The following is a 69,807-nucleotide window of genomic DNA, read 5'->3' as shown; positions in this document are numbered from 1 at the left end:
CTATCGTGTATTTTGTAATGTTCGTGGTTATTATGGCTTATATCTAGTCAATTTATTCCGTGGATGAATCGTAACGTAGTCTTTTGCCTTTTATTATAATAAAAAAAAAAATATTAAAAAAAATACAAAATAATAATTGAATGAAACACAGCAAAATTCATGAACTTATTATACAAACAAAAAATATACGAATTGATTTATTTTTCGAAGTATTGTTATTATTAAGTAAATGTGTTATATTTTTTAGAAAAAAGTTAGGGATGGATATTAAATGTTTTAAAATAATGTTATCAGTGTTTGTTATCTAGAATAAATAGCCACCAAGGACCAACATATCATTATTATTACGTATATATAGTTGATCTGGCGTAAGTAGTATCACGCACAATTTATATTATATTACTTTTTATATTAATAAGCTTACACATCACTTAGGCGACGCGTAAGTATATCACGTAAATGACTTTAATTATTTTATTATATTAGTCCAGACAGTTAAATGTAATGATATTTAACAAAGTTAATTTTATCAAAGGGAGACTTTGTACTAAAGTCGTTTGCATGGATACCACTGTCCCATACGTGTTTCGACCGTGAAGTAGTTGTGTTTGCATGGCCGTGTTTCGATTTTAAGGGGGGGATATGGCGGTGAATTTATAGAGACAGAGGCATAACACCTTAGTCATCAGGAATGGCAACACATGGGGGGTGGGGGGAAAGGGATCGTTAGTAATGGAGACTAAGAATCCCATTACTAGCAATATACCTAACCAGCTCGACTTCCTCGCGGTTCTCCCTGGAAACTATCACGGTTAATTCCTGATCAAAAAATTGATTTCATTCTTATCTATCACCCTTCACTGGTGCTTCACCAGCGTATCCCGTTAGCGCAGGCGGGGTGGGGTTACCACACCATTTTCAACCATAAAAAAAACACGGGGGGGGGGGGTGTTATGAGCGAAACAATATACTCTGTTATGTCCATAGTATTGCTCATGTCTATTATAGGTGACGGTTACCACTTCCCATCAGGAGGGCCGTCAGCTTCCTTGTTATTCTAAGTTGCATAAAAAAAGAGTTTTCTAGAAACATTATGAAGAAACTTTTTGTTTATACGTACATAGCAGTTTATTAATAAAAAAAAAAAAAAATAGATTACATTAAAAAAAGGACTTTTCAGTTATGCAATAGAAATCACGTGTTACAGTTAAAAATTTTAAGTATACTTGTTTCTGTATCGTAACCTATATAACATTATTAATTATTTATATATACCTAGTCTGAAGCAAAAAACGAGGCCTGTATTATAGACATTAGGAGCAGAGGTATCTTTTGTATATCTTATAATCATTTATTTCTACAGTACTTATATTATTTATTTATATAAAAAAAATTAGTAAATATATAAAACCAGTCATAAGATTATATATATTATATTTCGTAGGTAAATGTATAAATATCATCTACAGCAAAAAATAAGCGTATTACATCATAATCATATTAATATTTTTTCGAGTTTTTTGTCCTAGAATGTAGATTCATTATTACTTTATCAATATTTTTAGGCACAACGTACTACAATTTGAATAGATACAATTCTATTCCATTAAAATTACTTCAAGTGGAATTAATTTAAATTATACATATGCGGATTACCAGTTAGGGATAATAAATGAGAATGAAGTATATTGTGATGAATCCATCAGGCATTAATTACGATGAATATTATCGAACTATTAGGTTATATATTGCTAATTATTATGATTAACAATCCCCCTTTAACTTGACTAAGATGTCCTTATATTCGCATATGGGGTCAGTCTACTATCTGTTACACTTCGACCCGTTGGAATTTTTCGTGTTTCTATGCAAATGAATATATTGTAAACAATGCGTCTGCCTACTACATTATTTCCATATATGGAAAATTAAGATGTAGTCATCAATGTTATATGAAATTTAAATAGTCTTAAAATAGCTATTTTATTGCTAATAGAACCATAAATCGATCAAAGACAGATTACCTACATTGAACGTCCTTGGTTTTTATAGGTGTCATATCGGTTCACTGTGGAAGAGTTAACCCACGCAGTTGCTATTCATTCTGCTAATTTGATTATGAAATGCTTAAATTTTACGGATAACATGTTTCGGACGATATACTTTACATAGTGACCTCACTAAATATCATACTAAATTCTAATAATTTGACATAATATTGATTGTTACTGTTCATTTGTTTGATTGGTTGATTTTTAATCACGAGAAAATATTATTAATACTATATATATGGTATAGAATATTCGTATTTTTTTATTTTATTAAAAATATATTTCCTTTATATGTATATGTTTGATGTGTACTTGCGGGACATTTAAGACTAAGAAATAAAATTCTGTATTCGGTATAATTATTAGACAAAACTCGGATTTTACGATGTCGTCCTGAATTTGAAGATAGATGTTTGATGCTGATTGCCGGAAGCCGATAAATTATAGTGGCAAATCGATGACCACAGCTTGTATTGTAGCGAATAATGCTTCAAAGTCGACATAGAAGCTATTCACACCTATTATTCACACCAAATTATTATGGAAAAACATGCTGTAAATGTGGAACGTTAAAAACTAAAATGATTTACCTGTATGTAGTATACATACAGGTAGGTCATTTTAGTTTTTATATAGGCTTATTTGATTAAATTGGATAATAAAATGATAGCATTGGCTATTGCTATATGGGAGTATATATACATATTATATACATATAACCAATTTGAATGTTACGAACTAAACAACTAAACAAAGGCTCAAGCTCAGTGATGTGATTGGTGTGCTCTTCACCTCTCGTGATGCTATGCAGTCCGCCGTCAAGCCCTGGCGACCTTAGCATTTGCGATGCCACCTAAATGCACGATGTGTTTGTAGTTACTTAGAGTAGAATCGGCAAAGTGGAACCATAAAGTTTAAAATTTTTGCGCCATGTAAATAGTAACTATAAATTGGAGGTTTTTCTACATGAATTGGGATTAACAGTAGCTAGTCTACGTATTAGTCTAGAATATGAACTGTTAGTATCTATTCATTCATCACTAAAATGTTTTCAGCCATTTAAAAGCGATTATAAATGCATGAACATATTTACAATCTATGACATCCTTACTAGTATTAAAAATAAGAAAGTTTATTTTGTTTTATGTTGGCGCCTTTACGGCTTAACTAATGGTCATGAAATTGAGTACACGCGCATGAAGAATGAAATAGGCTACTTTTTATCCTTATAATAAAACTATTTTACTGAACTAGATGTTATTTTGTGGAAGTCAATATCACTGGTTATATGATAACCATTATTTTCTTTTATTTTCTTTTTTCCTCCCGTATTAACCATCAATCTCTGATAGCCATTTCATCTACGCACGTTATGCAAAATATGTGTGGACAAAATGGAAGGTTGTAGAACTTCTGGTAATAATAATAGTAGTCAATCTTCAAGTATTGGCAGTCGCTTACATACGTATGTGGTAGCAGAGTTAAACAAAATAATTTTAATCAAATAACCAATTATAGGACTGTATTAGTAATTTTGTTATAACAATATGTCTAATTCTTAAACATTAAGTAGGATATTTACTCTACGTATTGAGAAATCAGACAAAGAATATCATTAATCAGTTCTGTGTTTATAGACATGGCGATGTTCTATTAGCGCAATGTCGTTCATGCAAAAGTGCAAAATGTGCGTGATTTATGCATACTTGCTCTTATAGACCATATGAATATATAATAGTTTATATTATACATTTTCTACTACTCGTTAATATCCCATTACTGGAAACAATTCTCTCTTTTTAAAAGAAATATTTAGACTATTATTATTTTGCTGATCAGATCAGAGATCAGCTGCCTAATATAGAGTTTTATTTAGAGTTTTCTTTCTCTTCTCTTACACTGGTGTATGGTTTTATATAATTTTAGGAGGTAAATATAAAATCAGTAAATGTAAATGAACGATAAAATTATTTCTTTAATTGTTTCTAAGGATATTTTAGAGATAAGAAGACTTAATCCTGAATTTTTTATTTTACAAGATTTTCAATAATATTTTGTTTTATTTAAAGGCTGAATATCCATTTATTGTCAAACATTATTACCTTTGCGTTATTATTTGCTTTATGGCATAATATTGTCGAAGTTCCTCTTCTTCAAAACTGATGTTTGACCATTTATTTGTTTTAATTACTTACTAAATGGCTACATCATTTACAGTTGAAATTTGATTGGTATATAATAGGCATAATTTTCTTCTTTCATCCATATTTTATGTAAAAACATTAATTGCCTATAATATATTTTTATAATTAATAATAATTGATTTATTGACACCAAAATTAAGTACGTAATTATACAATTATCATTATAATCATATCAGCCTTTAACTATCCACTGCTGAATAGAAGCCTCCTTATTAAAGGGATTTTGACAGTAGTTGCCACGCTTGGCAGGCGGATTAGAAACCGCAGTTAGACTTTGGAGATATTTTAAGAAGAACAGTGCTGCCCATCCCTTGCCCTCTTTTAATCGCCTCTTACGACAATGACGGAAAATGAAGGGGTGGTCTGTTCTATGCCGAGACCACACGACCCCAATTAATTAATTAATTTATCAATACGTTGTATTAATTTATTTTACATGAGTAAATATTAAGATTAAAAGTTTACTAATTAATACACTTAAATATGTTGCTACGAGGCTCGTATTAAAAACAGTTATATTTATATTCACTCTTTTCAGTGTATAGTTACTTACAAACTAAAATATTACGAGCAAACTTTTAAAACTTATTAGTATTTATCGGTTTATATTCGATTAATGTACTACAGTATGGTTTACCTCCTTGTGCTTGGCAATTCTCACAATACAGTATTCTTCAAATAAAGAAACGTATTTATAATAGATGTTTTATGAGTCGTCTCCATATAAAGTGAATGTCAAATGCTGCAGAAAAGGATTATCGCGTTATGTTTAAATATATAATACGTTTATAAGGTTAAAGATTATTATGTCCCATTTAAATGGATAGGTACCTAACTGCGGTTATCTGTCCAATGATTTTATAGATATACACATTTGTTATTGAAGTAGATATGCAGCTATATATGTTAGAACTTTATAATAAGAATTCTTGAGAATCTGTTTTGTTTTATGTTTTAAATAACCTAATTGTTATATCTATTTATTGGAATATATCTTAAATAAATAGATATAAAAATTAGCTAGTACCCTTCCTAAATAACTTATGAATTTATTCGGACTTTTTTTATAACGAATACATAAGAAATCGAAAGTTGCATTCTCTTTTTGTCTCACGAACGAAATAGTGATAATGTAAACATTTTCTTCTAATGAAGACGTAAAAAGAGACCATATGGAGAAAAACTTGAAGAGGAATTCAAATTAAAAATTTTGTCAATAGGATTTTTTTATGAAAAACAAGTGTTTAGTTAGCCTATTAAACTAGCACCGTAGCCAATTGACGCTTGTAAGACTGGTCCTTCAAACCTCAATTGACAATATATATTTGTATCTGGAGGTATACCCAACCATTGATAAACTTTGTTACATGAAGATCTCGAGTCTTGGTATCTATCCAATAATTTTACTATTTTACCTTTCAAACCGCATATAAGCAAACGGCTTGATGGCGGAGTTGTTAGGTCATGGAAAAAAAGTACAAATACATAATAGAATATTATTATTATGTCAAAAGTTACTCTCACCACAACAGGTAGTCGTGACCATAATTTTCTATTATTATTTTATTTATAACTAGCGATTCGGGCTGGCTTCGCGTAGGTAGACAGAGTTTAATATATAGCCTATATTATTCGCTAATAACGCTTTAATAACTGCCCGCTGTTAATCAATGCTCCTTTCCAGTCAAGGTTTGCTGGAAGAGAAATCTTACAGAATTAAGCTATACTGTATATATATATATATATATATATATATATATATATATATATATATATATATATATATATATATATATATATATATATATATATATATATACAGTATAAATAAATTAATAAATAAATCTTTCCTCTTTATAATATTAGTTTAGATGACACAAAGGTACTCTTTGAGCCTGAAGTGGAAAGAGCTGATGACTTTGTGTAAAGTCTCTCAGGGAAAGGTTATGGTGATTGGCGGGTCTCCTTCATTAATCATTACGAAACTGTCAAGCATATTTTATTTGCATTTACAGTGGACATAAAATAATCGGATTCTACCATTTAATTCTTGCAACAGGGCACTTGAGTATTGCTTCGGTGTACCTGTTTATCTAGTCATCTTTTAAAACATACGGTTATCGATTGAGGAAATGATCTGGCATTTAGAACTTACTAAATAACGTTGATATACACCATAAAGGAATATTTGTGCACTTTTTTGCCCATAGAAGGTCTCTATATAGGTGTAATTTTTCTACTAATTTATGAGTATAAATGAGAACATTCATAAAGATATGTGGATATTTGTTAATTAGTCACGCTTAAAGCAGGCAAAGCTACGGGGTATAGCTAGCATTTAACACTTCTATTGAAAAAGAATAAAAAGCAAAGTACATAGTTATTAATATGTTAATAAATAGATATAGATCATAATATGACTTTAGAATTATTTACTGTAATCCTATAAATATTGAATATTTAGATATTTTTATTAAAATACCTGCATATTTTATTACATTTAGGTATTATAGAATAATAGTGAGCCTTAACTTTTGTTTTATTATGACAAATATAATGGGTTGAGGTTTTTAGAAAAGTTCAAGGATAAGACTCGTTCCGATGACATGATATTCCGACTAATATTAGACACAGTTACAGTGAAGGATTATATCCTTCACAATGAACTATGTGAATTATGTTATTAGTGGAAAAAAATATTTTGATATGTACTTATTAAGTGTTGTTTTAGGCAATATTGCATTCTCCGTGGCGCCACACCTCAACTCCGGGCTAAAGGCTATATACAGGTCGAGCTTCTTTCTTAATTACATGACTTCCAACCTTATATTTTACTAGAATTTGTTTATTTTAAACAAATAATGTAATTAAATTGTGAATTTGTTTTAAACATAATAAGCTAAACTCGTAGCTTTATACGCGTGAATTAATTTATGTAAACAGTGAGTTACATTATTTATAGAATAGTAATCTACGCACATGTTGTTATAAATAAAACGAATTAAAAATTAAAACTATATATCCAATGTAAATTAATATTAAAAAGAGGAAAAATTTTGTTTATGGTAGATAATCTCAAAAGTTTCGATTTTTGATCTTTTCAATTTATAGAAAACTACATTATTAGCGAGAAACATAGTCAGTGTTTTACTAAAAATAACTATTCGATGCAGGAGCGGGTTATTAGAATATTTTTTTCTGTGCTATTATTCTATTTTTAACAAATGATATTCCACTGCTAAGCTAAGTTCTCCCTTATTCTATCTGTCATCATATCTAGTATAAAATATATGTAAACTAAAAGTCAAACAATAAAATAAATGGTTATTATGTGTACTATGATCTCTAACATCACTTAGGTAGTATGCTGTCTTAGCCTTATTAGTTCACTTGATTTTAAATAGCTAAACTAATTAATGAAATTTTAAGGGTATATATATATTCAATTAACAATTTAAGCCAGATCTTTTGTCTGAGGACAAAATTTTCCTTAATATAAATCCTGTACTTTCACAATATTTGCATATTGTATGTTAGAATTTTAGGGTTTCATTATGATTGGACTAAAATAATAACGTTGCAAACGAAACAAATTTATAGGACTTTTTTTATACAATAAATGTACTGTAATCACCAAATATACTACAAACTCATGGCCACTTGATTTACAATGACTGGATCTGTTTCACACAAAAGTTCCTGTAATCGTTTCATCTGCTAATGAGGTTTAACCTCTCATGAGGAATTTCGCATTATACTTACTGTAATTGCCTTTTGTGCACGCAAACAATACTGTAATAGTTTTATAGTGAACCGATGACCTGTTAAAGTAGCGTTAAGTGTACGTTTAAGTAATAAAAAAATATTATTTAAACAGGAGTAAAAGGTTTTTACCTCCTACTGTATAGTCTTTTCTATCTTTTACGTCATATTTTTGCTAATTTTTAACCGATTTTGTTATTTTTCCTATTTGATTAGGTCCATAATTTTTATTAATAAATGTGCTGACAGTCTATCTGATAAAAAGTCGTAATCATCACTTATAGAAATTAATATCATAGAATTCGCTATGATGCCCACGATTCTCCTCATGTACTATTCCTGAGAACAAATCCTTCTGTTATCTGTAACTTCATTTCATTTTCTATGTCCTACCCTTTAAACCGAAACGCAATCATGCAAACACAACTACACTTTACGGCAGAAACGAGTAAATAGTAGAGTATACGAGTAGTATTCGTGTTGGTACAATATTAAATTGATCACGACCGAAGTAGTTGTTTTTTGCGAATCTTAAATTATTTTTTACAAATGATTTATTACTAATAAATGTATTTAAATTTGTCAAACAACTCTTTACTATATCGTTGATTTAAATATAGAAGATATGCATATATTTTGCTTTGGAATTTAATTACGACTATGTTATTTATGTAACTGTTATTTGGATTTTTACACGTTTAAATTTTAGATTAGTCCTTTGATTAATGAATTTTAAATGTCATGTTTAACTAATTTTAGATTATTTTTTTATGTATGTTAAAATTTTATTGTATTTGAATTATCTGCGACTAAAAGCATTTTACAGAATATATAACAGTACTTATCATTACAACATTATAAAGCATTTTTCGTTTTTGGTGGAATGTTGGAAAAATTCTCTCTTAGTGCGCACTAACTTTGACGACCTCTGTGGAGCAGCGGTAGGCACATAGATTTGTGTAATGAGGTCCCATTTTCAATCCCCGATCTGGTGCATATAAGAAATGCACTTTTCTAAATTGGATTGGTTCTGGATAGTGCTTAACGTTCTTTGTTTGGTTCCTCTTACCACAGAATATCTCATCTTAAAGATCGGACGATTATGTGGCATTTATATACTTATACTTACTAATTATATAGGTATAAGGAACTCTGCACAAATTTCGGTTTTAGAATCTCTGCCTTAGGTTGCGTATTGCCTATATTTGTGTGAAGTATTTTGCCTGTAAAACAATGTTTATAGCAACTTCATACGTTGCTAGTCTTATGTGAACTGTCATATTTATTTCTAATATTTTACTTAACATGAAACAATCTCCATACTGCTGCTTTATACTACAAATGTTATTACTGCTGCTACAGGCTATATAATATTATACTACTATCAATAGAGAGTCATAGTAAATGCTGTGACCGATAAGGGATGGGCTAAGTGTTACATTAAAATATGAATAGATAAAATTGATTTTTGAAGAAATTAGGACCAGATTTCTCAAAATGGGGCCCATATACTACTCGGAATAAACCAGTCAATCATAAGCACTACACGAGAAAATTTACGTCATGGTGGGACATTAGCAAATTCGCACGTATAACAAGTAGGAATAGCACACATGTGACTAAACAATCGATTGAACGCTGAATCTGAATTAAGAAAGAAACTGAGCAAAATTTCTGCTAGAATCGATACCAGTTGCACTAAAATACAAGCATATCCTTAACACTAAATTGACTAAATAATGAATATCACATTTAGCTTTCTTTTATTCTTCTTTCTTTAACAAAACACCTTTTTTATTTTAAGCCTAATAGGGGTACATGGAGCTATAAGTTTAAGAAACCGAGAATATTATTAGTATTAATTCTAGGTATGATATAATTTTGTATATACTATGTTTAATAACATAGTAAGAATAAAGTGCATAATTTTTATTTTAATATATTATAGGCCTCAATTTTATATAAATAATTTTAAATATTATAAATATATTAATTACTTATACAAGAACATGGTATATTAAGTAGATAAAAGTTGGAAATAATAAATATTCTAGAACAATAATGCATGATCAAGATCACATACTGACATTGTTAGTTGAAAACTAATCTTACGAGCATGGCTATGAACTGAATACGCTTGAGTGATAACAACGTATAATATATACAAGGTTGTCATTAATATTAAGGTGAATTAAAATAATCAATATGAATCTGAATAATAATGTAATAATTTGTAAAAATGTTTATTTGTTCCTTACAGGGAAATGAATGAAATGTGGTATAAAATACACAAAATACACACACACACACACACACACACACACACACACACACACACACACACACACACACACACACACACACACAGAGAGAGAGAGAGAGAGAGAGAGAGAGAGAGAGAGAGAGAGAGAGTGAGTGAGAGAGAGAGAGAGAGAGAGGGGAGAGAGAGAGAAAAACACTTTTAAGGTAGTCTAGTATCTTACTAGCTGTAGGTACATGAAGAAATATTTACTATCAATTGTTCATGGAATTTGGTCATATAGCAAATCGTATTGTTTGTATATAGCTTTATATAGCTTTATTTATTGTATACAGCTTTATATTGATAGAAATTATGTAAGTACCTAATTTGAGCATAATGTTAATGATATGCAGAAGCTATACATCATAACAGTGAAGAGTATCACTATAAGTAATATTTCCAAATATGATGAATATTAGGGAACTAAAATTCTTGATGTTTAATATTTTTAAATGTAATTTTTTTTATATATTATTATTATATTTCGATTTTTATAAGCAAAACAACCTACGGCTTACTTGCTGGAAAATAGAGAGTAGGCATCTTATGGGCATCATAGAATATACTGTGATATCCAGGGCATTCCCCATGCGTTACTATAGTCGTAGACTATTGTGTAGTGTTATGCCTCCATACCCTGTAATTTTACTGCTATATCAAATACATCAAATCGAGACAGGCATGAAATCAAAGCTGCTTTACGACAGATATACGAATTGAGTTGAATTAGTATGACAAAACGTGGTAAATTTTTAAAGTGTTTTACTTTAAAAATTTACCACGTTCTTCGTTACAAAAACAACGATTGTTACTAACGAATATATTACGTTAGACTTAAAATCTGTCTTTTTATTGAGTTAGTAGAAACTTATATTTATTGAAATACATTCACAGATATTTCATAATTTACACTTTGTCTAACCCTAAATATGTTGACTGTGTTGTTGGAAAAGCTTGACATAAGGCGTACATACCATTTAACTCTTAGGTTACTCCGTCATTTTACGAGATTCTTCATAGTTATTCTATTGTACCATGGGCAAGATAATGTTGCAGCGAAGGGCCGAACTAAGTAGGAAAATACTACGTACTAAAAAGAAAAGTTCTAAAATAGCATTGATGACATTAACAGAAGGTCAATTCTTATTAATATAATTCTTTAGTGTAAAATTGTGTTTAATAAAAAATATAGCTAGTTGTATTTGAAGTCAAATTCACGTTTACATATATATTTAATTCTATATGTATATAAAATTCACAATTTAGGTCAGTTAATTTATTACATATTATATCTCGTTAGATTTGTACCTTGAAGAAATGTATACTTTTAAAATTTTATGTCCTGACTAACTTATCAATACACAGTTAAAATTACTAAGTCTAGAAAGCTAAAATTTGAAACAAAGGTTTATTTTATAACGTAAGCATCCGCTAAAAAGGATATTTAAAATGTCAATTTAAATGAGACACACAATACTTCGGGTGCAAGCTGAGACCAAAAATTTGTATTATACATATTTAGAATAATGAGTACTATATGAAATCGTTTTTATACAAGTGAGTAAGTCAAAATTCTCCGAAGCACGCCCACAGGTATAATGGTATTTTGTTATCGTGGGAAAATTCATGACCTCCTTCATGGCAGGGTAGTTGCTTCCTGTATTATTAATTTAATAGAGGCTATATTTTTATATAAAATAATTTTTATACACTAAATAATATTTCATAAGTAATATGTAGTATTTTACATTATTTAGAAAATATTTTTTTAGTCCCTACATCCGGTCCTGTGCAATACAGCGATTGCAGTCTCCCTCTGCTGTGCAATGGCTAGACAAATCCGCGTCTCTATAAAAGGGACAGGTGATTAAACGACTAAGTACTGCACGGCGAATACGCCGCTGACTTCCACCATATGGGATATAACACATTTGCTCATCCTCTATACTGTTAAACAATGGCGATGGTGAGTTATTTTTTATATTTCGTATTAATTTGTAATTAACGGACACTTACTAAAACTGATAAGTATTTAATAGATTAACAACGGTGTGTCATAATTTTAAAACAAATTTAATATATGATGTGGTATAAAAATATTTTGGCTAAATTATATACATTTTATATGACAACAGACTTCAGTCACGATAAAACTAATATTTAAAGGATTTTTAAAATCAAATTCAGATTAGCGTAGTATACACAAAAGAAAACATTATTTATTTCTGTTATAAATATTAAAATTATATATGAAAATAATTAACCTATTTACATAATTTACATATTTATGTTTATAAATATATATATGTAATTTTATTTATCTTTTGTATTTATATTCAGTTACTAAATAAACAGCTACATAATAATGTAGTTTATTATTTATTTTTACACCATATATGTTATGCTTCATATACAAACTCTATAGATAGTTTCTGATTTCGGGTTTTCTAGGTTGACTGGAAGAAATGTTTTCAAGGGTTAATCCCGCCTGGGTGCACTTTTGTTGCAACCTTACATCTGTATTAAAAGTGAACGAACAAAAGCATATAAATGGTATATAAGCAATTAATATTATTTATCAAAAAAAAAAAAAAAAGAAAATAGAGTAATAAATAACTTTTATTTAGGTTATAGGACGGACAGATTTCTCAACGTCATTTGATAATGATCTTGGTCTGGCCTTTGTATCTTTTGTCCCTTTGTCATGGCTTTCGTGTGAGAACTATTGATATGTTTTTTGTGCAATTAACTTAATTTCATTATAATTACCATTTGTATTTTGTTGAGAAATGTTTAAAACATTTACTGTTGTCTGCTGTTGTTAAAAAATTACAATTTGAAAGCAGCCGTTATTTAATAAAATTTAAAAATAGATAATTATATCTATAAAATGATGCAATATTTTTAAACACATTTTTGAAAAAAGAATTATCGAAAATATTCGCATATTAGCTCGTTAATATTCGAATGGCTGAATGTATTTAAAAGGAATTTTGATAGACAACTATGTACTAATAATTTGTTGTTGTATCTAAAAATATGTAAGAACCATCTCATAACTCTCTAGCAACTGCCCTGGGTAGTATCTATGGACTGCAGTAATCCCTAACCATCAGATAAATTGTACACTTATTTTAAAGGGTGGTACTTTTCACATAAAATATGAATGTTTTATAATAACAGAATAATTATTTGAAAAGAGCATCAACAGGAAAACATTAACCCTCTTACAAACTTATTAAAACATGTCAGATTTAGGTCATGTGATTATTAATTGGTTTGTTTTCTCTATGGTTTAAGTATTATTTTGCAAGGCAGCACAATATAATCTGTAAAAATCAGAATTTAAGTCTTCATAATATGCCACGTTAGGTTTTTTGTTAACGCGTAGTCTTAAATTACTTTATTATAAGTTTTAAACAATTTTTTGTATTGATTTTGAGAACAATTTTAAATTTATGTAATATACAGCATCATAATCTGAAACAATCCAATAAGATTCTATTTAATAAAGTGAATAACATTTTTTAGTTATTTGTCGTATCCAAAATCTTATAGTAACAATAATGTTAACAATATTCTTCAAAAACTATTTATATTTTTTCTTTGGCAGAATTAAAGATTTAAAGAGAATCATATTTACCTCACTTGTCATTAATCACAGTTTGTAGATGCGTTGTTGTTAAGTGTGCCATTCAAATGCCCATAAATCGTGTTAACCTTTCGTCCTCCAATTAAAATGCACTTATTCCATCTGTTACTGCCGTAACTATTTATAAGTATCTATATGCATATAATATGCAAAATAAGTGTAAATTTAAAAAATCATAAAAGAGTTATATTCAAATTTTTGTGCAACACAGCGGTGTAATAGGATAATCAATTTGGAAGATAAATTTCAAAATGTTAAAAAAGTATGGCAAGGTAAAGCTGCCAATATCTTATGAACATTACCATAAAGGATTTTTTATATACACTTTTTAAATAGTTACTAGAATATTAATTAATATTGCTAAATATAAGCCAAATCTTATAGTCACATAGATAAAATCAGATTACGCCGATCCGCAATAATTATTGGGATAAGGGTAGGAAGTCGAAGACGATTGCTAAATAATAAATATCGTGACTATATATGTGTATTTTAATTATTATTATCATTTAGTTATTGTAGTTTTTTTTTTATTTTAATGCTGTTATTTCATTATTTTAATTCAAAATGATATAATCTTGTGAAAGATTTGAAATTTAGTGTCAGCTATAATGAAAAAAATTGATGAATTATTTCCCGTGCAGTCCCGACATATAAGTCACCCCTTATTTTTCCGTGGGTGTCATAAGAGGCAACTAAGGGAGAGCGAGGGATGGGCAGCAGCGTCCCTCTTAAAACATCTTCAAAGCCCATCTGCGGTTACCAATCCGCCTACCAAGCGAGGCAACTACTGGCAATAGTTGCCTCACTTTGCAGCAGTGGACAGTTAAAAGCTGATATGATGATGATGATATCCAGTTAGTTATGATAATACTCTCTAAGTAATATACTTTAATTTGAACTTTACAGTTACTAAAACTTGATCGAAATAAGTAATACTTAAATTAATTCATCGTATGCAATCAACTTGTTAAAGAGATTGATTTTATATAAATATGAGTCCAATAAGTAATCAGTAAATGTTAAAGTTGACACGTACGAGACTAAATTAATATCAATGTTACTTGTAGAATGTCTAACAGCTTGTTTTTAAGGACGCGACCATAGTTGGCGAATAGGGTATAGGTTCCTCGCGAGTATCATCTCTTGCAACATCTTTTGCATTTATTGCATCCACAATGCCTAACCTTTACTAGAAACAAGACATTTTGCTTTAGTGACATGTACGCCGTTTAGGCACCTCTAGGATTGAATAACGTAGTATTGGAAAATTTCCAATAATTATAGTAAATTTTAGATATGACAATTTAAATTTCTTTTTATTCGAATGAATCTATGTAGGTAATGAGGTAATATTCAAAACCCCTTGAAATTATTGTTTATTGGAAATTCTTTCAGATATATATTTATTTATAATCATTATGATATGTTTTTTTAGAGTCTATTTCAAGTTATTTGTCACATGCTTATGTAAAAATATTTGAAATATGAGATATAATGTGTTACACATAAAAATCATAAGTACATATTTCGCTATACATAGGCATGTAAATGTTGGGTCCTTAATATTATTATTTTTTTAAATTACGATGATATTTTAATTCCTCAGTGTTAATTTAATCATTTATTGGCTCCATTTTTTTTTTACAATATTTTAACAATAGCAATACATATAATATTCAGTACCCCAGTCAATCGATAATATAAAGTTTATCATTTCATTTCATCATACACATTACTTTAAATTACTTACTTTATACTAGGTATTAATATTGAGTGTAGTAAATAAAGTTACGGATATGTACAGACAAATGTTAATCAAAGGGATAAAGAGGTATCTTTAGGGTTGGCAACCCACGCGTAATGCCTCTGGTATTAAAAACGTTCATAGGCTACAGTAACTTCTCACTCCCAGGTGAGTCGTTTGCTTGTTTCTCACATTAGTAGTATAAAAAAATATGTTAAGTAGTAAACAACTATACGAAAAAGTATCAATCTAGGTATCAACAATCATGGTCTTACATATTACACAACTGAAGAACATTGACTTTATCGATTACACAAAGCGTATTATAATTTTGTATCTCAATTTCTATACGAAATAACGAAATAATAAATATTTTTATATTCGGTCTAACTTTTTACCCACTACTTCGTATCCATATTGAAATTTGAAATTAGAAGGTGTATCAGGATAGAATATATATCAAATTTTAAGTTACACTCATAAGAAAACAACTATCCATAACTAATTTGATGTAGTAGTTTTTGCATGATGCATAAAATAAACATACAGATAGTTTTTGAAAATAATTGTTTTGATATCTTTTACTTTTATTAAGACCCCTTATATAAATTTTTCTTAAATATCTCCTATGTACAGGCATCATTTAGCTACAATTTTATTATACTTGCAACATAAGGTGTTTAAAATTTATGTTTAACAAGTCAAAATATAAAGTACCTAATAAAATATTATGTTCGTAATCAAATCAGCACTGAATCCGGCCCACTATTATAGCGACCCGTGCGAGAGTTAATTATATGTGCGCCTTTTGTTCTTGCATATCTCGTTAACTCTTGTCGCGAATTCAGTGACATGTTCCCACAACTCAATACACTGGACTTGCAAAATATGGTGCGACAGTACACCAACGTATGTAATATACAAATTATTTGTTTCTAAATAAAATATGGCTAGAATGAATATAAATTTGTATAGGTAAGGTTTTATTTTATTTGATTTGTTTCAGACTAGATACGAATACAATGCAAAGTGATTTATTAAAATCGTCGTAGAATTAGCGAAGGTATCGTATGTATGCATTTAGTGTCATTTGAGATGACGTAGGGATTAGGATGAAACCCTATACAACAATAATGGGGGGGGGGGGGGAGGGATTGCTAGTAATGCGGATTTACGCTCCCATTGCTAACAATATACCCTAACAGGTCGACCTCCTCGTGGTCCCCCCTGGAAACCATCGTGCTGAATTCCAAGTGTATTCATCACGATGCGCTAACTGACCTTCCTTTTCATTCTCACGTATCATCCCTCACTGGTGTCCCGCCAGCGTATACCGTTAGCGCAGGCGGGGTTACCATTCCATTACCATCCATAAAAAAAACCCTATACAACGAAATTAGGTTCAATAATTTAAAAGGTATAATGAAATAAAGAAGCTCATATACATGAATTCTAAAAATTGCATAGGTTGTTAAAATTACAAACTCCCTTTAAAATTTTTTATTAATTATTTTACTAGAATTATAATATATAAACTGGAATATTTTTTTGGTTATTTTACTACAGATCCCTAAAATTGTTCTGAGAATGCACATAAAAGTTCTCGGCAACTTTATATTGAAAAAAAGTGCATTTGTTTCGTTTAATGATCACAGAATGAGGCTTATTCGAATGTTATAGTCTGCTTTAAATTTGATATAAATTATATTTATTATCAATGCCTGCCCTCTTATTTCTGGACTTAGAGTTCTTTAACCTTTTGCAGTTCGATTTTTGTAAATTCTTACAATTGATTTTAAATGCTTCTTAATAATAATAATGCCTATTCCGAGGGTTAGTTTACTATCTTTGCTTCTTAAGAGGAAGGGATGTGATTTTTATAAAATAATAATATTGTGGTGAAGGATTGGAGGAGTGGATGTTACCATATGCATGATAAGAACCTCGTGAAAGCCGAAACCGAGAAGAAGAGGAAGTATCTCGACTTGGCTCACAAGGTGACTGAACTGTTGGGAATTATTTCCATGGAAATCATGAATCTTAATAATTCTGTAGAAGAATGGTCTTATCCCAACCAGTCTGAAATAATACAACAAACAGTCAGGATTTCGAGACAGGTCTCTTTCGGGAAAGACGCAGAAAGCGGTGCTCTTGGAGACTGTCTGCATAGTACTCTTACTGGGGCATTGAAACTCGGTTGATTGAATTTCTGCCGGGAGTTAGTTTGCTACCTCCCTTCCTTAAGAATGGAGATGGGCATTTTTAAAATAATAATAATAATAACTATATTTTTTATTCAGGTAAACTTAATTACAAGCATTTTTGTTAATGTTTTATGATTATACCGACCATTCGGAATGCAATTTCAGCTTAAAATACATTAATGTCTCTAATGAAATATTAATATTTCTATAATAGATATCTAATCATGGTATTTTTCATAAGCTGTCATTCGAGACCTAAGGGGAGATTGTATTTAGCTATAAAATTAAATGCCTGATGATAGTAAATAGTTCTGGACAAACTATACAATACAAAATAAACAAATTTGTACTATTGATAACCTATTAGACAATGGTTTGGACTTTTTGTAAATAGAAAGAAAAGGCCTACATTAATACAAATAGACATACTTGTGTTATCTGTAATACTTAGTAAAAACTAAATTGAAATTGAATGTACTTTTTAAAACATATTGTTGATTGGAATTGGAACTAGGTGTAAGTAATTAAACGTATGGATACATGCAAGTTTCATAATAAACAGCTTAGACCTTCGGTGTCATTTACCTACTATTATCCAATGTAATGTTAATTGTAGCATGTTAATCTTTGTCATATTACTCCAGCTATTTTTATTGAGTAATTTTTAGGTTATGCAATTTGATAACATTTTTCACATTCATTTTATAATATTTATATTGGTATACCAATATACATATTGGTTCTTACCTAACGATTAAACTAAATTAATTTATACACGTATATTAAGTATTATGTATACCTATCATATGTTCTTCTTATGAGAAGAGATCCATGCCATGTTATGGTATATTGCAAATGTGAAAACTATTTATGGCTCAACATAAATGTAGTTTGATTACGTATTGATTTAATCAGGTTGTATGTTTTCCTAAAAATAAATAAATAAATAACACATATCATAAACTGATTTCAGAATAAATATTATTATTGTATAATATATTATTATTATATTCTTCTTTTATTCATAATTATAGTAGTGTGGTAGTAGATAATGACCAAAATATAATGATGCACCTATAAGGAAATTTAAATTTACTTGCGGCGGGATGTTTACAATTGCATGCAATTGTGCATTATGAAATTGACTTTCTTAAAGAGAGATGATATAATACATGTATTCGTGCATTACTTGCGTGATCGCTGTGTGAAGGCCGCGTGCCACAAACGGCAACAGACGTAGCTAATTGTATTTGTCTTGTAGATACAATTAGCAAGTGGACATTAGGCATTTGTTTATGTAGCCGCATGCCTGACCTAAATTATCTTTCATGCCATCGGCAATACTTCCAATACCAGTTCAATCATCTAAGCACAGATATTATGCGAGAAAAGTTAATATATTAATTCTAAAATATACGAATATAATGAAAGTCCTATATAAATACTATGTTAGCAATGTGTTTAAAATGAAGATGACCTCTGTGCACAATGATAAACATGTCGTCTTGCCTAAATGAGATCCCAAATTTGTTTCTGAGTCGAGCCAATTTAGGAAACAAACTTTTCTAAATTATCTAGAATGTGCTTCCACATATTCATTGGTCTGGTATCTCATGACATAGAGTATCCTAGTGGTGTTTATTATTAATATTAGATGTATCATCACTATCAGTAGTAATTTGTACATTGATTGTTGTTTGAACTTAAGCAGCTTCAAAAAGTTGAAGTTTTATAATTTGCCTGTATTTTTTTGTATATACAATATAAGTATATACCAATTAGGAACTAATTTTGATATTTCCATTTCATATTGATTTTGTAAATATTAAAAAAATCTGCTTTATTTTGGGAAGCTAAATCTCAATTTATTTCGGGTCTTTTTCTTTTCCCACATTGATGTAAATATCATATGTTAAAATTCTTTCTTTAATGTCAAAATAATATTCTGAGATAGAAATGAATTTTTTTTTGCGAAAAGTTAAACGGGAAAAGTTTGAGAACTTCCTTTAATAAAATTTTTTATAGCATTGTCTCTGCATTAAAATACGTTTAAGACGTTTGTAATATAACTAAAACAGGGATCAATATCTATCACTGTTATTTATTTAGTATATAAAGAAAGTAAATAATTTTTAGGAGTAAGTACAAATTTCAGACATGAAATTATTGAATGCGCCTGATGCGAAGGTAAAACGGCGATCGCCGTACAAATACTTGTTGCTCTACAAATGTAACAGGTTTATAAAGAACGAATGTTTTAACACGTGGTACCTATCAGGTATTATACATTTTTAATACGAAAAAAAAAAAATAGAATTTCATAGATGTCAATTCATTAAGCAATTTTAAATATTTTTTTATAAGACGAGATTGATAGTCAAGCATACGGTCTGTCTGATGGTGATAAACGACCACCGTAACTAGAAGCTTGTGCGTTTCCGACTTTTGTTACACAAAGTTCTTTATTCAAAGTATCCAGTAACTTCATTACCATTTTTTTTAAATCGAAATATTGCAAGCAAATTAGCTACGTGGCAAAATCAATAGTTCATTCATTCATTCATTCATTCATTCATTTATTTATTTATTGTTATTACATGTTGTAACAATATTGGTCTTAATTTACTAAAAGTATAGAATCAACATGAACCCTGGAAGGGCACAGCAATCACATTAATAAATATTATATAAACTACATAACTAAATTTTTACATTATATATATGTATCGTCGATTAGCATAAAAAATAAAAAAAAAAATCAAAAAAGTTGAAACAGAGATGCCTATGAAAGAAGATCATGTATTAATTATCTTCTAAAAAATGTATGAATAGGCTCTTTTTGTATAATACAAGAGTAACATGGTTTAGACCATGATATGATATTCTACGCTCGTACTTAGGTACTTGTTGGGCACTTGTCAAGTATTTAATAGGTATCGCAACAAATTTTTAACATTCGATTTATGAAAGAATTTTACAATTTCAGAGGGTGATATTATTCCTTGGAGTAGTGACGTTAGCTGTATCAGCGCCTCAAAAGCCGGATCAAGTGATTGCTATAATCAAACAAGACTTTGATCAACAAGTGGATGGATCGTATAAATACAGGTACTTCAATTAGCAGTTTCTATCCAGGTCGTCATTTGAATGTACTTGTATAGCCAAGGAAGAAGTTTATTCAGTGCATTCTAACATCCTATTATATTAAAATTAATAAAAAAATAAGAAATAAAACACAAATGTGTCCTACCAAAAGATGGACAAAACATATCATCCACGTGAATGTAGGTAGCTACTACAATTTTAGATGTTTACTCATTTATTATTAATTATAATATATATTGATAATATAAGATTTTTCTTCGTAAAAAAAAAAGGGACTCATAACTAGATTTTCAAATTTGCACCAATACGAGAATATACTTATTAATGTGTAAAAATAATTATCAAAATCGGTCCAAAATTGGTGGAAATATCCTATAATATCAACAAAAAATGTAGGCGAATGAAGAACCTTCTATTTTGAAGTCGTTTAAAAAGTATTTTAATTAGGTAATTGTCATATATTTAGTGATGATATCATTTGGGAATAAGAGTGATGTCAATATGTGATTTATCAATTAGTAATGAAACACTATAAGGTACTATTAAAAAGTGAGCTGGCCATGTATATGTCAGGAAATAACATTCAGTTTTCTCATAAATTACCCAGTTAATCTTCTCCTTATTTTTATTTATATCAATATCTTATACATAATTTTATTTACTTATATTTTTATATTAGCCTTTCTTTAGTTTACTCGTATTTAAGTAAACAAATTCTATTTTTGTTAGTTCTTCAATATGTATTGAAAAAAATGTTTCTGACTGATGTTGTGTTAAAATTCTGTTAACTTTTATAATTTATATAGTAAACACTTTTACATACTTATATTTATGTAAGTAAATATTGGTTTAATATTACAGCGTCACAAATATGAAATCATATATTTTCTTTGTATTCATTTAAGTTATCAATCAGTATTTAGCAATCATGGATAAACAAGTTTAAGTGAAAAAGGGCTGGTAGTAGTACTTCCAGAAATCGACAATCTGTAGGGAAGAATAAAATTCAGTACCTATCCTGTACAAACAAATGTAGAGTAGGACGATCATCCACTAGATTGTCTCGAATGTATTTTTAGTAGATGCTGGTATTGCCATTTATGGCATGGCTCTTCCATGCCATGAATTAATGGAAGAAATGATAATTATATATGAGATATATATCTATATAATTATAATGACGACGATACTAGCCCACGTTCATAAAAATATTAAATACCTTAGATTAGACAATAAATCTTAGATTAGAAATAACGCCTCCAGCGCATACCGATAACGCATTATTGGTATGCATTAGCACCTATTTCCTATCATCGTTCATTGATATTTCTTTATAAGTGGCGCAGGGGTGATATAATGCTGCTGTAGTTGGCAAAATCATACCCAATAAGAAGTTTACAATTGTATGTTTTTAATTTCATTACATTTCTACGAAAGGTTTTGCTCTATAAGAGAGTAGTAAGACACATCCTTAACACGTTTTCCCTTTCCAAAGGATGTCATTATGTTTGTGTGTTTTGTAAGTAAGAGATTGATATGTTGATAAACAATGATGTATTACTTTGATGTATACAAATACATCAAGTTACATCTAATATTGAATTATGTACAAGTACATAGTCATATACCTATACATTTAAGAATTAGTTACCTGTCAATAATATTGATTTTATCCGAGGTAGATAGTGATTTGACAGTCACGATTAAACAAATAATTTAAATGATAAAAAAATATTTACGGTACAAGAGATTTGCGTTATAACATTTGCAGATTGTAGACAAATGACGTAAAGTGTATTCGGTCGACACATTACTTGAAATATCTTATGCTTTAATACAGCGAGCTTCTTATTAATAGACATACAAAGAGACAGGTACAGACAAAATTTGTAAAAAATATTATTTTAGTCCGAATTGCTCTTATTAAGGCCTCTCATATATTTTTTTCTTAAATATCTTCTGTGTACAGATACTGTCTAGTTACAATTTTATTATATTAATAAGGTTTCTAGATAATAGTGTGAAAGTTAAATAACTGCATACAATTCTAATACGAGTATATCATTATCATCATCATATCAGCCTTTAACTGTCTACTTCTGAAAATAAGGATGCCCTTGGGGGGTTTTGCTAATAGTTGCCATGCTTGGTAGGCGGATTAGCAACCGCAGTTAGGCTTTAGAAATGTTTTAAGAGGGACGCTGCTGCCCATCCCTCGCTCTTCCTTAGTCGTGTCTTATAACACCCAAGGGATAGGAAGGGGTGGCTTATTCTATGCTGGGACCATACGACCAGTAAGAATATTTAATATAATTTAATATAAGTAATTACTTATTAAGTCTACAATTATCGTATAAAACTATAAATTATATAATTTGCAATTATTAGGAAGCTCATAAATAAATTCTCAAATATTGTTTGTGAAAATAAAATTACAAAGAGATATTAAAAGTTAAAATAATTAATTTCAGTTTCGAGACCGAAAATGGTATAAAAGCTGAAGAGACTGGGACTCTTAAGAAGGCATCAGGTCCCGATGCAACTGATGTGATCGTTGCACAGGGAGGTTTCAGCTATACTGCACCCGATGGTACTGTCATCAACCTCAATTACATAGCTGATGATGAGAGTGGATTCAGACCAGAGGTAAGTGAAAATAATATATATAGAAATATATGCTATATGATATGTTGTAACAAAAAAAAATATTTTTCCCCATGTATATACAATACATGGGGAAAAATATTTATTTGTAACTGCTTTTTGCCCGTTACTTTGTACGCGTAGATTTCAGAATTAATTCAATTAACCAGTTCTAGATGGAGTATAAACATAAAACATTCACTAGTTTTTAAGTTAGGGCACACCAGGAACACAACAACAGTCAAAACCGCATTCAATTTGGTGAACTAGTTTTTGCGTGATACCAGAATAAACATACACACAGGCAGACCGACAGACAGACCGACAGACAGACATATCATTGTTGTGGCTCTTATTAAGGCCCCTCGCATCAATTTTTCAAAAGTATTTCCCATATACAGGCTTTGTCTAGTTACAATATATATAAGAAAAGTAAGAAAATTAAGAATAAGATGTAATATATAAAGTACCAGCACGAATACCAGTTCTCTCCATAAAAAGATATAAGACGTATCATATACTGCTAACCTAACATTTTATTTTGAAAATGTAAGTCAACATTACATTCCACATACATACCACAATGAAGTTTCAACTGAAAATATTATGTAATATACATTCAATACTGACATTCACTACTTTATCTACGTGACTTTTTATATCTACATCTAAAAAGTAACCTATATTATTGTCCACCCTATTGCACGTATGCCAAATTTCATAACGATTTGTTAACTTGTTAAGTCATCAGAAGATAACAAACAAACTTAGGCGAAGTACACACACATCGCAGACTGCCATCTGCCGTGGGCGGAGAACCGTTGTGATTTCAATTTATATTGAGCTATGTTATATGAAAATCATAGCAATACAGCGACCGCTGGACGGTGCGTCGCGATTCGAAGACTCGCCGCAGTGCGTAACACGCTTGCCCCGCAATTGTAGGCGGTGAAATCGTCTTACTTCTACTAGTAATTACAGTAAATTATTAATCGTTATAGTAAATATCATTACCTACTCGCGTTATAACATAAAAGTAACGATTTAATCATTTGAGTTAAACTCCTTATTCTTATGTAAAAGTCAGAGCAGAAGCAGATTTTTAAATTTGTATAACAATTTTTTAAAATTTCTAATGAAAAATGAAATAATGTTCATCTAGTAACATTTATTTGCGCAAATTAGACTTTGTGAAGGCTGTACTATGACTATGACGTATACACAACCGTATGGCTGGCAATACCGCGCGAAGCGGCGGCTGTTCGTCCCGTGCTCCTGCTTTCGGGACCCGCTACGGCTGACAGATAAAAGCGAGGCAAGCGCACGAGCACGGTACCGTGTGTCCTTCGCCTTACTTTCACGTATATAATATTAATAAGAATTTGTTATGTTATAAGTTAAAATATTTCACTCATTCGTGGTTTCGAACTTTATTATAATAGGCAAAATTATTACGTAATTAAGTTTTATATTTATGATCTCATTCATATACCATAGATTACGCATTTTATCTATATAAATAAATGCATTTTTATCGATATAAATAAAAAAATTTAGAAGTAAATACTAAAAATGAAATTATAGATATAGAACCACGCATTATAACAGCTTAATTATAATTATCAATCGTATTCATATTCGGTGACGTCTTACACCTAATTGTGACATGACCTATTAGAAAGGCTTACATAATTTCTTTGTGACAAACGAAAAATTGAAAATATTATTAAGAAATATAACTAATTCAATTTGATGCGTTAGCGCTTAGTTTTAAATATCATTATACATATTTTGCGTGCAGATTACAGTAATCGTTGACAGTTATATAACCTTTATAGGAATATTTTTTATTTCTCTATCTTGTAGGATCTTTTAACATTCGTTTCTCTGTGAATACGAAGAATGTGACTTTTAATAAAAATATATAATTAATTTATTACAACAATCTGCTTAAATAATTCTAATATTCTGTATAATGACTGCATAATATATAATTTAATATTATAAAATTTAATTAAATATTATTAAATAATTAATTTAATATTATTTTATAATATTTAATTTTACCAGAGAGCGACTTTGTATAAAAGTCGTTTGCTTGGGTACCTCTGTCCCATTCGTGTTTCAATCGTAAAGCAATTGTGTTTGCATGGCTGTGTTTCGGTTTGAAGGGTGTGAGATACGGCGTGAATTTACTGGGTACAGTGGAATAATACCTGAGTCCTCAGGAATGGCAACGCATGGGGGGTATCATGGGCGAAACAGTATACACTGTTACGTCTATGGTACTGCTTATATTTATAGACGATGACTACCACTTTTCATCAGGTAGGCCACTAGCTTATTTGCCATAATCACTATGTAGCATATTAAGGTAAAAACTGAATATTATCCAATTTGCAAATGTAAAGTAAACAAATAAAATAAAAGTTGTTTTGAGTTCCGATTACAGAAAAGGAGGTATTAGTGACATTTTTCTTTTTTAAATTGTGGCCTACGCAATACCTGTTTACCAGTTTACTTTTGTGTAATGTATTGATGTACAATACATATTGTTATTTTATATTGATATTTATTTTTGTATTACAGGGGGCGCATCTGCCGACACCACCACCAATTCCTCCTGCAATACAAAAGGCACTTGATTATCTGGCTACTTTGCCACCTTCGTCCCAATCCAGAAACTGACCTGCTTATTCTAACATCTACCTGATTAAAACAACTGCCTGACGTAGCTGTCAACTGGACTTAGGCTGCTTTGGAAATAGCATTGATATACCAATTATGATGGTTAGTAACATTTGTAGAATACCATAAAAAAGAAACCATCAGAATTATCACGCACAAAGGTTTGTTTACAAAGCGGCACTTGTAATTTAATGTATAAAAGCAATGAAAAATACAAAAAATAAATGTATACATCCACTGAACTGTGATAGATAGTTAAGTATTTGAATGAACGGAAATGTTTATACCAATTACTATTTATTAAATAATAAAAGCAATTTCAATGCCAAAGATGCATTGCAAAATAATGTTTGGTTTTTCTTTATACCTTACAGTTTGACATTAATGTGTCATGCCATAGTGCGCAGTGGCGTGAGTCTTAAATTAGCACTAAATGGCCAATTTATAGTGTCTTTCCTAATAAATGTTAAAATGGTGATGTCACTTCCGATAATTCTAGAGAATATGTCATTATAATCCGTCCACTGGGTGATTATCTTTATGCATCATTTGAAATATATTTTCGGTTTATTTTAAAATTAAATAATTCGGGCTTTAAAATTGTTTCAATTAAGGTAAGTTATGTACCTATGTTATTTACAAAATTGCTAAACACAAATTAAGATTGTACTGCAAAAAAGCAGCTGTTTCAGTAATAATAAACTTCATAATAAAACATTTTTTTGCAAAAAGAACTGTTAATGAAGATCAAAATTAGTTCAGGTATCTTATAATATACCTTTACTTATATATAAAAATACTGGGAATTGAATTGGGTGTTGAAAAAAACTATGAATGAATATAGAATAGACAAATAATTTTTTTTTTTCTAATACTAATATTCTAATATTTTTTAATACTTTATTTATTTTATATATCGTAAAACAATTAAGAGTGGATAGATCGTATAATGTCTAAGAGCGTTATATTTTCGGCATAAGTGGACGCGGCAGAAAGAAAAAACCTCTACCTCTCGGGTAATGTCTATGTCCTATACTTTTTACATCAATGACATGGTGTGTAAGAAATATAAAACCATACTAATCATATTATATGAATTAATTCTTATATTTAGATGGAATTATCAAAATATTTAAGTGAACTCACGTAAGCAAAGCTGAGGTGTAAATAGGAGACTGGTCATTTTTGGATGAGAGATAAGTTGAAATGCTGATGTTGATAAAGCATAATTTTAGCAGATTACAAGTACGTAAGTAATACAAATGTTTATCTTCATAAATAATAAAAATGGTTATACACTATGTATGTTTTTTATTTATTTATTGTATGGTATTTATTTTATAGGTATTGTGTAATATAAATAATGTAAAAAGACCTTGTTTAAATGGTTCTGTTTATCAAATTTCTTGATTGCATTCGTCTTTGAACTTGAAAAGAATGAGATAATCAAATCGATTTAAATGTTATCAAGGATAATTAATATACATCCGTAATACATTCAAAGTTTATTTGGAGACTAATATAAGATGAGACATGTAATTTATTGCTATTAGTCTAAGTCATCGTTGAGCATTAGTGATTTTAAATTCAATGAAATCAACTATACCATACAAAGTAATCGTTGAATTAAAAAAAAAAAAAAACGGATAATAATTACATAATTATTTTAAAAGAATGAATGTCAACATTATGGGTGACAAATCCAGAAACAATATGAGGAAAAAACTAAAAATTGCAACTTTTGTATAATTTTCTGCGAATATGGTGACGTGAGTGGAAAGCAAAAGTGGTCCCAGTCAGCTCAAAGTTTTAGCATGCCAACGTTCCTCTTACAACCTGTTTATTAAAGTGAGCGTCGTCACAAGGTCACCGATGAGAACACCGCTGAACGATGTGCGCGATGCACCTAAATAGGAAGATGTTATTTAATCGGAATGTTTGTCATTCAAATGTCGAAACAATAGAGAAGGTTCATGGAGATTTGAATATACTTACCTACTTAATGGAATTGTATAATGCGTTATTATATATATTATAATGTTAATTAAATAATACGTTTACAAGATAAGTAGATTTAGGAATGTTTCATAAGTGCAGCATTTGAAAAAATCATCTCTCGAAATACGTACTTGTGGCAATAAAATAATTAAATAGTTTCAGAATTTCTATTTACTTTACTATTTTCATACATACATACATACATACATATCTGTCACGCCTGTCTCTCATTAGGGTAGGCAGAAACAATGGAACGCCAAATGCTTCGATTCAAACAAACCTCTTTCGCTTCTAAAGTATTATAATTATATATAATAATACAGGATCTAGATGGAGATCGTTTTATTGCAAAAATGTAATAAAGATTAAATGATTTCTCGATATAAGCCAATGAATTTGTCCGCATACTGAGACACACTTTTTGGACTGTATGAAATTAGCCTAAAGATATATAACAAATTAAAAAATTTTGAAAATTAAAACACAAAGGTATCAAGAGGTAATTTTAAATTAACAACATTTTAAATATACCTATAATAGCATAATATATAATATTTATATCTCATGAAAATAAGTCTGTATATATTTTTTAATCTAATTACTACATAATATAAAAATACTTTTAATTCTTACGCTGAATTTATTTTTATTAAATATTTTGTGTCAATTTATTCAGTAGGATCAGTAACAGTCTCAGGCGTGGTTTTGGTAGCGAGGTATCGAAGTGCGCGCTCTATTGCTGGCGGGATAGGCGGCGGCGTTGGCAGATGTGCTCCCACTGGTCTGTAGCCGTTTTCGTCCGCTGTATACGTTAAACTGTAGTCTTGTCCATCCTTACCCTTATAATAACAAAAAATAAATTAATAGTATGACATAATCTATAATAGCTATAAATATTCGTGGCTGGCAACATGAAATTATGGACGTAGAGGAGGCAAAGGAAGTATTGAATTGGATCATTCCACACTTCTTATTTCTGTCTATTTCAATGGGAGATGGGCGTGATCTATACGTACATAAAAACCTTTAATAATAAAGATAGTTATTATACAATATTTTATTACAATACTGGAGATATTATTCTGTTATTACTTATTGAAATAATATTACTTACTATTTGTATAAACAGGCTAAGCCCTTGGCTTAGCCTGTATGAATCAGGAAATACATAAAGAATCCTATGTATAAAGTTACGATATAACCAAACAATGTACCAAATATAATTCAAATCCAATCAAATAAGTTTTTACGTGAAAGAGTAACACACATCCATTCATTCATCATTACAAACTTTTGCATTTATAATATTAATAGGATTTCTAAGGAATTATGTTAGTGCTATAAATTCTTCTGAAGCTAATGTATAAAGGATGACAGAAATAAATATTTATAATGGGATTTATTATCGACGAGCATAGTCTTATTTATTCAGTCATCGAATTCAATGTCGCTATTCCCGCCCTTATGTATTGTTATATCACATAATTTTACCTACTTTCTTAACGATGCAAAGTGACCTCTTCTCTGAAGAATTGACTCATTCTTTACCTATATTATATAATGTTAATCAAGGACATATAATCTCACCGTATAAGAAAAGCCACCCACAACGGCTTCACCAGTCTTTTCGTCATCATATGTTTTTAGTTCTCCATTTTCAAAGGCTTTTGTGCCATCTCCACCTTCATAGCTGCAATAAATCGATTACTTACTAACAAACAATTTAATTTAATAGTCTTTTTTATAAGTTATAATAAAACATAGACTTACCTATAATGGAATACACCATTATGTGAAAAGACTTGATTTTCTGATTGAATTATTGGCACTACAGGATCTCGTTCACGTGTTCTTTTCTTTATAGAGTTGTTTTCAAAAACCATTGAAGTTGTCAGTTTTTCATTTGTGGATTGTGATATTTCTAAATGAGGTTCTGAGGTAGAATTTTGTTGTTTATATATATTTGTATCCGATGTAGTTTCACTTGGAGCAATAGTTGCTTTATTAATGCGTCGTCGATTATATGATTGTTCATTATTTGTTATTTTTCTACGGAGTGTAGTTTTTCTGATATTGTTCGGAGTAATTGGCTCCTCATAAACTACAGCAACAGGTATTTCGAGGTCAGTATTGATATCGACCTTTAATGGCTGGTCAATTCCAATATGTTTTTCTTTATCATTATTAATCGGTTTCACAGTGAAATCTTTAGTAACTTTGATGATTGTATGGTCCTTATTGTCTACCGAACTCTTCTCAGATGGATTTGTGTTTATTGATTTACTTACCGTAGAATCAATTACCTTTGCTTGCCGATTTTCTTCAGAAATAATCGCTACAGGAATGAAAAGTGACGCTGAATCGTCATTGATCTCTCTCAAGTATCTATTTGTATTGATATTATATGCATAGACGTTTTCACTTATTAATAACAGTAAACTAGATATGGCTCTCAATATTATCATTGTTCTTATTTTTAAAATTAAAGCACAGCAGCTTACCACCGACACGTTTGAATTGGTAATGAATGTGAGTCAGCCGGATAGCTTAGGCTAAGCTTGTATTTGTATTCGTCATCAAAACACTAGTTTGACAACAATTTATTATTTATGTGTAGGTTCTAATAATAGAAGGATTAAATACATATTAATTGTGTCATCAGTATTTAAGTAGTTGGTAATCTAGGAAGGAACATCATTTATTTAACTTTAAATTAATCATAAACCATAACTTAGCACATGTGTAATACTATATAACGAAACTAATAAAAATAATCTTCGCTGAATGACATAGAGTTATGAAAATGCCGGATGCTGTCTGAATCTATGTTAAATTGTAGTATGAATATTAATACGTATGCTTAGCATTTTATAGGAAAATAAGAAAGGTATTAAATAGTCTTTTTTTAATTAACTGCTGTTCAATTTTGCATAAGATGTAGGATACAGAAATATAGACAAAAAAGTAGCTGTTGGAAAATACTGTTAACAAATCTGAGAAAGGATGGTATGTTCGCTGTAGGCTTTCATCTTGAATGGAAATATTTTAATTTCTAGTACGTTCACTGTAATATTAAATGGTGACAAATATTTTAACTACTCCATAACACACTACAGTCAAATTATATCAAATTACAGAGAAATCATTTTTACTCTTCTACGAGTATCATCAAGCCATCCTTTATTTAAAAATTATTGCCCAAAGCCGAAGTAACTAGGTGAGTGATTATAATATACAAATAAATTATTTAATATGATATCCTAGCTAGCTAGCAAACTATCTATTAGTAGTACATATTCTGCTGAGAAAAAGGTCCAGCGGTTTTGAAATTCAGTGCTCAGTAATTTATTTTACATAGATAATAAAAATATTCTTTATAATTTAAAAAAAAAAAATATTGGGAGATGCGACGAAGCTTAGAACATTCTTGAACTTTGTATTCAATGATTGATATGATCTACCTATTCGTAAGCTATGTTATGAGAACTTCACTGGAATGCTTTGTGTATTTTACAGCAAAACATTTCAGCAGTTTTCAGCTAAATAGCAGACCTTGTTACTGCCTAGACTTAATCGCTACGGATCGTCACCGATAATGTCTCATTGTTGACACTTCGACGATTGTGCAATTTTCCGAAGAACACATCAGTCAAGCGCTAAGGTTGAAGTATTTAGCGTCCGCAAAGGCTTGTACCACCGGAAGGCGGGGGGAGGGTAGTGTAAATAGATGAGTATTACTTATATGTGGTCATGAAGTCTGGAGTATCACTTATTAGTGAATTTCTGGAGTGGATAGAATGAAAATGTTATATAAATTGGTTTGTTTGTGTTGGGCAGTGTCTTATGTGTTGGCAGCACCATCCCCTAAACAGGCCGATCAAGAATCGGAACCTACAGTGATACCAATAGTTTCACAATCTGATGAATTAGAACCAAATGGAACATATAGATTCAGGTAAATAATTTAACATTTTTAGGCATTTACTGCAACTATAACTAAACTAACTATATAACTGCATTATATATGCAAATAAAGATCATTTATTCGTAATTTACAAAATTTAGATCCAGTTAATAAAATACTGATTTAATCAAAATATATCAATATATATTTTATTCATTATTTATTCAGAGATAGGAACATAAATGTAAATAAATGTTATCCATTTATTTACATTTAACATTTCATAGGTACATTTTTTGTAGTACTGGCAATAATTTTTGTACAAAATTAAAATAGTATATGCTTTAGATATTCCATAAAATTTGTTGTTTGTTAGTACGTAAGTGGTAATATTTCGTTTTTATTATGTATTAGTGGTAATCGTTTATATCGCAAGACTGGTAACGTTTCTATTACAGGTCAAACTTTAAACATAATGAAACAAATTTACATATGATTTCTTAATGATAATTTTAATAAGTACTTATAGTGCAATATAATGTTGATCATGCAATAATGTTCTTATTAAACTGTCACTGAAATTTTAAAACTAAATAGTGAAATAGTATTAGGAAACTTCAATAGTAAAATTATGTTTACTTATGAGTTTATAAGGAAGATGTTCTATGTTTAATATTTTATATAATAAAATATTATAATTTTTCTATTTAGTTTTAATATTTGATATGTAATATAATATCGTTATAAATACTTTAAAACGACTGAATTTATTAGAACAGTTGGTACCTAAGTGTGAGTATAATAAAATAATAAGATTAAAACAAATAAATATAATAGCAGCAGGTATCATAAACATAAGTTTAGAAGTAGTTGAACATATATTTATATTAGTGTTATAAAGTGGTATATAAATAAATAGACATACATTCAATTTATATTTTAATTATAAATGAATTTAATTAAATAACATAAATGTAATGAAATAGGTATCGTAAACTGTTACGAGTTTGATAATTTAGTTATATTTTCAATAATGATAATAATATCATATTAATAATTTTATCATTAAGATTTGCTCATAATTAAATTTACAGTTATGAAACGGGCAACGGTATAAAACGGGAAGAAGTCGCTTATGACAAAGTTCTTCCTAAAGCTAAGGGACGTTCGGCCAATAGTAACGAAGGTGGTGAAAATAGTGACAGTGATGAGAGCAATGAGATCCATGTTCAAAAAGGCTCTTATTCCTATACCGCACCCGATGGCACTGTCATCACTGTAAGGTAAATGCAGCATCTAACTGAAACCACTATCTTAAGTCAGCAGTATTTCTATGATTGTAAATACGAGTATATTAAAAAACAGAATTAATTCCAGTTATGACGACAGGTTTACACTCTACCTAGATTATAAGATAACTTAGACTCCAACATGCTCAATGAAATGTTGGCATGTTGAATATAATGTTCACCATAATGTTCAATAAATGTTTCTGAATATCTAAGAATAGATCATAAGAAATTGCAGTCGAGAATATTTATTTATTTTTTTATATGTTTATATTTCTGTTATAAATATTTATAATTAGCTGCTCAAACTTTTTATTCACGTAAAGAAGGTATATAAAATTGATTATTATTTTCCTAGTAATTTGTGAATAAGATTTTAATTATGAAATTTTACGTAGTTATAATTTATATTAAATAATATTACAACAACTCAATTAAATAGTTTACTATATCGATTCCCGCAATAGAATGGCATTCTAAGGCAATCTTAAATATATATTAGTATTTCTTAATTAACTACAAATTTCGAAAGATACTTTAAGTTTATAAGACACAAACATCTAAAGTGTGGTATGTGTTATCCATGGTGTTATTTATGTTTGTAGATGACATTTACCACTTTCCATCAGTTGAGACGTCAGCTTATTTGAAATTCCAAGTTATGTAAAAACAAAAGTTATTTTAAATCGAGTTCAGTCTAGTAATTTCTATTATAAATGATATTAAAGTAAAATCATTACTCTGTATATCGTAAAAATTTTATTAACCAGCCTCAGTAAAACCAACATTATGTTATACATTATATAATTATAATTTAAACATATATAATGATTTACATATATCATCATCTGATAATGGATTGTACTCATAACAATATACAATCATTATTGTTTTATCGTTAAATACACATAACATTTTGTTTTTCTTTAAACAGATATATTGCAGATGAGAATGGTTTTCGACCAATTGGTAAACATTTACCAAGAGTACCGAAAGTAACGTCAGATAGTGCTAGTAGTGGTGAAAAAACTGGAAGAGCTCTTAATAAACATTCTAGTGGGAAGTCAAAATCTGCACCTGCAATAGTTGCACGATCAGGTGTACAAGATCAAGAAAAGTCCTCATCATCAACTCCATCATCAAATACTAATACAAATAACTCTGAGTCTACTACACCAGCTCCACTCCAGCAAACTACATCTCCTGAAGTTAATAATACAAAAAGTGCAAACAAATCAGCGAGTAATTCAGATGAAAACACTACAACTAAAGGCCTTGATACAACAACAGAAGAAGCTTCTACAGTAACTTCCTCAGACAAAACTAACTCAGAAGCAACAACAACAGTAGCAACTGATAATTCTGCTCATCCTGAAACATCTACTATTACAGCGTCTTCAAATACGACAACTGAAATATCATCAACAGCAGCTAAAGACGAATCTACTACTACAGAATTAGGATCAACAGTATCTTTTGATGTTAGTTCTACACCGGTCTCGGATTCAATAACAACTACGCCTTCCGAAACAGTATCAACGACCATTTCTGAGAATACATCTACAACTAGCTCAGATCATTCTAATCCATCTAGTTTGGAATCGTCGACAACGGAAATACCAAGCACTACCACCGTTTCTGCATAAGGTTATAGTAATAGACATAATAATGTCTTAATAAATTTTAATATGTGACTGTATATAAGTATTGAATTGGTGCCATTATTATTGTTATGATACTTAATAGGATAAAATATTTGCCATTAATGTGTTTTTTTTTTACATTATCAATTTAACTTCCCTCCTACAGACAGTCCCAAATTCATAATCTTTGTTATAGTAATTACCAGAACTCCCTAGTCGGTTGAATCGTGCATACATACACACAGCTGTATTATAATATGAATATTGTGATTTATGAAAAAACAAATTTCACATTCGCATACAAAAGTTATATTTAAAACTGTCGTGGATTAAATTTAAAAAAAAATTGTTATCATAGGACATGACGTGGAAGGAGTTGACTATTTACCAAAATAAATATGAAACTCATATCTGACTTTACTTAGTAAAAAAATATTCGTTTAACAATAAATACACGTCGTTTCGTGGTTAGAAATGAATGCTATGTTTGGTTGAAAATAAATTCTATTTTCAGTATCGATTTTTAACTTGGCTTACTACTTTTTTTTAATAGATGATAATGGAACGGTAACCCCGCCTGCGTTAACGGTATACACTAGCGGAGCACCAGTGAAGGATGATAAGTAAAGATGAAGCAGGTCAGTTAGCCCATCATGACGAATCTAACAATAAATCAATCAAGATGGTTTCCAGAAGGAACCATGAGGAGGTCAACCTGACAGAGTATATTGCTAGCAATGAGGATACTAACCCCATTACTAACAATCCCTTCTCCCTCCCGGCTTACTACTTGTATAGGATTGAATTATGCATCCATTTTAAGATAAGTTCGAATATGCACATAAGCTTAACAATATAGGGGGGGGGGGGGGATAATCTAAAGGTATCTAGCGTTTAAACAGGCAATTTAACGCTATTTAAAAATCGTGTAACTTCAGATTCGCGTAAATTGGGGTAGCGTAAAAATAAGATAATAAATATTCAGTAATACTTTATAATATTTTAAAATAATTAAATATAAAAAAAAATTGAACAATAAATTTAAATCCGGAAATCCGTTTAAGCAAATTTAAGTATGAAATAACAGAGTATCTAAGCAATTTCATTTATATCAAAACTTTCCTATTTATTACATCGAAATGTATTGTATATGTTTATACATATCTAATTACTTTTGAATATAGCTTGAACCTGACCGATTTTTATTTGAAGACGATTAATGATACTTATGATTGATTCTGCAATAATTACCCATTCCTGTCTTAGTTAACAATATCAATTAATGATTTTTTTGTGGGCGATATAAGTATGTTTTTAAAGCTATGTAAAAATGTTACTATTGGAAAGAAAATATTGCTTTGCCTTCTTACTTACCTTGCGTGCTAGAGTCTATTTAGATGCACATTTAAATATCTAGTGCAAATGTCAAGATCAATTCATATTCTAATACACGGCACGCTTGGAGAAGTGTTCCTCTCCTTTTACTTAAGATGAGTTTATTGAGAAATCAATGACTTGCATTTACAACCATAGTTATAAGCAATATCATAATTATATTAATCGTTACAGTGTACGCTCGTTATAAATATACACCTATTAAAATATCGTTAAGTATAAATTAGATAATTTGAAATGTATTTAACGTCACACCGGGTTCCTTCGCAGTACGCTGAGAGAAATTAAATATCAACAAAATATTATTCAAATCTTATTTTAATTAATCTTTATTTAATATATTTTTGAAATTTAATAAATAGTAAGAATTCCGCATCTTTTGCGGTTATATGGATTCATGTTGTAATATTTATTTTTAAATTAAAAATAATATCTATAAATAGTAGATTAATAAATTTTGTTTACTATGCAAAAAATATAATTTTGTCCTAATTCTTACATCACAATGTGGTAACTAAACGTCAAAGTTCATACACTTGACCCGGTGAATCAAAGTAACTGGAAATATGAGAACAGACTTACGAGAATTTTGCACAGGTACTGGTAACTTTTTAATAACTTTCATTGGTAATTTTTGGAGGAATAATGAAAGTAATTTAATATATATTTAGTATAATGTATGAAGTGATAAATATTTACAGTGCAGTTTTACAGTATTAGACTAGAATTATTTTATGTGGCCGGCACGCGCCGGTGTCAGTAACCTCGTTAGTTGCTTGTTATGTAACCACTTCTACTCGGACGCTGCACGTAGAAGTATCTGCTTGTAATCATGTACGGGATTTATGTATTTTTATGGATGAAGATGAAATGGTATACCCAGATACAGGTATAGATAGATATAGATGGAAGATAAACGTTCTTATTTTCTGTTCTGTACTAAAAGAGAACAGACAACAATTTATTTGGGCATTCAGGACCAAGTCATAAAGCGGTAACAAATAAGTTGTTTTTTTATACTATTATGGTGGGAAACAAGCATACGGTCCGTTTGATGGTAAACGGTTACTTCTGCCTAGGCAATTTCATCCCTTCCAACACACATCTATGCATTAATTCGAATACAAATTTATTGCGATTTCACAATTTTTAGATACAAAATCGCTAATAGTATCAGATTTCAAAGAAAGACTTTGTATAAAAATCGCCTATATAGGTAATTTTGTCCTAGTCATGTCTCTACTACGAAGCAGCTGTGATTGCATTTTTGTTTGAATAGTAGAAAATAACATTCATATTGCATAGTATGAAAACACAACACTTTAGTTCTGAGGAATGGTAACATATGAGGAGTTCAATCGACGTAACAGTATTATTCTGTTTGTGTTATGGTGAGTATACCAAGGAATTACATAACTTCGGTGCCATTATCATAATTACACAGTAACATCATTTGCTAAATAATTGGATAAAATTTTTGGGTGCTTGCCTTGCACATACCAAATGTAATTTAGTCTTTAAAAATGAGGGAGAGGGAGAAGGCATATTATATTATACAGTATATATAATATATATTATACTGTGTTCTATAGAGGTCAATTACCATTTATTATCTGTCATTACTTCATACAATAAAGATTTCAGTTTATTCTTGTTTAGGTTCGAGGTTGCGGGCTCGAGGGTTCGAGATAGGTACCTATATGTTACTTCGAATTTTTTATGCAATTTAAAATGTGACAAGCTTTATGACGGAAAATGGTAACCGTCACCTATAGACTATGAATAGTACCATGAATATAACAGAGTATACTGTTTCGCCCATGATACCCTCCATGTGTTGCTATTCCTGAGGACTAAAGTGTTGTACCTCTGTACCTAGTAAAATCATTGTCATATCCTCCTTTAAACCGAAACAGCCATGCGAAACACGAATTGGACAGAGGTACCCAAGCAAACGACTTTTATACAGTCTCCTCTGGTGGATTTACATACAAATGATCTGTATATAATTTATAAATAGATTTTAATTATCCTTAGATTAAAATGTATTAATAAAAATCAGAACAAATATTCAGTGTATTAAAATCTATCATAATTTGCATATCAAATTACTTATTAATTCACGTCTAAAATCCATACAAAAAAGCAACATTCATTTTCTAAACTAAAAAATGATATAATTATGTGTAATATGTCCAATTACGTATCTATAATTAGTTGTTATTGAACATAGTGTAAAAACGGCTTATCCAAGCCAACTAGGTAAAAAGCAACGGAAATCGTGCGGATGGTAACAGGTGTGGCTTCAATTCACATTGCACGCACCCTTTTGAACTTATTGCACAAGTTGCCTTGATAACTGATACTAACTTGTTGCTACATTGACGAGCGAAAACGCCTATTCTTTATGTAACTGATTATTGTAAACACTGCCTGAACGTGGACATTGCTACTGATTGATTTGATCATTTTTACGTCGTAAACTCGCTACTTTACCAGCGTGGAACTCGTTATGTCTTTTTTTCTTCCTTAGTTCATATTTGCATCATATTGGTTTCTTTATGCATCTTAAAATGGCAAACAAACGGCCCACTTGATGAAAAGTGGTAACCGTTGTCTGTAAATATGAAGCGTACTCATATAACAAAATATTAACAACTATATTGCTCACGACGCTCTTTATGCGTTGCCATTGCAACCAACCCTGTAATTTCATCTTCTTGTTTCTTCTTCAAATCGAAATACTATTGCTTCACAACAGAAACGCGAATGTGACAGAGGTATCCAATTAAACGTCTTTTATAAAAGTCTTCCTCCGATATGGTTTCTTCTATAAACATGACAACATGGATGAAACTATGTTAAGATTGGGGTATACTACAGTACGGAAAAGAATTATCAAAATCTGTTATGAGTTACATTCACATACCTTAAATTATTTTGTGAAAATTATTCTTGTTTGAGTACAAATAACTGATAATTTATTAAAAATTCAATTTTTCTAAACCCAATTGTTTGTGCTATGCGTATGTAGGTCAGAACAAGTCATTTTAAATTTTGAGTGGATATTCTTTTCATCTTTCTATCCGAGAAGAGATTCGTGTCCCATGTCGAAATGTTAATGGCTTACTATAATCATAATGATGATGAATGGTGTTTTCTTAACTTGTTCAGGCAAATACAACATTATTAACTATTTTTATCCAGTAATGGAGAAATACGTGTACTGTGATTTTGATCAGAATTATAAGTTAACTACTTCTTATATATACCGTATTTATTATCTATTTGATGACTATAAAGTTTCATTATTTTGACAGTAATGTACTATTAACAAGTGACTTATGTACTTTTCATGTGGGCGAAGAAGTAGTTTCCAGATTAATATGAATATAAATAATACTGATATTAATATGATAATTAATATAATACCACATATGTAGTATATAGCGTTATATAATATTAGGACAAAAGTAGGTACTTATGATTACTAAAACAAGCTAAAACTGTAAAGAATAAAATTAAATAGATTTATTAAATTTGAAACAAAATCTATTTCGTCGATTCATGAATTCAACGGCAGCATCAAATATCCGTCTCAAATTCAAATTGAGGCTCAAATAAATAAGCTACATATCCATAGATATCATTAATACAATTGTAGTCGAATTACCATTAAGAAAACAGGAAAATGGATAAAATAAAAACAAATCGATTTACAACTGACGCAGTTCTAAGGTAACTAATATATATATATATATATATATATATATATATATATATATATATATATATATATATATATAATACAAATGAATTTAGAATCTCCTTTTTTTGTAAGTCTGTTGAAAAGTAATAATAATGAAGAGCCAATCAAAGGTTACTCTTTTTACTTTGGTGGACCGGTGAGCTTTGTTTTTTGTCATTAGTATCTATAATAATAATATACTAAAAATATAAAATACAATTTAAAGCAAAGTGTATGCTTTTGTATGAGATATTTTTTTTAATTACTGTATTAAACAAATTCAAAAGTATGTCCGTTTATGTTTTAAAAACAGATGTCAAAATAATTATTTTTTTACTAATATTATAAATTTGTAACTGGATACATATTTAGTTTTAATATACACATATCCTCTACTGTGTAGTTTTATATAGCTAGGACCTGTGACAATACTGAAGCAATGAATTGTGCGTTCCTGTAAATGTTAATGAAATGCTTTCGTTGTTTTTTTTAATCACATAATTAATTTAATCACACTAAACAAAATGAAAAGGAAATAAATTGAAAAAAAGAAATTAATGGAGCCACCTAGTGAAAGATTTGTTTCTATTAAGTATTCAAAGATATAGGTAGGGTTTTTATCTATGGAACTACTCAAGCAACATCTAATAGTGTTTTATTATCAAGATATATACTATACGTTCGTTCGTTATTACCAAATATGTACAATAAGTTTGATGTAACACTAAGCCATAATATATCAATACAACGCAATGGTAACCATGACAGGGATGTGATACCAATAATGGAGCACACGAACAATGGCATCTCGTTTCATGTTATTATGGTGTCATGATTTTTTGATATCGAAAATGAAATCAATGAGAGACGTCGCAGATGCAGCGTATTGCGGCGGCTGTACTGGCATGAAAGTGTGATCAGAGCATGCGGCGGTAAGTGGCAGGGGTGTGGTATATAAGTGAGCGGACTACTACCACTCTGACATAGTTCACTAGTCTCCACGTGCCCCGGCGCCGCACGTCATATCAAACAAACAACAATGAAGCTTCTGGTAAGTTCAGAAAGTTCAGTGACAACCCTTGAAAGAATTATGGCGCGTCCCAGTTTTCTTTTATAAAACTTTCATTTCACAGAATTGGGGTTTTATATTTTTTTTTTATTAGGCTATGTGAGAGAGCGAAATTTAAAGATATAGTGATAGTGGATTTTGAACTTTGACATAAAATTTTTATTAGTACTCATTGACTGCTAATAATTTTTTTTATATCTGTGTACGAAAATATAAATCAAAATTTTAATTAAATATTTATAAAGAAAATAATAAACTTAGTAATTTGACAAGAAGACTTGAAGGATTAGATTAGATATATGTTGAATTTTATTCATATGTTTATTATATCCTTGTTTTCGTAAAAATCTAAATAATAATATTTAAAATAAAAGTTCGTATATGCTATCATTATTAGAGATATAATTTTAAAAATTAGAGCGAAATACATTAGACCTTATAATATAGTTTCTCATTGAATTAAAATACACCTACTGTGTTCTTTTAATTAATCTTAGATATGTTTACACATTGATTTGATTCAAGTATTCATTTGATACAAGTTATATCAACAAAAAGATAATATATTTTTTGTGCAATTGAAGCCTTCGTGATATTAGTCAGACCTATATTTTCTAAGACTAACTAGTATACAAACCATCTTGTTCGTCATGTCTACGAATTGTGTAATACCTACTGCTTACTAGGTCAATTTATATTTGGGCACAGAGGTTAAGTTACGTCTATTCAAAGTCGGTTAATGGTTTATCGATCACAGATAAATAATAAAAAAATAGATGTTTAAAAATCGAACCACGGCGTCTTATATTAATAAATGACTACTAAGCATAAAAATTCATGTATTCGCACGTAAAGGTTGGATGACAGATAAAGTTAATAGCATTAAGCACTCCTGTTATAGGTGCAAAATTTAATTGGTCAATTAAATTTAAATAATAAAAAAGTTTACAAGTACTTTTAATATTTAAATTGCACTGTGCACTACTTAATGTTAATTGGTAAAACGTAATTTTTTAATATTGTCGTGTTCCATATTAATTTTATTATGGAACACGACAATATTAAAAAAAAGTCATATTTTATTATGTCTATGAATACAGATTAAAGATGTGAAAATATTTCAAATTTTTTTACCTCACTTTATTAGCAATGTTTCTTTCTCAAAATATTTTATAAATACAGTTACCAATCTATATAATGTATTAGCAGAAAAGCATTAACAAGGTATTCTTAATTATATAAACTTAACAGGCATTTTTTGATCTAGATTGTAATGAATTAGAATACAATATACCACTATTTTTTTTTAAATCTCTCTACATATCGTAAGATATGACTAAGGGAAGGAAAACTTGAAATAAAACCCGACATCAACTTGCTTGGCTATCGTGCTAATAATAGATGATACCCCATTTGAAGAGAAATTCGTATCCAACCTCATTAAACAGACGTTATGAATAACCGTTTTAAGTAACATCTATATCATTTACATACTGTATACCAGTCTATTGCATTTGAACAAGTCATATTGCATAGTTATACTGATTCATTTGTGAACTAAAAGTTGTTATATAAGAGTAAAACAATAAACATTAGATTTAGGATGTACTAACAAAGCATGTTAAAAGTTAAAGTACATATGAATGAAAACAATACCCTGTGGACATGTGAATGCCAATACATATAATGTTGGAGCCCACTTTCGCCCAACCTGCGTGTCGAATGAGCCGGTTTCACAAGATGCTGCCTATTGTACTCGCTTCATCTTATCTTGCGACATTACGAATATGATTAAGCTCTTCTGTCTGACATTACGAATCTATTGTGTATAATATTTGGATGGACTTACTTAAAATTGAAACTGATTAACTTTCAGGTGGCTTGTGCAGTGTTGTCTCTGGCGACCGCTCTCCCACAAAGGAGAGTGTCGTTGAAGCCTGAGCAACCACTGCCATTGGACGACCAGCAACAAGCAGAGCAAAATTACAACGCATATCAACAACAACCACAGGCTCAGCCTGATTATAGGCAACAACAGGATTACAGGCAACAACAGCAACAACAAGAGTATAGACAGAAACCCATCGAAGACTTCAGACCTAAAGTAGAGTTGGAGTCCACCACCTTCATACCCATCATCCGTTTTGATAAGGAACAAGGCACAGATGGAAGCTACAAAACAGCGTAAGTATTTATACCCTACTCACAGTAAGATTATGATATTTAACGATAGCAATTTAGGAATAGGTATTAATAATTTTGTATTACATCTATTTACTGTCAAACTGATTTAACTATATTACTTTTACAAATTAATTCATTCATTTAATCTAATTAGGAAGCATTATCGGCCTTCCGTTTGTTTTATTTGAAATGAACATGTAATAGATTCTAAAAATGTGGCCTGAATGACATTTATATTAGTGAGTTTTAAACTGATTTAATTAACATTGATATACAAATAAAAGTACATTGATTTAAATTTAAGATAAAATTAATAATGGAGCAGAGATGAAAAGTTATTTTAGGAGTGAAAATTATTGTAATACAAATCAATAAATTTAATTTTAAATTAAATCTATAAATATCTTCAGGTACGAGACCGGTAACAATATCCAAGCAGAAGAACAAGGATTTCTGAAGTCAGTTGGTGAAAATCAGGATGCCCTTGTTCAGCAAGGAACTTACACATATACAGCTCCAGACGGCCAAGTTATTACCGTTGAATACACAGCTGATGAGTTCGGCTTCAGAGTCAAAGGAGACCATATTCCCACTCCACCCCCTGTCTCTGCCGAAATTCAAAAAGGTTTAGACCTTATCTACGCTGGGATTAAAGCCAACCAGGTAAGTTTTATTTGTTTACAATCAATTGGCCGCCTTAATTGATGCTAATATGGTCGATATTGCAACAGATCTGTTCTTTAAATGTTTGGTCATTAATTTCACAAAATAATTATAATATATAACATCGAGATAAGTGTTGAAATTTATACTTAATAAACAGTTTACATATCAATGACAATAATTTAAGCAAAGCACCAATAAGGAGATGTATTGTTATGTACTGTTACATAAATAATGCTAAAATCTAAGTTGTATTAAAATGTAGTAGTTTTGTTTTTATTATTATTTTATATAAATACGACACGTCTTCGAAGAAAGCGTAATAAATTTTACCTTGATCTAAATTGAAAAGGTCGAGAGTTGCATAATCTTATTAATTTTATCTGTTTAGAGAGGAGTAGATGAATTTATAACAAGGTCATTTCATTAAATAAACTTTAAAGTTAGTAAACGAGCGTAGCTTCTTATTTAAAAATATAATATCGACTTTCAGGAACGTGCTGCTTTAGAGGCCAAGAACAACCCAGAGGCTGCCAGGCAGCAAGAAGAAAAAGCGGCGCTCGACTATAAAGGACACTATTACCAACAATAGGTAGTAATCTGAAACTTAGGTTTATGCTTACTGATACACTCAAGTTCGAATTGGGACCATCTATTGTTGCCATCAATAAGTTAATTAAATAAATCACACAATCAGATACGGTTAGTACTCGCGTAATTATAACTTACATGGTCAATGTTGAAGATTGATGTAAAGTATTTTTAGTACTAAATTCATTACTGACGTCTAAATTTTTGTTATTACAAATTTTATTTACAATTTGTTTATATCGCGTCCAGATAAGACATTAAGAATTAGGGTGTGTTTGTAATTCACTAATGATTAATTCTAGCTAACTAATTATTGGTGAACAAATCAATCATCAATATTGAATATTTATTACAAATACATCTTTGATGTAGGGTCAATATTAGCAAGTATAGAATCTTTTTATTCTTTATTAGCGAGTGAGTCTATAACAAAAAAATTCTAAATTTGTTTAATTTATATCTTTACAATTGGTTATACTTTAAGTTAAAGTACTGCTTTTCTAATTTATGTATTACAATTTTGATCAAAACCAATTGTAATTAGATATTCAGTACCTATTATTGAGGATGTTGAAAAATATTGAAAAGTTGGTATAGGCTTTAATTTTGTTATAAATGGATTTTATATCAAGAAAGTTATTTGCGGACGTCGGTAATAAATATTCAAGAATTATTATTACATAAATTACTTAAAGGTTTATGTCTTGAGGATTGCCTGTTGGTAATATTTCAATACTCAAAATATTTTACTAAGTACCATGGAACACAGAAACGTCTCTTAATGTAAAAGAAGATAACAAAATCTGATAATATAGTCTACTCAATATCATCAATACCTAAGTCAGTGCATGTTTAATTGTAAAATGTGATAATATTAGAATACTTAAACTAGTGTTAAGTGAGGTTGTTAAACTCTTCCTACTTTTATACTTTTGTATATACCTTGTTAATTTATCTTTATTCTATGTATGAATAAATGTGTTTGTACTTGTTATATATGTATATTACTACTACAATAGAACAAGGTGAAGTATGTGAGAAATACAAGATTTTATTATGTTGTGTGTAGTTTTCTAATACTGGCCTTCTAAGTTGTTACTTTTATGTATTACTGCGAATAGGAAATAAGGTTTAACATTACATGGAATGGTATAAATGGAGCTAATCATAAATGATATCAAAGAATGTCCCTACTATCTGATGCATCCTTCTGATCATAGGCCTCCCCTATTGGGTTTTTATCAGTAGTTGCCACGCTATTTTAAGAGAAATGCTGCTGACTATCCCTTGACCATTAAGTTCTCTTTCTCACCTATCGAAGGAAAAAGTAGTATATAGGGGGTAATTTGCATAAAACCATACGTACATACAACCATACAACGTCATCACTTCTTTTAATTCGTTAGGAAGAAGCGACTAGTGGAACAAAGCACAATATCAAATATATGCTATATAAATAGGCTAATAACCTTCTGTTATGGGAAACATTCGTGTATATCAAGAAGGTTGTACAGATAATGTAGAAAATAGATATCAAATAAAATATTATCATAATATGGGCTGTTATCTGTCCACTGCTGAATATAGGCCTCCTTCACAGACTGCCGTAAGGAACTACTGACTTCCTGTAATACATTTGAGATCGTCTCTTTGTCTAGTGAGAGGTCGTTCTACACTGTTTGCTTGTACGGGGTCGCAACACAAGAACCATTCTTCCCCATCGATTGTCGGTTCTTCGATCTTAAACCAAACTTCAAAGTATAAAAAGATCGGTTAGGCTGGTTACCAGCAACAATAACGATAACTAAAATTGTCACAATACAGTTTTCATTAATTTACATCATCCGTTAACTAACCATTGCTGCACATAGGCCTCACTCTATTGGGGGGTTAAACTTTGGAGATGTTGTAAAAGGGACTCTTCTCCCTCGACCATTAACCTCGTCCCTTACGACATTTACGGTAAAAAAAGGTACCACAATATAATATATAATATACAATTACTAATAAAGCAAAGTAGTTTAGATCTATGTTGGTACTCGATATGGCATTTGGTGGAATGTGTCTTTCTGAAACGAGAATACTTAATGCTCTTTCACAAATTTATTTCAGAAAGTTAATCTTGTCAGAAATAATTATAATAATAATAATGCTTCTGCCGGAGGTTAGTTGCCATCTCCTCTTCTTAAGAAGGGAGATGAGAATTTATGTAAAATAAAAAAAAATCAGATAATTGAATGGACATAATGAATCTGTGATAGACACATGAAAGTAGATAGAGAAGTTTAATTATTAATGACGTTATTACACTTGGCTGGTAAAAAAAAAAAGATGTATATTTGACCCACAAACGTTTATGTAGGCGATGATATTTGACATATAAAAGTGAATAAAGTAATCATAATATACAACTTATTCAAATAAATGATTAAGTAATATACCTTTGATATTACGTTTTTGTCATTGCATGATAAATTACGTGCATTACATAAGTCTCGCGTGTTTTATTTTTGCTTATTCAATTATTTACTTTGTGTTGTAGTAATGACTACATAATATTCTAATTATTCGTAAGCTGGGTAACGTAATGTCAGAACAGTAGTCAGACTCTGTCTCTAGTTGAACTTTGAATGGCAGCGAAATTGATGCAATTGATGGCAATCACTAAGTATCTTTACCTTTACATACTTATTATAATGGCAACGCGGACATACCAGAATACCTTGGGCCTCTGATGTGTTGCTGTTTCTGAGTAGTAAGGTGTTATTCTCCTTATACCTTGTAATTGTACAGGCATCACTTTCTTCATTCTAACTAAAACATCGGTGCATGGCAATGACACAGACAGAACAAAAACAATGTCTTCATCTGATTACTCTGATTATTCATTGTGTCTATATTATAGAATATAAAAGATTAGAATAATATAAGAAGATATATATATATATATATATATATATATATATATATATATATATATATATATATATATATATATATATATATATATATTACTATATACTATATGTACTTACTATATTATCCTGAAGAATTTTCATTCCAGTTTAAAAGCAGCATTAAAATCGCATTCATGATAGTAATTATCATCAGATTAGTAGTATCAAATTTTGTTTGAATGGAATCAAACAAAATTTGATACTACTAATCTACACGAGGATTGGAACTTGACCATATTAAGCAGTAGCCTGTGGACTTTCTAAATTGTTATTTCGTAAGATATTATTAAAATACTTATTCTATGCAATTTGTAATATTACAAAAAGTTTATCTAATAACAGATATTGCAATGTCTCTACAATATATTATGTCTCTATAATGTATGAATTGCTTAATTCTTTTTCAGTATTTGATGTTGATATATTACTATTCGTTGTCATAATTTATGGAATTACTTATACGTACAATGTAATTCTGACTATTACTATAGATGGCGGATAAATTTAATTTAAAGAAATGTATTGTGCTTCTTTATCTTTAATTTTATTTTAAACAAACTATAGATAATTTAAAAATTAAGACTATCGCAATCTGTCAATATTTATGTCTATTTCCATAAAATGGAAGATATGAATTATAGCTTTATTTTAATTCTGTATGTACGTAATATATTATTAGTAAAGAAGATATTTTAAAGAAAATATACCTTAATATATATTAAAGATATTAATGGTAGTTTGTCAAGTAATACCAAAATAATAATCACATAGTTAAGAATTGTGTATTCTACTTATATATTTTTTGTTCACTTTCATTGCAACCAATAATCTCGGATGAATGTAAAATTATTTATTAATAAACATAATTCAAAATAAAAAAAAATATTGTTCTTTTTAATTTATTTGTTTCATTTTTAGTCGCAGCTTATAGTTCGTTCAGTTTAGTAAGTATGCAACTATGACATTATCGCCTAAAACAGTAAAATTTGTGGTCATCAAATTAATGAGCAAATGCTAGTTATGTTAATAATATTAAAATTGAGTAAATACTCAACAAATTCAGGAGCTTAGTTTATTTTAGTTTATTTGCTAGATACTCCATTAGTTCGTCAAATGCCACACGTTGAACAGGATCCGCGGGGTCATCGGCGGTTACGATGAACTTACATATTTTGCAATTACCCCTTTATTGGGCATTTGACTGTCCAGTTTCTGATAGCTTTGTGCAATTTTAATAGAACCCTGTTTGTTTAGTATTTGATCGATTTACGCAAATATAATTAGAGACCTCTCGCTTATAAAGTGCTTGCAGACAGTGTTGCAGTTTGATGTTAGAATTTTGCATGCATGTCTCTTCTTCTTATATCTTTCTCAGAGACTAATGCTTTTACAAATATGGAATAAAAGTTCATTATTCACTAAAAGGAGTCTTTATTACTAAAAGCTAAATTGTTTAAAAGTTTTATCAGAGATATGAAATGTCCAAAGTCGCCTACGGGTATTTATTGTTGTATAAGTACAAATTTACATCCACAATTAGATATAGATCTTATTAAGATATATGCTCAATTCTTTTTTTTTTATTGATAAAAAATAGCTGTTTTATTATTAAGTATTAAGATTAAAGACATAAGGTAAAGTATGCGTAAGGTTCACGAAATAATATTCACCCGCATTTTTCTGTAGTTGATACTTGTAAGTGTTTATGGGTTATTATGATATTGTGATATTAATTACTGTAAAGCAGACTGTAATGCTTGGTTGTTAAAATTATCCTAATCTTTAAGAAATACAAAAATCAAATTATCCCTTAATAATACTACGTGTCAAATTTTATAAAAAGAATCTCGAACTACCTTTCAAATTTATAATATTATTTAGGATTCTATTAATCATTTGAAAGTTTCGCGATAGTTCAGATGTTCTATTACAAAGATATGGTAAACACTTTGAGAAATGGTGCTTACAGATTGCGGAACAAAATTACAGTCAGATATCGTCGGGTCAGAGTTGAATCGACATTTTTACTGAGCATATCGATTCTCACAACTAAATTTGCATCGAAAAGATTTTTACTTGAGTTATTATAATTTATATTGAAAAAATTACTCAGTTCAGATTTTCATTTCAATTAGCAGTAAAAAATAAAATAAATTTGAACAATTGTTGAAAAATATAAAATAATAACTTATTATTTTTTTGTGTCTAATTTTAATTTATTTTGATTGTTTATTCAAAATATACAAATAGTAGGTAAAAATGAAAAAAAATGTTAAATGATAATAGAAATTTCGATATAGAAATCAATGACAAATGTCGAGAGATATCAAAAGAATTTGTCTTTTAAGACTTAAATTTCATGATTAAACAGGATAACAGGCGAAAATTTGTAGAAAAACTAATTACCATCTAAGAGACAAGTGAATCAAATATTAATTTGCAAAATGATTAATTTTTTGCAATTCTACTAGGGAAGTAACTTAACAAATTATCTCAGCTTCTCATGGTTGAATATTACCTATGGTTTGGTTTACCGTAAAGTAAATTAAAATATTTAAATTCAGTAATAATAACTTAACTTAAAATAGGAATTTGGAATATTTATGTGTTATTACAATTCATAATAATAGATACGTTATTATCTTCGTTATTGAAAACAGTCTTGATATTAGTATATCTATTGTACACTTTTATCTAACTCCTTACGAAGTATTTAATACTAGCTTTACCCGCGACTCCGTCCATGTAAATGGGATATATTTACTGACCGGGATAAAAAGTAGCCTATATACTTTTCCATCTAATTTAATAAAATTTGATGTACACTAATTTCATAGCGATTAGTTAAACCGTTAAGGCTCTATAAGATAATAAACAAACAAACTCATTTTCACATTTATTATATGAGTAAGGATTATCACTCGTTCTAATAAGAAGTTCTCTTTTATTTAGTTTACTTATGCAAGTTTATCTCCTCAATGAATGTTATTTATTTAAGGCATATAGTCGCCTATTGCCACAGTAGCCAGCTGATCCTTACTTAGATATAAGTAAGGATTATATTGTATAGTGAAACTTCGAATATCATCATCATCATCATATCAGTCGTTAACAGTCCACTGCTGAACATAGGCTTCCCCTTAACTTTACCAGTAGTTACCATGCTTGGCAGGCGCGTTGGCAACTGCAGTTAGACTTTTGGTAATATTTTAAAAAGGACGTTGCTACCCATCCCTCGTCTATTTAGTTCCCTTAGTCGCCTCTTACAACAATCACGGGTAAGGAAGGGGTGGCCTATTCTATGTCTGGACCACACAACATAGCCCAAAAGACGCAAATTCTGAACATAGCTCAGATAAATTTTAATTATATAGATCGTGATACCATATCCTTTTTTAATAAACGAGGAAGGAGTTGTGTCCCCGTCTGCCCTAGCGGTATACGCTGGCGGGGCATCAGTGAAGGATGATAGGTGAGATAAAAAGGCAAATCAGTTAGCCTATCGTGATGAATACACCTGGAATTCATTACGATAGTTTCTACGGGGAGGTCGATCTGATAGGATATATTGCTAGCAATGGGACTGGTAGTCCGTATTACTAACAAACCCTTCCCCCTCAACGTGATACCATATAGGTATGTGTACTATTAAGGTCATATTAAGCTATCATAATATTATTCTATATAAAGTTTTTGGAATTACGTTACAGAGAAGAAAGAATAAACATTTTATTTCGAAATCATTATTCACTGTTGTGTTATCTCTGCAGCTATCTAAGTGTGTTCGAGGAAAATCAGTAAGTTGCGCTGTACGTGCGTCTTCTGACCTGAAATGTGTCTTCCTGTGTAAACGACCCTAAATGTTAGTTTTAACCAGCTTCAAAAAACAGAATCCTTAAATTTCTGAGATATTTTTTTATGTAAATGGTAGGTCGATTTGAAATAATGGATGGTCGATCATATAGAATTTCTCTCTTTACATGACTACCCAAAAAATGAGTATAAAATTTTCAGGGTTCATGTGTGTATGTATATTTCTTTATAACTTCAGAATAATATCTAAATGCCTGAACAAATTTGGATATACGAGGTATCGTTAGGAATCTTATACCATTCAAAGTTAGTTAGGAATCTTACATCTTCTTGTCAAGTAAAATGTTTTTTTGGATAAATCGATTAAGGATCAATACAAAAATAAAAACATTGAGATTAATGTATTAGATAGGTATGTGTCATCCTACTTTTTTTCTAATAAAGCTACTTCTCACCCCTAGACACCAGTCCACTTCCCTGTTACTTTTTTGAAAAATTGTTCATCCCTTTTTAGTTTTTTAAACGTCAATATGAACATGAAAATATCATGATCGCTGTTTTTATCATTGATTTTCTTTTGAAATGATATGAAATTTCCTGATTTGATTCGATGTAGAAGATTGCTACTTTTGCCTTAATTATAAACTTCCTGATACTCAAGCTATGTAAGGGTCCTAAAAGAACATCTAAACTCAAACCTATTTAGATTAGTTTGTCTATTAATTTGACTCGTCCGAAAATAAAACTTAAGGCGTACACGGCTTGCATGCCAGATTTAAGTGAAGAGTGTGATTAATTTTAAATCTAACATCTCCTATTTATCGAATTTATATTTGAGATAATTCATGGCGGCTTTTCAGAAATTTCTCGCATTCCAGGGGAAATTCCGGAAAATAATTTCTTAAAGAACGCCTGAGTTATAGAAGGACATATTTCTGACCTTAGTTGTTTAGATATGTAGACGGTGCCTTAATAGATTATTAGATAATTAAAAAATGAGCAAATTTTGTTATATGTTTCTTTATATTATATTTATTTATAACTACAGATTGGATAAAGATTAAGGTCATAAAATAATATTTGAGTGCTTTAAAATGTACAACTCGTATTAAATTATCAATTTGATTGTTTCATGTGCACGTACGAACATTATTGTTGTGTGTGTTTGTTAGTATGCATGTAAGTGCGCGTTAGCGAGATGAATCGCCTGGATGCGCATTCGCTGGGTCGCACGAAGTTCATAGGTAAAGAAGCAGGTATATAAACATCATGCAGTGTCACCGATCACACACCCGTGGTTATTGTGAGTGTATCCAGACCCTCTGATACTTCCTGCCCTATTTATTACAATGATGGTGAGGAAATATCTTTCTATCTTACTAATCCTTATTAATATTATAAATGTGAAAGTGAGTTTGTTACTTTGTTAGCTTATGACACCTCAATAAGTTGTCATGCAATTTAGTATTCACCTATTTGGGATGGAAAAGGAGATACATAGTTTTATTACCAGTCTATTAAAATGTATCGATCACGCTTACGAACTGGCGGCATATTTAGTGTTCTAAAAGATGAAAAATTATAAATTTTTAATTATTAAATTTTTCATAAGTAAATATTATTTTTTAATCGTAACAATAACTTAATTAAGTTACGAATATTGTCTTCAAAATTACTCTATTAGTTTCTTATTTGTTAGCGCCCAAATAGTTGATATTCTCCACAAATTATACTGTACGAAAATAAATTTAGTAAGTCATAATTAAAATTGTATGTTAATCACGTTTAGGATCTTTCGCCTTTGTATCGTTAGAGATTTGCTACGGTTACCGTAAGGGCTCTAAATGAAAATTTGACGGGCTAGAAAGTGCGCTGATACTTGAATTTGTCATAGAAAAGGACCTTATCCATATTTAATATTTTTTACCTATTCGGTTATGAATATTCAAATATTACTGAACATATTGAAGTTGTTAATATTTCTGTGAGTTTTAAATAGAGTTTTTATTAAATTCTATATATGAATGATTATTTTTTTATATAAATTTAACATTTAAAATATTTTATTCATGTATACAAATGGATTTGTACAGTAAAGTAAAATATTTGAATCCATAATCGCAATTGGCTGTAAAATTTATTAAAAGCTTTTTTATTTCAATATTTCATCCTCGTCAGACTAGGAAAGTAAAATATGGGTATGCAATTACTATGAAGACGCTTTTAATTTCGTGACAATATCACGCCTGTATTGTGGACGTGCATGGAAAATTAACAACATCGCCATACAATTGTATACATTTTGCATTTTTAATATACTTACCTTGACGATAAAATTGTGCCGTGTCGTGTCGTGCCGTAGTGGTATTATAAAAGCGTCCAGTGGCAATTACATTCAAACTCACGAATGATGACAAGGTCTTATTGATTAGACAATTAGGCATATTATCAAAAATATAATAAATAAAATAGATATGTTCAATAATAATTAAAAATTGATTAATCACTTATCTGAAAAGACAATTGTATCTTTATATTATTATTTAATAAGTGAAATAATTTAACAAATATTTGGGCTAATTTGTTTAGGATATCCTGTAATTACATGATAAATAATGATATTTTTTTTATACCAAGGAGTTGGCAAATAAGCATACAGCCCGCCTGATAGTAAACGGTTACTGTACAATTACGGTAGTCTATGGACGCCTGTAACGTTAGTATATCACGTGCTTGTTTCCGACCCTGAAGTAACTTTAATATATCCCTTTATAAAGAAAGCTATATTGTTGCCTCCAAGTTAATGATTAAGGAGAAACCAACGACTTCTCAATAATAGACTAGTAGAGATAACTGTAAATTCGCCTTTTGAATAAAATGTTTATTTGTTAATAAATTTTAATAAAATGTATACGTCTAGATTTTTTACAGTATTGTACTTTCTTAATAGACTTGTTCTCATAATTATAAAACTAAATAAACCTTCAAAATGTGAGAAATGATTTTATAAAATTCCAACAAAATATTAATTACAATAATGACTTAATAGTCACGAGACAAGTAGACACGCGATGTATGAATAATATAAATTAATTGCTGACATTGTTTGTATCTATAAAAAAAAACTTGTAGTAAACAGTACCTATTTATGTAAGATGTTCAAATTTTATATTTAATTGACAAAGCATTAACGATTTTATTTACTCTGAGTACATAGTAAATAGTAAAAAAATCCTAAAGAAATATTAGTTAGAAATGAGCAAAAGTTTGAGCTTTAATATTGACTTATACCTTTTGCTTCGGCAAATTTCTTATTGTTTTTGAAGTTGTTACAATGGACCACGAAAATTACAATATGTTGGTCGATTCCTGAATTTCGCTACAGGTTCCCATTAACTTAGATAATTATTTATGGAAAGCTTATGCATATACCTACAGTTTTTATTTATATTATATATATTTGCAAGAAAGTTCGTCCTACAAGTCTGTAGGTAGCTATTTGATCACAAGGCGCGGAGACGACGAGATTATTGTCAAGTCACGCCATCCTTTCTTTCCTTATGTCTGACACAATTTTCTACACACCCATGTCACGTTTCATTTTGAATTACAGCGTGAATAAGGCGCTGCTTGAGAAATAATATTAAAAAGCAACATTTATTTTTCATATTTGCAGTTAGGTACTCAAGGCATGAGCTAAATTGTATGAAATTTTGTACAGAGGTGAACTATATTTAAAAATAGCGTTATTGTATTAGCCGTTAACTGTATACTGTTGAACATAGCCTCCCCCATAAGAGGGTTTTTACGTGGGCGAAAACTAATAAATCAAGCAGCAACTAATTCAAAGTTGGTCGAAAACTTAAATAAAGAAATTGAAAAATAACTACATTGATTATAATTTTGCACAGTAAAGACTACAGTTTTCAATTTAATTTTATTATTTAAATATACTTATAATACAGTGTTAACTTGTCAGTTATCATAAATTCTAGGTACCTTAAATGTACAATGAAAAGGTTTTATGATTTGCAATTTTAAGTCAGTACAAGTTAAGGTGCTATGACTTTCAGTACAATTTATAATGAACCAAACAAAATGTCAGTGAACTCGTATACTGATTGACATTATACACATGAAATTACTGTATAAAATTTTATTGTGGAATATTTATAAATGTAATGACGTAAAAATATGGATAAGAGCTAGAGTTCAGAAGTGAATTATAATAATAATTATATATACCGAAAGAAATATACATGAAAATGAATTAAATATACGTCGTAATTACATATTTCTAATTTATATTTTCTTCCAGATTTGCAATGAACAAGTGTCCCTAATTTATTTGAAATAAAATAAATTCTACTTTTAAAATGTATAAATTAGACAACATTATGTCTTACGAAATAAAACTAAGGTTTACTTGTTGTACGTACGGTTATTACCATATTCACATATCGGATGCGGCTACATAAATCTACTGCGGTTTGTCGTTTCGACACGATTCCTTTATGGTCGTTTCATTGTTAGCAAGGAAAGTACTTTCGACTTTAGTTCTTCCGCTCTATTGCATTTCCGCATATATTGCACGCATGTTATGCCAACCTTTTGAATAATTTATGCAGTCCGAATAGGCGATTTCATTCCAGAGACGTGTGATTGATATTATAATTGATAATGTAATTACAATCAATACTTTAAAAGAGGAGGTTCTAATTCCACTACTTTATGTTATGTTATGTAATTTCTTTGCCAATAATTTTAGATCGATTTGACGTTTCTATTTTAATCGAAAGACTTTACTTTTAAAGTAGCCATATAGTAAAACAATATTACAATGCAATGTAAAAAAGCAGTTATTTAATAAAAATCTTATATTCGTAAATTTAAACTGGAAAACGATAAAGGTATCTACGAATATCTACTTGCTTACTTTTAAGTTAGTAGTTATTTTTTTGATGTATAAAATTGTAGGTTGTTATTTTATAATGAAAGAGGTCTCTATATTATTCACATTATTATTATTATTATTATTTATTGATCTGTAAATAGTTTTGTTATACCTACTTTGTAAAAAATTAATCAAATAAGCAAATAATTTGCGTACTAGATACTTATATGATTAAATCAAGAGCTGGGTTTGAGATTGTTATACATTTTATACTAGGTGTAGTAGTATACCTGGGGGGAAAGGGATTGTTAGTAATGAAGATTAAGAATCTCATTGCTAGCAATATACCCAACCAGGTTAACCTCCTCGTGGTTTCCCCTGGAAACTACCATGGTTAATTCTTGATGAATTCATCATGATGGGCTAACTGGCCTGTTTTCATTCTCATCTATCACCTTTCACTGGTGCTCCGCCAGCGTATCCCGTTAGCGCAGGCGCGGCTACCATTCCATTTTCACCCATAAAAAAAAATTCCATATGATAATATAGACTAGCAGTAGTATATTTAATAGTTATTAATAAAATCACATGGTTCCTGCCTTACATGTAATAGATACTACTCAGAGAATTCATTTTGCTATAATACATCAGTTAGGCGCCATTGTCTGCTTTAAATATTAAATGCCACAATGTTTTATCATTATTTAAATAATTGTATATATTAATTTTCCTTTTTTTATAACCAGCTGTAATCTGCAACTTATCCCACTTACATTTAAATAAATCAAAGAGATGTAGGTAATCTAAGAAATCGTTAAATTTTCTTTAAAAAAAGCTTACAGTATTTGTGAGAGATTAAGAAAATTGTAGAATGTGCTAGAAGTAAATGTACTAGTATATCTAAAATATAATAATTTATATTTATCATTTCAGATCTCGGTGTTTTTATTGTTTTTGGTTGGGGTTTATGCAGCGACACCACAGATACAGCAACCAAATGACCAGATTCCAATCATTCGATTCGAATCGGAGGGACCGAATGTAGACGGTTCTTATAAATGGCTGTAAGTGTTGTTTTGCGGTGTTTAATAAATTAAATATCTATTATTATAAATAAGAAATTGAGTTCATTAGATATTTCTTGACGCTATAGCAGTTTAATTAATCTAAAATAAATAAATTAAAGAAGCACAGTTTATCTCCATATATAAATATGTCTAAGTTATAAAGACGAAGTCGGGAGAACAGGATACTAGCCACTTCTATAATATTAAATGTTAAAATACCTTGTAACTATTATGATATAGTATTTTTATTAGATATAGGTTTAGGTGTTACATAACAGACGTACCTACTGTTGGGTAAAATTGAAATTATTTTTCGGCCATTTCAGTCTGTATAGAATTTAGAATAAAGTATAATAAACATACAATAATAAATACTTATTCTTATTCGTATTTTCCACCCTTTGAGATTTGATGCGATAGTAAATATATAAATTTATTATAATTTCATTACACAAATTATTGAGACATTCTGTTTTGCTTACAAGTCATTAATTTACGTAAATGTAATTTGTAAGTACTTTATAATTCTTCAAGAAGAAGGGTCTGATTATTATCTATCTGATTTGATCAGATAATTTAAAATATTTGGCATAGTTATTGCGGTATAATGCCGCCGGCGACTTAGTTGGTATTGCCATCTAGCGAAACGTATTGATCTACCGTGGTGTATTGTTAATGGCTCGAATTCTTTCCTTCCAGATATGAGACGGGTAATGAAATTAATGCTGAGGAGTCCGGTTATGTTAAGAATTTTGGTAAAGGAGAAGGTGAGGAGGTACAGGTTGCAGAAGGAAAGTTCAGCTACAAATCTCCAGAGGGCGATTTAATCGCACTCACGTATATTGCCGATGAGAATGGTTTTCAGCCACAGGTAATATTATTGTCATTATTACCATACTATTAGAATTATCAATGGAAGTGAGATTTTGGATATTGTATGTACGCATATATTTTCACCAGAGGGAGACTTTGTACAAAAGTCGATTGCACGGGTACCTCTGCCCCATTATGTGTTTCTACCGTGAAGCAGTTGTGTTTGCATGGCTGTGTTTCGGTTTGAAGGGTGGGATATGGCGTGAATTTACTGGGTACGGAGGAATAACACCTGAGTTCTCAGGAATGGCAACGCATGGGGGGTATCATGGGCGAAACAGTATACTCTGTTATGTCCATGGTGCTGCTCATGTCTCTAGACAACGGTTACCTTTTTCCATCAGGTGGGCCGTCAGCTTGTTTGCCATTCTAAGTTGTATAAAAAAAAAATATTATATTTTATTTTTACATATATCTAAATATTATGCAGTAACATAGTTGCTGAATAATTATGAAAATAATACTTGATGATAATGGGAGATAAAGAGATGCACACGGTTTCTTACTAAACACATAATAAACAAATAAGGCTTAGTAGTATGTATTTGTGTAATTTGAATATTATTGTGACTTTAATATTATTCCAGTAGATCTAGAGTTATTGAGGACAAACAGGAGTGTGTCGTAATCATTATAGATTCAAATAAAAACTTGTATTAATGATTTTAGATTAAAAACTTGATTTTTCTGCGGTGTTTATGAAATAACATAGTTGTTTCCTGGCTTGCGAAAGCATATTTTTTGTCATATATATTTAAATGAACCACATTAATCCAAGTACGTCGGTAGATCTGTCCCATTCGTGTTTCAACCGTGAAGCAGTTGTGTTTACATGGCTGTGTTTCGGTTTGAAGGGTGGAATATGGCGTGAATTTACTGGGTACAGAGGGATAACATCTGAGTCCTTAGGAATGGCAACGCGTGTTGGGTATCATGGGCGAAATATTACACTCTGTTATGTCCTTGGTACTGCTCATGTCTATAGGCGACGGTAACCACTTTCCATCAGGTGGGCCGTCACCTTGTTTGCCATTCTAAGTGGTATAAAAAAAAGACTTGCTCCATGGAACATTAGATTTTAATATCGTCAGAATATGGGCACGTTCAGTGTTACATTCAACGCACTGACAATATCAACTAATTTCTCTGAATACCCTATTAGGGTTAAAGTAATGAGCTTATGAATAGAATTACTCAATAAAAATCTATAACTTTGTATTATAAATAACATAATGTCTTAAGATATGCCTTAAGATATGTAATAAGACATTTAGTAGTGATGGCAGTCGGAAATAATTATCATTGTATAATTACTGCTATTATTGTTATTGAAAGACGAGTTTTTCCAGGCAGAAAAGCCTGTGATACGGCGACCTTTCCATGAAATAATTGATTACTCTTAACTGCAGATGAAGTTCTAAATTGTAGGGCTCCTTAAGGGTAGCTTAAAGTTTTAGGTCCGTGAAATAATCCGAAAAGGGGATCAAGTAGATACAAACTCTAATATCAAAATTATAGTTCATTAAGTGTTCATATATAGACGGTACTTTCAAAAATACTGAAACACGTACAGATTGAATATGCATACTATGGATAGTAAATTATCACAATAAATAGACTTCATCTAAAGTGAAACGTGAAACGGGAGAATTGGTCCACCAGATGGCCTGTCAGCTACCTTGCGTTTAATATAGTGGAAAATAATAATAATAAAAGCAATAAATAGTAATAAAAGCAAATAAATAGACTTGTTCCTTATTGCTAATTTTGAAGGAAAATTCTAAAAAAGATAAAACTTATTTATAGACCATAGCAAGCATTAATATTCTTAAAGAATTAAACTAAAAAAAACAATGTTAATAAAATGAAACATACGAGTATATTTTCTCCGTTACATAATTTGTCCGTGGGTGCAATTACATCACACCATAAAAGGATCCGACGACAGTGAATCGCTCACACTTATCTTATTGTGCAATGACACACTAAATAAAAATATCTTTCAATAATACCCACTAAAACATTCTTATTCAACATATTTTGCCGTCGGCCAAAAAGCCTTGACATATTTCGAAATTTACCACTATCTTTCCACACTTACATATTTCATGGATTAATAGTGTGTAACCAGTAAATAGCGTCCAGAATATGTAAATTAAAACTTGATAATATCAAGCCACGGTCTTTTTTGTCATCAATATGACATAATATTTCAGTGGAACTACATGGGGAATTTCCTAAGTTATGGCCCATTGTTGAGTCAATACTTTTAAATGACTTCCAAAAGAAGGAGGTTGTCAATTCATCAAACTGTTTTTTTTTTGTAACTGCATGATGCGATACGTGGCCAATTGTGAACCAATTTTCATAATTGCTATTGCAATCGGTAGGGGTTTATCACACATTGGTTTTATATTACTTAATTTTTTGATAATTGAAGTTATTGAAAAGTATTGTTTATTTTGAAGCCAAATCTTCTTATGGCATGCGTTTTGTATTCAAATATTTTTAACGAAATGTGTGTACCAAAACGTCTAGACATTCATTACTAAGGATGTATATGATTACGACCGAAGTTTTTTTTTTGTAGAGCAAAATATCTTTGTACTGTTTGTTCAAATACTATTTTTATGAATTAGGTATATATTTATCAAGTATTTTGTAGTTTTTTTAGCGTATATGTACAATAATTTGTTTCAATTAGTCGTAACAGTTCATATAATAGAATCTGAGTAGACAGACTTAATTTGTCAAACAAAAATAACAAATAAAGTAAAGCATTTATTAGTTAATTAAAATAAATTTAATAACGGGAGATAATAAATAAATTCCTATACAATCACCTTTTAGCTAGTATGTTAACAGTAGGCTAACAGTTCTTTCTTATTGAGAGAGATCTATGTCTAGCAGAGTGACGTTAATGGGTTATATATGAGTAATAAATTTTAATATTGTTCATAACAGACTTTGTGAGCCTTGACTCATCAACAAATGTCATTTTTTTATTATGTAAACTGAATATTTGAAATCTGAATATGTCATCATAGTCTATTGGTCCACACTATTGTGTAGCAAATTGGTATTAAAATATTAGATACATAAGATATAAAAAAATTACTGTATGTAGTATTTGTATTGGCAATATAATATAATAATATATTGATTAAAATCAATCGACTACTATTAAATGCAAAGTAAAAGAAATATTGACTAGTCCTTTAAATTTCTCATAATAAAAAAAAATAAATACTGCACTTTATAGGTATAAAAAGATAAATTTCTAATATTTAAAGATATCTAGGTGTCAATGAATAGTAAAATCTATTATGATAATATATAATGATCAGTTTTGAAATGTCAGAATAGTCTTGAAGAATTCATGTAATTTAAGAGGGTAATGTACTTATCAACTCGCAAAAAAAATCTTATAACGTTGACCTTTTCATTTTTTATTTTTAACGTAATGGGTATTATTTAATAAACAAGGAAAATGTATGCACATTTGAAGGCGAAGACAAGAATCAGACAATATGTCGTCGGTATCTTCAAACTGTAAATGTTGTCATAAAATTTACATTAATGGTCTTTAAAAGTGAAGTAAAATAATGGGAGTGGTCGCATGATAAACTCAAAAAGTGCCTAGAATCTGCCTGAATCATTTACATTGCGTAAAGTGCCATAGAAGATGTCTGAACTGTACGGTCGGTACTTGTTGGCTAACGTGTAGAAATGTCGATGTAAAATATCAAACATCGACCCGTGACCTGCTCTTGGGAAATGGGAAGCCTTTTAACAGCATCAATGTGACATTGAACAACCAATAAATATAATTGTTACGTTATATTGAACTGATCTGACAGATTAGTGTTACTATACAGTAACCTCACTCAAACCGGTAGCGAAAGCGGCGTAAAAAATTTAAATAATTTCTGATTGTATGCAACTATGAAATTTTAGTATCCATTGCTAATAGTAAATTATAATAATCTAAAGAGGCTACCTAAATAACGTAGGTGATAAACAGAAAATAATAATTGTTATTATTATATTTTTCTTTGACGTTTCTAGTGTCACACAAAGTTATTGGCGTTATACATTATTATTTTATTGGTGTATTACATCATCATAATCATAATATCAGCCTTTAACTGTCTACTGCTGAACATAAACCTCCCCATTGGGGGTTTTGCCAGTAGTTGTCATGATTGGCAACCGCAGTTAGAAAGAAAGGGTGGCCTATTCTATGCCAGGACCACACAGAACGATGGTTTATTACATGCTATATTAAAATATAGAACATATTAATTAAAATTAAAATAACTTCTTTAACCGTAATAAAATTGAGATTGAGATGGTAGCAAATCTTGTTAATTATAAATTTAACTTTTTTCAACTACTTTGTCTAATTTGGAAGTTATAAAAAACAAGAGAATTTATTTTCCTTCTAATCTAGTAATTTTTTTTGTGAAAATGTGCAAACAGTATTATAAAATGCTTTAGAAATGCTCACTTGTACTACAAGAATATTTTTACGAAATACACTTTCAAGCTTGAACACTATAGTTCAAGATAATAATTGGCATAGCAATGTTGACGCGACGGTATTATAATAATTATCAATTTATTAATACTTAGAGCTTAAAATATGTAGTATGTAGGAACATTTTTACAGACATCAGAACCATATGTCTCGATTGAAACTAATTTATTTCGCTTCCTCCATATTCAACAATCCTTTCATACTCGCTCGCCGGTTATGGGTACTTTGGCCCATTTTCAGCACATCGGCTATTTAGTCACATACGTTTTCTTTGCTCCTTTACCCAAAACGGTAGTCCGGTAGAGATTAGCGATAAAACCACCAATAAAGAGTAAATAAATAAATTTGTTCTTCTAGGGCGGCACCTTCATTCCATCTTTCATGATTATTCCATTCTCTAAATGGCCGAACCAATCAATATTCTATTTTCGATTTTTATCACTACATCGTCTTAAAGTTCATACTTCTCTCTAATCATACAATTTCTCACTCTATCTTCTAGCAGAATCACTCCCTGTTTTCTGCCATACATTAAGGATATTATCTGATTTTATTCTTACCTTGATTCTGCACTCTTATACTAAACACCATTCTTCTTATTATTTAAGCCTATATTTTCTGTATTCTAGAACTTGTACTATTCTAGTTCTTGTTCTATATTTCTCGTATTTGTTCTTTGTGTATAATTTTACTGTAATGAACTGTATTGCACGTAATGTATATTTAGTATATAACATACTCATGTATAACACTAAATATTTAATCATAATTTATTAATTGTATATAATGTGTGAAAATATTTAATTATTTTTATATACATTTCTTTCAGGGTGAACATCTACCAACTCCGCCACCCATTCCACCAGCCATACAAAAAGCCCTAGATTACTTGAAGACTTTACCACCTAGTGCTGTGGGATCTGCTACTAATATTCAACCACAATATCAAGCTTCTCCTTTCAAACCTAGAGGAAGATTTTAATTCATAATTAAATAAAAGTAATGTCAGATTTCTAGCCATATACCTATGTAAATTATAAAAAAACAATGCGTATTGTGTTAGTGCATAACATGAATATTATTAATTTGTTAACATCTAAAAATTTAAAACACAAAGTGTTGACAGTAATATAATTTGATACTTCTTATAAAATATTTATAATAAAATAATAGAAAGTGAAAAATATATTTAGGATACTAAATAATTTGATGTGCATTTAAACTATACGATTAGGCTAAATTGAATATTATTATTAATTTATAATTATATCAGAGAAAAGTGTGAAATAGGGTATAACTTTTAATAAACTTATTCATTAGTTAAGTCAGTTCAAAGCTATATATGAAAAAATAAAATATACTTATGGAATATAATATTGTGTATTTAATTTTTTTATTAATGTTCTATATCGCAGCGGTTTCCTATTCAGAGAAATTGGAGGATAGATTGATTAAGGTTATTGAACGATGAAAGACGTATTCATACAGAATTAACCAAGATGGTTTCCAGAGGGAACCGCGTGGAGGTCGACCTAATAACGTATATTGTTAGTAATAAAGCTGTTCGATCCCTATTAGTAACAATCATTTTCTTTCAATCTATCGACCTTAAACAACTGACAGACTTACTTCAATACACATTTAAATACTTTAGTAAACCAATGCAAATACATTCATGATTACAAATATTTGTTTTGTGCGGGGTTTGAATTTGAGATCATTAGAAGATAATACGATGTGTTAAACTATTACATTAATAATTACCTACAACTAGAACTAGAATCATGCCTCCAATCACCCAGTTAGAAGCTACACCGAACATAATTTTTAAACAGAGGAAGCAGGACTAACACAATCATGTGATACCTTTTAGAATTCACTTGATTATAAAACATGGTGACTACTAATTAAGGAATAATCTCAATTTTGACTAGTTTCAAGTAATTATTTTTGACTAATTTTTACCCGCAACTTCGTTCTCATGGCTCGGTTATATTAATTGACTGGGATAAAAAGTAGCATATGTCTTATTTCTTTCGATAAAGAGCTTGTAGATCAAATTTCATGACCTTTGATCAAGTTATAATGAATAAAAAAAAAACAGTTATTTTCACATTTTCAATTATTAAGTATAAATTAATTTTTTTTTGCTTGACTTAGATAAACGAGTATAATGCAAGCTTCTTTAATTCAAATAGACTGTCGGCTTGTTTGTGTTCCTTCATGATTTAATGCCTTGATAGTTCCAGTCACATACCTATCAAAACGCAAAAACTACTTGTATTTTGTACGTGAACTGCATTTTACAGCTGGATAGTTAAGAAGCTATTTACAAACATATGTATACACTTATAAGATAAATGATAAATAGTCGTACCAAGCTCTATTCCTGGTTTATTTTACATTTAGTAAGCAGTTCAAAGAATTCTGATCACGTACTAAAATTTTACAAGAGTACTTAAATGAAAAATAGGATTTCTAAATGCAGGATCAAGTATTATTAAATATTTTCAAATACCAAACTCAAATACGCCCTCGTATGTATCTGCATGCTTAATGCACTCTCTTACCATGTGTTTATATGTAAATTTCTTTATACTATAGTCGAATAAGTTAATATCATGAAATTGATTAACAAATAATACTCTGCAACTGTTATGAAATTTAACAAGGTCATGATATATTTGATTTGAATGCATCAGTGTTAACAAATTTTTTAATATGAGAAATAATATATTAGTCATATACGCAGTTTCGGTCCTGTTACAATTTACTAATCTCATTAATATTATAATCGCGGAAGTTTTTAAGGATGAATGAATGGATGGTCATAAGGATGGAGGTATGGTTACTCTTTCATGTAAAAATCACTAAACGGATTTAAATAAAATATGGTACACAGGTACATATTCTAACTTAGTATATAGGATAATCACCGTGTGGTCCTAACATAAAATGGGCCATGCTTTCTTTCCTGTGGATGCTGTAAGAGGCGACTAAGGGGACTCAATGATCTAGCGATGGACAGCAGCGTCCCTCTTAAAACATCACTTAATCCTAAATGCGGTTGTCAACCCGCCTGACAAAAGTGGCAACTATTGGCAAATCTCCCTTATGGGGAGGTTTATGTTTAGTAGTGGACAGTTAGCGTTATGATGATGATATAGGATAATTAGGTACTGATCAACGCGGGCAAATACGAGGGAAATAACTGGTAATATTATAAATGGGATTTTTTTTTATAAATATTTGGTTATTTGTATGTTTGTTACTCAAACATGCTTAAACGGTTGAATAGATTTGAATTAATTTCGGTATTTAGATACTTAATATACGAGTATATGATATTTTAAATACTGATTTATACAGGTAATCCTGTAATAAACTATTAGTATTATGTAATATCACGTTATATGTAATGTTTGGTTTAAAACTTATAAGTTTAGCTGTGAAATTGCAATAAAATACTATTATAGTTATATATACATATGTAAGCAAAGAGTTTCAAACAATAATTGTTATGCGTGTAACATGGATTACTAGTATTAGATATAATTTTAGTCTTGTTACTAAAATTTTTCTTAAAGCGCTAATGACGTCATGGAATATTGTGTTAATATCCAAATTCTATCCTAATATAGTACGTTATATCATCGGCAAAACGAAATTGCATGCGTGCATATTCGTAATTGATATTTAAACCATCATTCGCTCTACAGATATTTGAAAATTCTTTTTTGTTTTATTATAATACTGTTGGTACAGTGGAGATGTTTCAAGGTCAGTATGTCCTCCACTTTTCTGCACTCTGATTGCTTTTGCACATTGTATTTTTAATTTGACAAACATCGTTAATTATACGTAAATACAATTACACAAAAAATAAACTATCGTATTACTTGAAGCAGATCAAAATACATAAGCAAGAGATTATTTCAGAATAGTTAATACCCGATTAAACTAAAAAATACATACATATTGAACAATGTTTTCGATTTATACATATTTTATTCTGTATATATGTATGTATACAATTAAATTAGTTATAAACCTTTAATCACATTATCTGGATTCCATAGTGGTTAGCACAAGATTCACTTAGGTTTGATCGTAAAATATTCAATATTATATCAATATTATACTAACACATCGATTTCCAAATAAGTAGGTGATCTTAGATACCTAATAAACGCTACGTATCACAAATTATGCTTAAGAGGTTGCTAAATAACGTGTAGGAGTATTCAGTACAAGTATCTATAACCCTTAATGGTTCCTAATTTATTTAATAATAAGTATTTGTACTAAAATCAGTGAGAACTAGCTGAGGCGTGGTTCTCATAGAAATTCCCATAGATAATATTCATTCAATACATAATTTATGTATTTGTGTTAATAGATATTAATTTATCTACGGATACATCACTTAATTATGTGTGATCTGATTCATTTGACGTTTATAATATATTGATTCGTTATGCTATGACAATTTTATTTAATCCTGAGTTTTTAATGCTAAAAGCTTTCTCTCCCAGTCAACCATAGGGAAGTGTCAGAATACTCGAATGCGGTACTAGTAATTATTAATATACATACATACTAAAATTACATATATAAACGAACTGCCTATTCCTTGCCTATAATTTCCCTTAGTTGCCTTATACGACATCCAATATAAATAAATTGACTCTTTTCTATGCTGAGATCACACAATCAACCATTGACAAAAGAGATCACGCTTATAAAAAAAGGGTTATTTGGTGAAACCCGACATATGTATAGATTTAATTAAATTTTAAATATTGCAGTTGTGTTTAAATGTCTGTGTTTCGGTTTGAAGAGTGGGATATGGCGTGAATTTATAGGGTACAGAGGAATAACACCTGAGTCCTCAGGAAATGGTCAGGTCCGCATGGGGGTAATCATGAGCGAAACAGTATACTTTGTTATGTCCATGGTATTGCTCATGTCTATAGGCGACGGTTATCACTTTCCATCAAGTGGGCCGTCAGCAGTTTGCCATTCTAAGTTGTATAAAAAAAAACATTTTTTTAATTCGCACACATGCGCGGCTTCTATTAAAAGCTATGTAAAGCGTGATTAATATGAAAAATCAGTATCGGTAGTCATTCATAGTTCCAACAATTTCAAAATTGACGAGATATTAATATTAAAAAAATATTATTATTTCATATTTGTATCTTTTTTAAACCTAAAATAATTTCTTTTGAACAATTTATAAACGACGTAATTTAAAAACTAATAGACCTTATTGTTAATAAGAGATGGGAATTATCGCAATCATTTAAGTAAACTGTGATAATTTACCTGGGATATCTTGATATTTTGACCAGGTTACGCCGGCCGTGGTCACGACTCTCTTATAAACCATAAACCATGCAACGCAAAAGTCTAAAAATAAGTCCTTACTGTATCCTAAAATGTAATACAGAATAAATACTTGTATTTTATTCTACATAGATACGTGTTGTATATATGATGTATTAATATTTAAATTGCATTCATAAACATTTATCGAAACTATAAAAATGATGAATGTGGTTGCTTACGTTTTCAAATCTTATTTTGCATTTGCGAAACCAATTAACCTAATGTTCATAGGCAGTGAAAACTATATTTTATTAGTGTAAAACACCTGTCTGCTTATTGGAACTAATAATTGCATATTTTATCCACATAGTGTAAATTGGTGCACTTTAAATTTATTCACATATGTTTACATGTGATATAATATTTTGCTTTACATAAAAAAGAGTCGTAAAACGCAACAAAATGAATATGAGAACAATAGTAGTAGCAGAGGTTATTGATTGATATATATGGATTAAAATTGAGGGAGAAGACTTTTTGGAAAAACACACATAAAATATAAAGAAACAGAAGCTCGCTTTTTTAAATTATTTAATAAAAACTAATCGAATTTTAGTTCATCAGCAAAATACATAACTAATATATAATGAGCTTTCTGTAAAACTTTTATTCATTATATTTAAAATATACGTGTATAAAATATTTCTTGATTCATTGGTATATTTGGTCATTAGTTGTTTTGTTTTTATATAAAGTATACTACCTGCTAGTATTTGGACAATTTCATATAATGGAAACTTTTACACATTTTTATTGTGATCACAATCTAAGCGCTAAGTTTAAATGAAAAGCTAAATTTAAAAACCAGGTTTAACGTATAATAGTTTAATCGCACACCGGACAACTCCGGTTTACAAAAATGGCCGGTTTTTATTTGTTATCTTTTTATAAGCGTTGGTTTAAACAAAACATTTTTCGTTATTGATTCATTCTTCATATATCGACATGGTTTATTTATTCAAGGTTCGATCTTTTTATATTTACAAGGTCTTTATTTTTTATTTTAAGAGCAAAAGCCACATATTTTTGCGTAGAAAAGATCGTATATAGATACCCAATTTGGAATGAGACTCCTAAATGTTCATCTTTTCGATAATTGATAGTTTCATAAATGTAAAGTAATAGGTATTTATTGGCAGATTGATTAAGTTTACTTAATATAACGATTTTGGTGATTTGCATGAATATCAAATTTATCTATATATATCACAAACCTGTAACTACATCGAGTGTGCGTAATCATACAAAAATTACTTTGGTTATCATGGTAACATAGCACTTAATTTAACATATGGGGTAATATTTAATACGCCAAAAGACCCAATTTTATGGAAAAATACAACAATTGACCCTGCGAATGACGTCGTAAGCATAGTTAGTTAAAAATAAACTTGTGCCACATTTATCGATTTCTTATATATACTTAATTG

At 29.8% G+C, this 69,807-nt stretch overlaps 5 protein-coding genes across 5 annotated transcripts; 4 read left to right on the top strand and 1 right to left on the bottom strand.

Annotated features, from left to right (window-relative positions):
* The first annotated feature begins 12,149 nt into the window (after positions 1 to 12,149).
* On the top strand, positions 12,150 to 27,576 carry LOC113511556 (endocuticle structural glycoprotein ABD-4-like). The gene is made up of 4 exons (XM_026895182.3): positions 12,150 to 12,285; positions 20,909 to 21,030; positions 23,499 to 23,673; positions 26,260 to 27,576. The coding sequence occupies exons 1-4, from the start codon at positions 12,277 to 12,279 to the stop codon at positions 26,356 to 26,358; spliced, it is 405 nt and encodes a 134-aa protein (XP_026750983.1). The 5' UTR covers positions 12,150 to 12,276; the 3' UTR covers positions 26,359 to 27,576.
* Positions 27,577 to 28,683: 1,107 nt separating this feature from the next.
* On the bottom strand, positions 28,684 to 30,896 carry LOC113511548 (uncharacterized). Its single transcript, XM_026895175.3, has 3 exons — positions 30,127 to 30,896; positions 29,944 to 30,046; positions 28,684 to 29,195 (listed from the first exon to the last, which is right to left on the bottom strand). The coding sequence occupies exons 1-3, from the start codon at positions 30,819 to 30,821 to the stop codon at positions 29,025 to 29,027; spliced, it is 969 nt and encodes a 322-aa protein (XP_026750976.1). The 5' UTR covers positions 30,822 to 30,896; the 3' UTR covers positions 28,684 to 29,024.
* Positions 30,897 to 32,101: 1,205 nt separating this feature from the next.
* Positions 32,102 to 35,315, top strand: LOC113511547 (mucin-21-like). Its single transcript, XM_026895174.3, has 3 exons — positions 32,102 to 32,311; positions 33,355 to 33,543; positions 34,484 to 35,315. Exons 1-3 carry the CDS (start codon positions 32,154 to 32,156, stop codon positions 35,193 to 35,195), a joined length of 1,059 nt encoding a protein of 352 aa, XP_026750975.1. The 5' UTR covers positions 32,102 to 32,153; the 3' UTR covers positions 35,196 to 35,315.
* Positions 35,316 to 41,278: 5,963 nt separating this feature from the next.
* Positions 41,279 to 45,836, top strand: LOC113511550 (uncharacterized). The gene is made up of 4 exons (XM_026895177.3): positions 41,279 to 41,386; positions 43,281 to 43,588; positions 43,999 to 44,251; positions 44,745 to 45,836. Exons 1-4 carry the CDS (start codon positions 41,375 to 41,377, stop codon positions 44,841 to 44,843), a joined length of 672 nt encoding a protein of 223 aa, XP_026750978.1. The 5' UTR covers positions 41,279 to 41,374; the 3' UTR covers positions 44,844 to 45,836.
* Positions 45,837 to 52,877: 7,041 nt separating this feature from the next.
* LOC113511554 (endocuticle structural glycoprotein ABD-4-like) lies at positions 52,878 to 64,312 on the top strand. Its single transcript, XM_026895180.3, has 4 exons — positions 52,878 to 52,967; positions 57,440 to 57,570; positions 58,273 to 58,444; positions 63,816 to 64,312. The coding sequence occupies exons 1-4, from the start codon at positions 52,962 to 52,964 to the stop codon at positions 63,966 to 63,968; spliced, it is 462 nt and encodes a 153-aa protein (XP_026750981.1). The 5' UTR covers positions 52,878 to 52,961; the 3' UTR covers positions 63,969 to 64,312.
* The last annotated feature ends 5,495 nt before the right edge of the window (positions 64,313 to 69,807 follow it).

Source organism: Galleria mellonella, unplaced genomic scaffold (assembly GCF_026898425.1).
Source record: "Galleria mellonella isolate WM207_F2 unplaced genomic scaffold, CSIRO_AGI_GalMel_v1 utg117, whole genome shotgun sequence".
NCBI classification, from domain to species: domain Eukaryota; kingdom Metazoa; phylum Arthropoda; class Insecta; order Lepidoptera; family Pyralidae; genus Galleria; species Galleria mellonella.
Note: the sequence above shows the minus strand (reverse complement) of the source record. Positions and strands in the feature narration are given on the sequence as shown.

Coding starts and splice junctions, on each gene's coding strand:
- LOC113511556 (XM_026895182.3), top strand. Junction 21,031..23,498: donor GATGGATCGTATAAATACAG/GTACTTCAATTA, acceptor AATTAATTTCAG/TTTCGAGACCGAAAATGGTA. Junction 23,674..26,259: donor AGAGTGGATTCAGACCAGAG/GTAAGTGAAAAT, acceptor TTTGTATTACAG/GGGGCGCATCTGCCGACACC.
- LOC113511548 (XM_026895175.3), bottom strand. CDS start 30,821: ATGATAATATTGAGAGCCATATCTAGTTTACTGTTATTAATAAGTGAA. Junction 30,047..30,126: donor AATGGTGTATTCCATTATAG/GTAAGTCTATGT, acceptor GATTTATTGCAG/CTATGAAGGTGGAGATGGCA. Junction 29,196..29,943: donor TGGGTGGCTTTTCTTATACG/GTGAGATTATAT, acceptor TGTTATTATAAG/GGTAAGGATGGACAAGACTA.
- LOC113511547 (XM_026895174.3), top strand. CDS start 32,154: ATGAAAATGTTATATAAATTGGTTTGTTTGTGTTGGGCAGTGTCTTAT. Junction 32,312..33,354: donor AATGGAACATATAGATTCAG/GTAAATAATTTA, acceptor TTAAATTTACAG/TTATGAAACGGGCAACGGTA. Junction 33,544..34,483: donor GGCACTGTCATCACTGTAAG/GTAAATGCAGCA, acceptor TTCTTTAAACAG/ATATATTGCAGATGAGAATG.
- LOC113511550 (XM_026895177.3), top strand. Junction 43,589..43,998: donor GATGGAAGCTACAAAACAGC/GTAAGTATTTAT, acceptor AAATATCTTCAG/GTACGAGACCGGTAACAATA. Junction 44,252..44,744: donor CTGGGATTAAAGCCAACCAG/GTAAGTTTTATT, acceptor ATCGACTTTCAG/GAACGTGCTGCTTTAGAGGC.
- LOC113511554 (XM_026895180.3), top strand. Junction 57,571..58,272: donor GACGGTTCTTATAAATGGCT/GTAAGTGTTGTT, acceptor CTTTCCTTCCAG/ATATGAGACGGGTAATGAAA. Junction 58,445..63,815: donor AGAATGGTTTTCAGCCACAG/GTAATATTATTG, acceptor CATTTCTTTCAG/GGTGAACATCTACCAACTCC.